This window comes from Sapajus apella, unplaced genomic scaffold (assembly GCF_009761245.1).
Source record: "Sapajus apella isolate SASKATOON/1434 unplaced genomic scaffold, GSC_monkey_1.0 scaffold14, whole genome shotgun sequence".
Taxonomy (NCBI): domain Eukaryota; kingdom Metazoa; phylum Chordata; class Mammalia; order Primates; family Cebidae; genus Sapajus; species Sapajus apella.
Window position 1 is genome coordinate 26,404,164 of NW_022436954.1, and position 71,816 is coordinate 26,475,979.

The window sequence follows — 71,816 nt, forward strand, 5'->3', positions numbered from 1 at the left end:
GTAAATTACCAGCATCATGACATTTCACTCCTAAATATTCCAACTTGCATCTCCCCAAAAGAAAAAAAAAAGCTGAGGAGGTATTCTCCCACTCAAAACAATGCTCTTATCACACCTTAAAAAATGAATAATTCTCTAGTATCATTGAATGCTTGGTTTATATTCAAATTTTCCCAGTCATTTCCCAGTTTCCTCTTAGGGCCTTCCTGCTCCATTGCGTTTGAATTGCTCCTCCAATGGGCCAAGGGCTCTGTGAGGAATGGAAGGGGTCCTCTCTGCTCTCCTCTCCCAACACACAGATCAGGGCAGCCCTTCCATATGTGTTTGTTGAAAGAAAGAACAACCCCCCCAACTGCCATGCCCCACTTCCTCCAGCTGGGAAGGGTCCTTGGCCCACTACACACACACTGACCTTGGTAATGCCATAGCACCCCTTCTGTGGTTCAAGTCAGAAACCTGAGAGGCATTCCAGACCAACCCCTCCCTCAGGTGGCTGCAACTCTCTCCAGCTTAAGCCCTCCCCACTCCCATAATATCAGCCAGGGCTCTGGTTCTGCCCTTCATCTTCCCTCACCCATCCTCCTGAGCCTTGACGCCCCTGATGCTCAAGTGCATCCCCGTCCGGCCTCAGATTTCCATCTAAAAGGCAAACCCACTATGGTCATAACTCTTCTTCAAACCCTTCTGTCTTCCTCCCAGGGCCCAACCTGCCTACCAAGTTCTAGTCTGGCAGCTCCTCCACCTCCTTCCTTCTCTCTTCTGACTCCTGCCCTCCCTTGATCCCTGGCCCATGCTCGAACAGTTCAAAACCATCCATAGGTCTCCAAGCACACCATGCTTTTCCATACCTCTGTGCCCTCTCCCTCAACCACCTGCTTCCAGTGCTTTACCTTCCTCTGAGAGCTGGAGAGAAGCTCAGACATCCTTTTTCCCAGGGCCCATTCAGTGACCTGCCCTTTCCTGGAAGGGAGCCCACAAAAGCCTTGGGCACAATAAATGTTTGTTAAATAATTGCTGAGTGGGTGAACAGAAATATCGTCCTCCCCTTCCTCCCTGGACGGAGGCAGCTGCAGCTCCAGCCCACCCCAGGCCTTTGCCCTGGGCCCCAGCGTCAGCCCAGCCCAGCCTAGCTCTGCACTGCTGCCAGATGAACCTGACACGGCCTTGGCAGGCAGCCTCTGAACCATTGCCAGGCCCATTTGTAGCTTTCCCTTTTCTAAAGAAGAATGGGCAACAACAGGCTTGTTTTTTATTTGTAATGGGCTTTTTTTAATTTGTAAAGAAAATCATTAAAAATTTAAACAAAAAAGAGGGGAAAGAAAGAAAGAAAGAAAAAGAAAGGAAGAAAGAAAGAAAGAGCTTCATATTTGGAAGTCCTCTTTAGGTAAAGTATCTCCTGGGAGATAGAAGGTGCAATGATATGGCCCCTTCTGCTTTGAATAAAATTCTCAGAATGCAATATTGCTGATATATTTTGGATGTTGGTCTCCTCCAAATCTCATGGTGAAATGTGATTGCCAACGTTGGAATTAGGGTCTAGTGGGAGGTGTTTGGGTCATGAGGGCAGATCCTTCATGAATGACTTGATGCTGCCCTGGTGATAATGGAGTGGGTTCTCACTCTGCAAGTTCAAAAGAGAGCTGGTTGTTTAAAGAGTCTGGCACTCTCTTGCTCCCTCTCTCACCATGTGACATGCCTGCTCCCCACTCACCTTCCACCATGAGTAAAAGCTCCCTGAGGCCTCACCGAAAGCTGAGCAGATGCAAGTGCCATGCTTGTACAGCCTGCAGAGCTATAAGCCAAATAAACTGCTTTTCTTTCTAAATCACCCAGTCTCAGGTATTCCTTGACAGCAACACAAAACAGACTAACAGAACTGCCTTTATGCATTTCTACCAAAAAAAGATATTTCACTTGTACTTTGTTACTTTGCTGATTAAATTACACTGGGGTATGGATGGGGGACTTTCAAGCAGTCAAAGAACTCTCCTGGGTATGTGAGCTCATCTCACATCATACCTAAGAAGGCTCCTGAGGCACCTGTCACCCCTGTCGCCAGCCCCTGTGTCACACGTGGTGCGAGCAGAGATGAAGGGTTTTTTTTAACCTTTATAGCTTTCTGCTAACAAGAATATGTTTTACCAGCATAGACCAAACTCGAGCAGGTAAAGCTCTAAGAAGCCTGGATGGTGAAGGCCCAGAGAAGCACATCATAAAGTGGGTTAAAGCTTGAATCTCTACTCCCCTCCCTGCACTAGCTGAATAATCCCTTTTGGATGAATTCGTTAACCTTCCTGAGCTCCAGATTTCTCTTCCACATCTAGAAGAACTTTTAGGGGTCCTTAGGGAAACTAACTGAAATGTTGTTTGTGTAGTGGGATGTAAAAATGACTGTGGTCTCAGTTTGGGTAATTCCAAGGAAAAAACACATGTTTCAAAGTGAGCTGTGACTCCATTGCCATCATGCAGGGTTGATGAAAGAAGTGGCATGAAGCAGGTCTCCCTCTTACCTGACCACCTCCAGCCCACGAAGAAGGCTGGGGGAGGAGAACAGTTGGTGGAGTAGAGGAGGAATTTTGGAGAGAGCGACAGGTGCACACCAAGTCCCAATTGCCCACTATCCACCCTCCAGGAGTGGCCTCCAAGATGCTGTGTCCCTGGAGGTTGACTGTCACTGAGGGCTGATGGCTGAATCATGTCTGAGAATCCCCAAATACAAGGGAGACGGAGTGGTCAGCTGGAATGAGGAGAAAGTGGTGGCTTTGGATTTTCTGGGAAAATGGAACCTGAGTATTTTCCACAAGCCAGAGTATACCATGGCCAACCTGTGGGATGTGTATGTCCTTCTGACAAGAACCACCAGGAAGGATGAAAATTCATCTTCAGAAAAAAACTGACAGCACCTGTTGTGGCCTGAACTATCCTCCCAAAATTTATACAGTATGATGAAGCCCTAACCCCCAGGACCTCAAAATGTGACTGTATTTGGAAGCAGGACCTTTTAAAAAATGTGATTAGGTTAAAGTGAGGTCCTTAGGGTAGGCCTTAATCCACTCTGACTGGTGTCCTTATGAGAAGAGGCCATTTGGACACACAGAGAGACACCAGGATGCACACACAGAGGAAAGACCATGTGAGAACACAGTGAGACGGCAGCCATCCAGCAAGCCAAGGACAGAGACCTCAGGAGAAAACAAACCTGCCAACACCTTGATCCGGACTTTTAGCCTCCAGAACTGTGAGAAAATTAAGTTCTGCTGTTTAAGCCAGGGGTCCCCAACTCTCGAGCCATGGACCAGTACTGGTCTTTGGCCTGTTAGGAACCAGGCCACACAGCAGGGAGAGAGAGAGAGAGCGAAGCTTCGTCCATATTTACAGCTGCTCCCAACCATTCACATTACCACCTGAGCTCCGCCACCTGTCAGACCAGCAGCAGCATTAGATCCTCATCAGAGCATGAACCCTATCGTGAACTGCGCAAGCGAGGGATCTAGGTGGCACGCTCCTTATGAGAATCTAATGCCTGATGATCTGTCACTGTCTCCCATCACCCCTATATGGGACCATCTAGTTGCAGAAAAACAAGCTCAGGACTCCCGTTGATACTACACTATGGTGAGTTGTATAATTATTTCATTATATATTACAATGTAATAATAACAGAAATAAGGCTGGGCATGGTGGCTCACATTTGTAATCTCAGCACTTTGGGAGGCTGAGGCAGGCAGATCACAAAGTCAGGAGTTTGAGACCAGCCTGGCCAACATGGTGAAGCCCCATCTCTACTAAAAACACAAAACTTTGCCCAGCATGGTTGTGCACGCCTGTAATTCCAGCTACTCAGGAGGCGGGGACAGGAGAATCACTTCAACTCAGAAGGCAGAGGTTGCAGTGAGCCAAGACTGTGCCATGGCACTCCAGGCTGGGCAACAGGAGAGAGGCTCCATCTCAAAACATTATAATAATAATATAAATAAGGCAAACAATAAATTTAATGCACGTGAATCATCCTGAAACCATCCCCACCTGGTCTGTGAAAAAAAGTGTCTTCCACAAAACCAGTCTCTGGTACCAAAAAAATTGGGGACTGCTGGTTTAAGTCACCCAGTCTGTGATATTTTGTTATGGCTGCCCCAGCAAAAGAAATCCAGCACTGCTATATGCCAGGGAACTAAGGAAGGAGTCTTATCATGAAACCAGCTTCAAGGGACCAGCAACTCAGAGATCCCCAAAGATGAGAAATAATGGTGCTTTCTGAAGTATCCACAAGATTGTGCCAAGAGAGAAAGGACTGGGTTTACACACCCACCAGGACCTGCCAGTGAAATGCATTAATGTGGCAAGCATTAACCAAGTAAGGACCTCCAGCTCCTTTCCTGCCTCCTGATTTCTCCCCATCCCCTGCCAGGAGTCAGAATCCTCAGTGAGCCAGAGGAGGGAAGGATGGAAGCTTAAGGTGGGAAATGAGAAGCCAACCACAGATCCCCTTTCCCAGCTGCAGGCCTTCCTGAAGGAGGGACAGAAGTCTCCACTGGGAACCAAATTCAAAGGTCTGGCTGATTCCCTGGGACTGGACATCCCAATTGCTGAATGAGGCTGTGCTGGAACTAAAAGTGACTTAAGAACTTTTGATTCCTGAAGTGGGGCCAGAAGAGTTGTGGATCTGCGTTAATTTTCATCCCAGGGCAAGGGAAGAGTGAGGACTCACCGAAAAAAAATCAGGGACAACGAAAGGCAAAAAAGTAAGCTTGCTTCCGTAACATTCCCTGTGAGACCTGTGTATTTAACATACGTTCTCCTACACGTGAGGCAACTTAGCCTGGTCCCTGGCCAAGAAAGAGATATCACTCATTGAGCAAGTCTTATCCTTTCAAATTTCTTCACTGTCATCATTGAACATTCCATCTTCTTTATGCAAGACAAAAGCTGATACCAATAGAAAAATTATTTAAAACAAACAAACAAAAAACATTCCTTGAGCTGTCAACTTGGGTGCAGACATTGTATGAAGCCAGAGACTGAAGTCACCCTCTATACCCCATGACCTAGAGAAGCAGACTAACCCCAGACCAGCAGGGCTGGGCAGGCCTAATATTCCCATAACACTTCAGAGAAAACTGAGTTCAAATCCAGGCTTTGCTATTTAACAACTGTGTTACCCCAGGCGAATGACTTAAATTCTCTGTACTTCAATTTCCTCACCCATAAAATAGAGGCCATAAAGTATCCATCCAATAGGGGTGTTATGTGGAATACAGGAGGAAATAGATGTAAAACACTTAGAACGCTGCGTGACACAGGGCAAAGGACTCAATACATATAGCTATCATTACACATCATTGGCCCTCAAAGTGAAATCTTGTAATGATCTCAGTTTATTAGCACGGTGTTGTAAAAAAGTGCTTTACAAGGGGCATAATAATGAAAAGCGCAGATTCTAGAACCAGGCTGCCTGGGTTTGAATGAACCAAGAATCTGAGGCACGTTGTATAAGTGTTTTTTATCATTGCTATTCATACAGTGAGATACATACAGTAATATGTATACACATGCAACACACAGAGTAAGAGCTTAGTACTAGCAGCTATCATTAAGGGAACGGTCACCTCAATAAATCTACATGGGCCGTGAAGATCCCGGTCACCCAGAGATATCAGAGGTATTGAACAAGGCCAGACAGGCAGAGGGTATTTTCCTAATTTGGAGGCTGCTAAACCTGACCTCTGTCGCTTTTCATTATTTATTCAACAGCAGATGGTGGCTCTCCAGAAAATAGGATGTCTTGAAGCCAGAAACCCATCCTCCTTGGGCTAGATACTCAGTCATTCCCTGCGACTGCACCCCCTAGCCCCAAGCTTGCAGGAAAACAAGCTCAGGACTCCCATTGATTCTACACTATGTGAGTTGTATAATTATTTCTCTCTTGTGTTACCTGGTCTGGTTTCTTCTTCCAGGGCAGGTCCCAGCTTGCTGGGGAGAGGTGAAACATCATGGCCTTTCCCACCTTCCGAGAAGGGGATGTTCCAGTGGGTCCAGAGCTCTCCGGGCCTGGCTCACCACTCACTGACCTGGGGCCTGAAGACTGTCAGAGAAGCAGGCAGAAAATATGAAAGGCTGATACTCCCTGCAGGAAATCATTGTTTAGCCGATTCCAGAACTAAAAAAAAAATGCAACGTTGGAGAAAGAAGGGTAACGTGTCTTTCGAGGGCATTGTTACAGCCACTGCTTTGTGTGGTGGGGAAACAAAGCAGGCTGTGTCTATGAGGACAATACTGTTGTGTTACTGGTCGCTTCTGTGTTACTCCTGGGGACAGCAGGATGAGAAACGAGGGCATAGTGTCTTCTCCGGTGGACTTCACTCATCATAGTAGCCAGGCCAATCAGAGTTGGGAGAGGAGCTTTGGACATTCAGCTTATGACATTAGGTAACAGGGGTCAGGGGACATGCTTTCAGGTGTGACCACCTGCCTATGTGGTAGTCTTCTATACAGGACAGATCACAAATGTCCCATCCTCTTCTCTTACTTGCTTTCAGAAACTTACCACAAGCTAGAGCTGAAAAGAATGAGACGTATCATTTCTCCAAACACAGACATCATCTACATCAACTCCTAACTTCTGTGAGGGGACATCTGGCCGGGGCTAATCCCCAGCCAAGCAGCACGTTAGCAGCAATGGGCAAGACTAGATGAATCTACAAAGTTGCATCCACTGAACCCCCATAACGAACCAGACACTAGGCCATGAGCAACCTGGCAAAATGACCTTATTTGCTCCTGCCTTCAAATTCGGGCCCTGCAACTATTACCCATGGACTGTGAGCAAGTGTTTTCTCTGGGTGTTAGTTTTCCCATCTGTAAACTGGGATTATGATTGGGTTCCTGTGAGGACTAAATGAATATATGCAAAACTCTTGGAACAGTGGCTGGCCCATAAAAGTGATCAAGAACCATAAATCACAAATTAGATGCCCACATTACACCTGAAACTTGCTTGGATTCATGAGGAGATGGTATGGGCGTGGCTGGAAAACCAGGATCCCAAGTGCCTGTATTTAGCCCTGCTTCCACCTACTATGGTCTAAGTTTACCCTGTTAGGTCCCTAAGGGAATTGGACACTAATAAACATTCTCAAGTGTGAGGCAGATGACAAATATTTGGAGAGGGTCCACTGTGATGCAACAGTGTGTGGTGGGAACTGTGGGGATTTGGAAAGCTCATATCAGTCTTCGGGGGCAGCCAGGGCTCAGCCCCAGCCAACTGCTGCAATGCAGAAAGATGGAAACAGCATGGCTGGGCCTGCTAATTTCTAAAGAAAAGCCAGAAGCCTGGATTTTTTTTTTTTTTTTTTTTTTTTTTTGAGATGGAGTCTCGCTCTGTCACCAGGCTGGAGTGCAGTGGCATGATCTCGGCTCACTGCAACCTCTGACCCCCTGGTTCAAGCGATTCTCCTGCTTCAGCCTCCCAAGTAGCTGGGATTACAGGCATCCACCAACACGCCCAGCTAATTTTTGTATTTTTAGTAGAGACAGGGTTTCACCATGTTGGCCAGGGTGGTCTCGATCTCCTGACCTTGCAATCTGTCCACCTTGGCCTCCCAAAGTGTTGGGATTACAGGTGTGAGCCACTGCGCCTGGCCAAGCCTGGATTTTTATGTTAAGTTTTCCAATTTGGAAACACTGGACCAAACACAACATTGTTACTGTAAAGTGAGCCCTAAATCATGCAGTTGCAATGCCTGATCTAGACACAGACAGCATTTCCAAGCTAGTGCAAGCTGGCTGACACTCAGAGCTTTTTTCCCCAACTTGCATTATGGTCTGAGTGTATGTGTCCCCGACAAATTCATATGTTGAAATCTTCACTCCCAAGGTGATGGTACTGTGGGTGGGATCTATGGGAGGTGATTAGGACCTGAGTGTGGGGCCCTCATGAATGGGATTAGTGCCCTTATAAAAGAGGCCCACTGCCACCATTTGGGGACACAGTGAGAAGACACCATTTATGAACCAGGAAACTGTCTTCATCAAACATAGAATCTGCCAGTGCCTTGGTCTTGGACTTCCCAGCCTCCAGAACTATGAGCAGTACATTTCTATTGTTGATAAGCCACCCAGTTTATAGTGTTTTGCTATAGCCCATATGGAAGACGCGTGGTGAACTAATCAGGCCACTCTAAAGCCGCTCCTTGACGTACAGCAAGGGGCATAAAGCCAAAAAGACTGATCAGCCCTTTCCCCCTGCAACTCAGCCTCGTCTCTGGACTGAGACAAGGATGAGGAAAAGGAAACTAGGGAAATAACGGGAGAGTGGCAAGGGCTCTCCTTAAAGGACTACAGGACCCTTGGCCTAATCCACCTCCTGCAGGCACTCCTCTGATAAAGAAGGCAGCCAGGACTTAGTAGTGAAGCCAAAGGGGAGAAAAGGGATTTATTTAAGCTCCCATAACCTTCATCAGTTATCTCAAATGAACAAAAGTAGTATAAGTGACAAAATGTGTTTGCTGTGCAGCAACTTCAAAACAAGACTGCTCACCATGAGATACCACTTCATACCCACTAAGATGGCTATAATCAAAAAGACAGAGCAAGTGACAAAAGGTGTTTGCTATGCCAGTGCAACTTCAAAACAAACTGGCTCACAACGAGATACTACTTCATACCCACTAGGATCGCTATAATCAACAAGAGCCAGATGTGGTGGCTCCCATCTGTAATCCCAGCTACTCAGAAGGCTGAGGCAGGAGGATCGTTTGAGGCCAGGAGTTTGAGACCAGCCTAAGTAGCATAAAAAATGTGTTTTAGGAACAAAATATATTTTTTGTCTGTAAAAAAAATAAAATAAAATTAGATGGGTATGGTTGCACATACTTGTAGTCCAACCCACTCAGAAGGCTGAAGTGGGAGGATCAATTGAGTCCAGGAGTTTGAGGCTGCAGTGAGCCATGATTATACCACTGTACTCCAGACTGGGTAAAAAAGCAGAGACCCCCATCTCTTAAAACAAAAAAAAATATTGGTGCAGATTTGGAGAAATGGAAATCCTTATACCTTGCTGTTGGGACTCTAAAATGGTGCAGTCACTTTGGAAAATGGTCTTGTACTTCCTCAAAAGGTTAAACACAGAGTAATCATATGGCCCAGAAACTCCACTATTCCACTCTTTGGTACACACTCCAAGAGAAATGGAATATATGTCCACGCAAAAACTGTGTACATGATTGCTCATGGAAACATTACTCACAACAGCTAAAAAGTAAAAACAACCCAAATGTCTATCAACTGATGAATGAACCAAAATACGATATATCTATACAAAAAATATTCAGCAAAAAGGAATGAAGTACCTATACCTGCTACAACATGAATGAACCTTGAAAAAGTTCCTCCTTTTATGCTAAGTAGAGGAAACCAGTACAAAAGACCGCATATCGTATGATCCAATGTATAGGAAATGGTCCAGATGGCAAATCCACAGAGACAGAAAGTAGATGAGTGATTGCCTAGGGCTGGGTGTGGTGGAGAGAATTGGGGGCAGAGGCAGGTGTTGATAGCTAAAGGATATGCTGTTTCTTTTGGGGATGATGAACGTGTTCTAACACTGTGGTGATAGGTGGACAACTCTGTGAGTATACTAAAATCTGAATTGTACACTTTAAATGGATAAATTCTATGGTATGTGAATGTTAATTCTATCTCAATAAAGCTATTACCAAAAAACAAAACAAAACCCCTCAGTACTAAGACCACTGCCTTTAATCATTTTCTATCAATAAATTCTGTGTCAATATCCCTCTCTCCATGTCTGCCCCACTGGAGAAATCAGGGCAAGTGTTCTAAAACACTGGTTTCACCCAAGGCTCAGGGCTCAAACTCGGGTGACTAACTGGCCTGGTTTGCCCAGAACCGTCCCAGCATGAGTCCTGAAAATCCTATATCCCGGGAAAGCCCTCATCCCTGGGAAAACTGGGATGGTCGGTCCCCCTCGTGCAAACCTTTGCCCACAACACAGGTAAGTTCTGCCCTTTGGTGTTGCCAATGGCTAGAATGTCAGCAATCCCTCCCCTTTTGGGGTATATTTCATCCTTGAGCTCCCCCTCATGGACAAAACGTATTTTTATTATTGTTGTTCCCATTTTACGGATGATGAAACTGAGATTCCAAGAGGGGAACTAATTTGCTAACAGTACACAAGAGTGGGAAACTGAACCTAGGTCTTTTTCCAAAGCCCAAGGTAGCCCTTCCACTCATTAGATTGCCTCTCACCACCACCAGGTTGTCCAGGAACACTCTTAGCTTGTTCTTGCTGCCTAAGGAAGGGAGTCAGACATGCAAAGAGAAGAAACATGAATTTACAGATGTGGGATGACAAGGAGACATGTATGGCTTGATGGGTAACAGTGCAGAATCTGGAGCCAGGCTGCCTATATTTGAATCTGGGCTTTGCCACTACTTAGCTGTGTGACCTCAGACCAGTTACTTAAACTGTCTATGTCTGTTTCTCCATATGCAAAATGGAAATAATAATACAGTGTATGTGCTTATATATGTATATGTATGTACACGTCTGTGTATATATGTTTGTGCGTGTGTATATATATATATATATATATATATATGTAATATCACAGGCTAGCAATAGGAAGTAACTAAATCATTAAGTATGAGAGGCTTAGAACAGAGCTGGGCACATAACAAGTTTATTAAATAAATGAAAGTCAGCACTGATTCCTATACTCAGAATTGGGGAGAAATCAGATTTGGCCTAATGAAAACCAGGCAATGGAACCACATCATAGAAATGAACTCTGACATTCTGTTCAGAGTTCTGTTCCCACCCATGAAAATATTTATGGTTTAGAAATTGCTGGACATTCTGCAGGCCATAGACAAACCTTTCAATGCAGCATGGCACTGGCAATCTGGGTAGCCTGACCAAAATGGGATGACATGTTGCCATTTATATCATACCTCCCCACCAGAGCAAGGAGAGCTGGGAATCCTCCCACCGAAGCAGTGCCTGTCGCTCAGCTCTGCTCTCTGAAATAGATGGGTGTGATCAACACCATTTTACAGAGGTGGAAACTGAGGCCCAGAGAGGTTCAAAAATGTGTACATGGAAAAGTGAATAATGTGTAGAATTTGGATTCCAACTTAGGTTGAATTCTAAAGCCCATACGCTTTGTTGTCACCATGCATTAGTCACTAATGCTGTATAACAAATTACCTCAAAGCTTCATAGCTTAAAACAACAAACATTTATAATCTTAATAGTGTTTGAAGGCCAGAAATCCAGGCATGGCTTAGCTGTGTGCTTCTGGCTCAGAATCTCTCATGAGGTTGCAGTTAAGCTGTTGGCCAAGACTACTACCTTCTTAAGTCTCTGCCAGACCTAGAGAATCTGCTTCTAAGATCAGTAATGAGGTTGTCGGCCAGATGCTTCAGTTCCTTATCACCTAGGACTCTCTGTAGGACTGCTTACAACATGGCAGCTTGCCTTCCCCAAAGCAAAGGATTCAACTGAAAGAGAGCAGGGCACATGAGAGAGCACGCAAGCCAGGGGACAGGAACTTCAGTTTTTTTGTTTGTTTTTGGTGCAGTCTCGTATAATCTAATCTCAGAAGTGATATGCCATTCACACCCACCAGTTGCTTTGGTCATGGATACCAACCCTGATATAAGGTGGGAAGTGTCTACACTAGGGTGTGAATACCAGGAGTCTGAGATCATTAAGGGCCATCTTGGAGGCTGGTGACCACACTCCTCATTGTTCTAAAGTAAGACAAGAAGTCACAGTCCTGCAAATAACAAGGCAATATCCTCAAATAAGTTACACAAGTTCATCTTAGTCTAATCACTTTCTTGAGTGCTTGTTTATTTAACAAACATTCAGTTCACCAAAAGCAATGGGCCCAGCCCTATAGATACAAACAGGAGTTAAACCTAGAACCTACATTGAGTTATGACAGAAAACAGGAATCAGGCCATGAGGGCTCAAGGAAAAGAGGGGCCAAGAAAGACAGCTTGAATCAGGACTCGGTGACAAAATGGTTCTAAAATCTTCTAATCCAGGAATGGGTTTCTCCTTAGACAATTTGATTTCTGTTTTCCTGGGCCTTCACAACACCCCACAGAAAATGGAGGCAGAGAGGGGAAGGGGGAGGAGAGGAGACAAAGGAACAAATGTTCTTACCAGCTTACCAATTTCTGGAATTTCACAAATGGACATTCTTTCTTAAGCTCGAATTTATCAGAACCCATTTTTTTGAGCTGGAATTTGCTTTATAAAAAGTGGAGGACTGAAAGAGAAAAGAGCCACCCAAATATTAAAGGTAGATAAAGGAAATGTCTATTTTGATGTACAGCCTCTGAGCACTGTGCAAGTCAGAGTCCAGTAAGGATCATGCAAAATCACTCTTTACAATTATACTCCTTATAATTACCTTCTTGAATAAATGAATTAAATCATTTCCATAAACCACCTCCCCCGTCTCACCCCTGTGTAACAAGAACCTAGCTAGGTAGTAGCTTTCATTCCATTCCTCTCCTCTCCCCTCTTCCAAACACTTCCTCGCCTGCTCTTGGAACCAGATCTCCTCTATGACTATGGGAAAGTTACTTAAAAGCCTAAATTATTATTTCCCAGTCTGGATAATACTAATAATACTAGCTCCTATCTACTCCGTAGGCTGAAAAACTATACACACAGAAGTAATTTTACATTCTTCAAGACAGGATGTGTGTGCGTTTGTAAATTCCAAGAAGTTCGAGATACACAATCTCATTTTCATCCCAAGCACTGGTACGCTGATCACTCCTGAGGAGCTACGTTTCCAAGGTGCCTGCCAAGCCTGCAGGTGTATTCCCCAAATGGGCGTGCCCACCCACATGGGTCAAGGGAAAACCTGTTTCCCTGACCTGGTAAGTAGACAAGTGAAGCCAATTTCCTCCCCGAGTAAACCATCCTTCACCCTGGTCCCCCTAGTCCTTCGGTCCTAGAGTCCCAGGGTTTAGCAATCACGCCGCCGCGTCCGTCTTGATCCCGGCTCGACTCCCACAGCATCAAAACCCAGGCACCGTCCTCCACCCTGAAGGACTACAGCCCCCGGCAGGCCCCGCGACAACAGCGAAAGCCACATGACGTCGCTTCGCTGGGTGCCGCGGTCATGTGACTTCGGAAAGATGGCTGCCCTGACAGCGGAGCATTTTGCAGCTCTTCAGAGCCTGCTCAAGGTAAATCGAAGGGGTGGGAACAGCATGAGATGGCCCTTTGTCTCCGAGACTTTAGACGGAGCAGGAATTGGGAACAAATTGGCCCTGGTTTGGAGCCACAACCCTGCTGCTTGTTCTCTGTGTGATCCCAGGCAAATAGATGCGTCTTTCTGAAAAAGTAAGAAAAAAATACCGTTTTGACAGGAAGATAAGAGAAAAAAAATAAAATAATGGGCATGAAGGCGCAGTACAAATGCCCCCTCCTATTAGTCTCTGGGATTGGATTTCGGGATTGGTGCATTAGAGTGGTAGTTGCTGGATCCACGTTAGCAGTTCCTCATTTCATCCCGTAGCCCCTCCTGCACTCCATCACTGAGAAATTATCTCCTACTGCGTCAGCCCAGCCCTCCGAATGAGCTGTGAGTTCAATATTCCCCTGAGGTCCGGGTTTTCCGGTAAAGCTCAAATGAAATGATAGGTCGAATTTTTTTTTTTTTTTTTTCTTTTTGAGACGTAGTCTCACTCTGTCGCCTAGTCTGGAGTGCAGTGGCGCGATCTCGGCTCACTGCAGCCTCTGCCTCAGCCTCCTGAGTAGCTGGTATTACAGGCGCCTGCCACCACGCCTGGCTAATTTTTGTATTTTTAGTAAAGACAGGGTTTCACCATCTTGGCCAGGCTGGTCTTGAACTCCTGACCTAGTGATCCATCCGCCTCAGCCTCCCAAAGTGCTGGGATTACAGGCATGAATCACCGCGCCCGGCTGGAATTATTTAACATGATTTGCCATGTGGGAGAAAAGGCAGCTTTATTTTCCTTTGTAGAGCTTGTCGCTGTTTGCTCCCTGACTGTCTCATAAGAATGGTACATTCATCAGCGACCTTTTCTTTCTTTCTCTCTTCCTTTTTTTTTTTTTTTTTTTTTTTAAACTCCAGGTAAATAGGGTTGAGTTACTCTCCTCAATTTATGGCACATCATCATCATGGGTCCATGTAATAGACTCTGTTTTGCTTTAGTTGTTTATTTTTCAATTACCTTCTCAGTGTTCGTTAGCGTTCTCCACTCCTAAAGGGATCTATTCTTTTGTTTACAAGTGTTAACGCCCAACAAGTAGAACATTAATACCTGGCACACAGCATGTGCTCAGTAAATAGCTGTTAAATTAATTATAAATGAAGTAACAGAGCTGGGACTGGAAACCTAGGGCTTTCAGCTACCAGCCCAGTGCCTTTTCACCTTCATTTTGGCTGCTCTTACCTACCCCCACCCCCAAGCCTGTTGGTCTTAGGCACTCTTTTATTTTAAAAACTTTAAAAGATTAATGTGTAGCATACATATAGAAAAGTGCAAAAATCATAAATGTACATTTAAATGATTTATTACACACCAATGTAACCACCACCAAGGTCAAAAAATGAAATGTTACCAGTACCCTCAAAGTTCCCCTTTTGCCCCTTCTTTGCTTCCTCACTCTCTTCCCCAATGGTAACCACTATCTTTGCTTCTGAACAATCCATTTAATATTGCCCATGTTTGAACTTTACATAAATGGAATAACACAACATATACTTTTTTTTATGCCTGGCTTCTTTTGCTCACCATTATGTAGCAGTAGTTCATTGATTTTCATTGCTACTGTCCTATGTACTTTCTTTTCTTTTTTAAAAAAATACTTAGACTTTTTATTATGAGATAATTATAAATCCATATGTAGTTGTAAGAAATAATATAGGCTGGGCGCGGTGGCTTACACCTGTAATCCCACTTTGGGAGGCCGAAGTGGCCAGATCACGAGGTCAGGAGATTAAGACCATCTTGGCCAACGTGGTGAAACCCCATCTCTACTAAAATACAAAAAATTAGTCGGGTGTGGTGGTGCGTGCCTGTAGTCCCAGCTACTCAGGAAGCTGATGCAGGGGAATCGCTTGAACACAGGAGGCAGAGGTTGCAGTGAGCCGAGATTGAGCCACTGCACTCCAGCCTGGCGACAGAGCAAGACTATGTCTCAAAAAAAAAAAAAAAACAGAAAGAAATACTAATTATCTCATTTATCCTTTACCCAATTTCCCCCAGTTCTGCAGGATTCTGCAGATCTATGCATAATATACATACTATATAGTGTATAGTATATACACTATATAGTATGTATACTATTAAGTATAGTTCTGTATATATGTATAGTATGTATATAACATAGTATACATACTATATAATATGTACATATTATGTATAGTATGTATACAACCTGTACTATGTATATATATTATATTTATATAATATATAACATATATATTTACTCGATAGTATACCTATTATGTATAGTATGTATACTATTATGTATAGCAGAATCCTGCAGAGGTGGGGAAATTGGGTAGATAAATGGTATGTCAATACCTAATGTCAAAGGTATTAACATTGACACTCAAAATACAAAACATTTCTATCACCACAAAGATTCCTCATGCTACTCTTTTATAGCCACACCCTCCTTAACCTTTGGCATTATTCATTTCTCTAATTTTGTCATTTCAAAAATGCCATATAAATGCCATGTAAATACAGTAAGTAACCTTCTGAGATTGACTTTTTTCACTCAACCTAGTTTTCATCTATGTTGTATGTATATTCCTTTCCTTTTTATTTTTTTTTTCCTTTTTATTGCTGAGTGGTATTTCATGTAATGATGGTACAAAAGTTTTGTGTTGTGTAGTTTTCAGTATATACATACTGTATTTCATTTTTTGAACAATTGCAAATGGTATTTATTTATTTATTTTTTTGAGAGACAGAGTCTTGCTCTGTGGCCCAGGCTGGAGTGCAGTGGTGCAATCTCAGCTCACTGCAACCTCCACCTCCTGGGTTCAAGCAATTCTCATACCTCGGCCTACCAAGTAGCTGGGACTGCAGGTGCCTGCCACCACCCCAGACTAATTTTTTTGTGTATATTTTTAGTACAGACAAGGTTTCACTACGTTGGCCAGGCTGGTGTCAAACATCTGGCCGCAAGTGATCCACCCACCTTGGCCTCCCAAAGTGCTGGGATTATAGATGTAAGCCATCACGCCCAGCCCATATTTTTAATTTTAGTGTCCACATGTTCATTGCTAATATATAGAAACACAACTGATTTATGTATGTTTATCTTCTACATGCAAACTTGCTAAACTCAATGTTTCTAGGAGTTTTTGGTATACTCCTTGGGATATTCTACATAGAAAATTATGTTATTTGCAAATAGAGACAGTTTTATTTCTTCCTTTCTGATCTGCACACATTTTATTTCCTTTTCTTGCCTTATTTTAGTGGCTAGAACATTCAGCACTATGTCGATTCAGAGTGGAGAAAGCAGATCCCTTGCCTTGTTCTCAGTTTTGGAGGCAAAGCGTTTAGCCTCTCACCATTAAGTATAATGTTAACTGCAGGTTTTTTGTAGATGCTGTTTATCAATATAGGGAAGTTCTCTTCTATTCCTATTTTTCTGAGGGTTTTTATCAAGAATGGATGTTTAATTTTATCAAATGCTTTCTCTGCATTGATTTATATCATGTGATTTTCTTTAATGTGGTAGATTACATAGATTTTCAAATATTGAACTAGGCTTCCATCTGTGGAATAAATCCCACCTGGTCATAGTGTATAATTATATAGTTATATATTATAGTATACACTTATATATAATTGTATGTATCTGCTAATTTTATGTATATAAAATTGATCTCTATTTGCTAATATTTTGCTTAGAATTTTTGCATCTATTTTTATGAGGGATATTGATCTGTGGTTTTGTTATTTTTCTGTACAATTTTGTGCACTCTTGGTATCAGGGTAATACTAGCTTTGTAGCTATATAAAATCATTTGGAGAGTACTCCATCTTCTGTTTTTCTGGAGAAGATTGTATATAATCAGTTCATTCTTTTTAAAATGTTTGTTAGAATTCTCCAAATTATCTGAGCCTAGAGATTTCTTTGAAAAGTTTTAAAATTGTGAATTCAATTTTCTTGATAGTTATAGGCCTCTTCAAATTATCAATTTTATATTAGGGGAATGGAAGTAGTTTGTGTTATTTGAAGAATTGGTCCATTTTATTTAAACTATCACATTTATGTTTATAGAATTATTCATGAAGTTTCCATTATCCTCTGATGTCTGCAGGATCTGTGGTCATATCCTCTTATTTCATTCCCGATACTGATAATTTGTATTTTCCCTCTTAACTTTGTCATCTTGCTAGAGGTTTGTCGATTTTTACTGACATTGTCAAAGAACCAGCTGTTTGTTTCATTGATTTTTCTATTTTCAATTTCATTGGTTTCTGCTCTTATCACTGTTACTTCCAGTGCTTCCTTTGGGTTTATCATGCTTTCCTTTTTATAGGTTCTTGAGGTGGTAGCTTAGATTGTCAATTTGAGACTTTTCCTCTTTTCTAGTGTATGCTGTAATGTTAATTTCTAGTTAATATGCTATAATGTATTTCTAGTTAATGCTGTAAGTTTTCCTTTAACCACTTGCTAGGCTGTGCCTCACAAATGTTGATAGTGTGTTTTCATTCTCACTTATTCAGTGTTATTTTTAAAATATCCCTGAGACTTTCCCTTTAACATAGGAATTATTTAGAGGTGGACTGTTTATAAGTGTTCAGATATTTTTCTGTTACCTTTCTGTTATTGATTTCTACTTCGATTCCATTGTGGTCCCATAGAACACACTGCATTACTTCATTTCTTTTGAATTTGATGAAGTTTGTTTTATGGCCCAGAATATTAGATGTCTGGGTATGTGTTTAGTGGGCACTTGAAATGAATTTGTATTCTGCTGTTACTAGGTATTGTTTCATAAATGTTAATTTAATCAATTGATGGTATTGTTGAGTTTCTTCTATATCCTTGTTGAATATCTGTTTGGTTATGTCAGTTGTTGAAAGAGGAGTGTTGAAGTCTTCAGTTATATTTGTCTTTGAGTCTGTTTCTTACAATTCTGACAGTTTTTGCTTCACATATTTTGCAATTCTGTTGTTATCTTTTATTATTATATAATGTTCCTCCCTGTCTCTGGTAATTTTCTTTGCCAGTGAAGTTTACTTTATCTATTATTAATTTAACCACTTCTCTCCTCTGATTAATGTTTGCATGATATATCTTTTTTCATTCCTTTACTTTCACCCTGCCTTATAGCTTATATTTGAAGGGAGATTTGTTGTTGTTGTTGTTGTTGTTGTTGTTGAGACAGAATCTTGCTCTGTCACCCAGGCTGGAGTGCAGTGGTACAATCTCAGTTCACTGCAGCCTTGACTTCCAGGCTTAAGCAGTCTTCCCACCTCAGCCTCCCGAGTAGCTGGTACTACAGGCAAGCACCACCATACCTAGCTAATTTTTGTATTTTTTTTTTTTTTTTTTGAGGCGGAGTTTCACTCATGTTACCCAGGCTGGAGTGCAATGGCGCGATCTCCGCTCACCGCAACCTCCACCTCCTGGGTTCAGGCAATTCTCCTGCCTTAGCCTCCTGAGTTGCTGGGATTACAGGCACGCACCACCATGCCCAGCTAATTTTTTGTATTTTTAGCAGAGACGGGGTTTCACCACGTTGACCAGGATGGTCTCAATCTCTTGACCTCGTGATCCACCCGCCTCGGCCTCCCAAAGTGCTGGGGTTACAGGCTTGAGCCACTGCGCCCGGCCGATTTTTGTATTTTTTTTTGTAGAGAGGGGGTTTTACCATGTTGCTCAGGCTGGTGTTAAACTTCTGGGCTCAAGTGATCCACCTGCCAAGGCCTCACAAAGTGCTGGGATTACAAGCCTGAGCCATCAGGCGTGACCAAGGGTTTCGTATAGATAGCATTTGAGTCATATTTTTAATCCACTGTGCCAATTTTTGTCTTTTAATTGGTACACTTAGACTATTAACATTTACATGTAATGCATTAATTTACATATAATGTAACTTACATATAAAATAATTTACATAATCATTTGTATGTTAGGGCTTCAAGTCTACTATTTTATTTTTGTTTTCTACCTGTTCTCTCTTGGTTTTTCTTTCATTTTACTTTTTCCTGCCTCCCATAAGTTATTTTAACATTTTTTTAGAATTCCATTTTGATTTATCTGTAATGTTTTAAAGTGTGTTTCTTTTTATAGCCTTTTTAGTGGTTGCCCTAATTACTACATTCCATATACATAACTTATCACAGTCTCTTGGTGTCATCATTTTACCTGTTAGGGCAAAGTATAGAAACCTTACCTCCCTTTATACCCCTTTATCTTCCCTCGTTTATAATTGTCTTAAATATTTCCTCTACATACATTTAGAGCCATATCAGACAGTATTATATTTTTTGCTTCAGCCTTCAAAGATAATAGAAAACTCAAGAAAAGAAAGAAAGTCTATAGTATTTATCATAATTTTGTTTGCCCTGTTCTGTCTGCCTGATTGTGCTGGTTGATTTTAGGTGTTGACTTGATTGAGGGATGCCTACATGGTTGGTGAAGCATTGTTTCTGAGTGTGTCAGTGAGGATGTTGCCAGAGGAAATTGATGTGTGAGTCAGTGAACTGAGGGAGAAAGACCTGCCCTCAATGTGGGCAGGTACCAACCCATTGGCTGGGGACCCAGCTGGGCCAAACGGGTGGATTTCTCTTTCTCTTTCACTCTGCTCTCTCCCTCCTTTCTAAAGAATGATGCCGTTTCTCCTCTTGCCTTTGGACATCAGATTCTGGGTTCTTCATTTTTTTGGACTCCGGGACTTAACACCAGTGGCCTTACAGTGGCTCTTAGTCTTTTGGCTTCAAACTGGGGGCTGTGCCATCAGCTTCCCTCGTCTAAGGTTGCTAGACTTTGACTGAGCCAAGCTACCAGCTACCTTGGTCCTCCAGCTTGCAGATGGCCTATTGTGGGACTTTGCCTCTATGATCATGTAAGCCATTTCCCCCTAATAAATCCCTTCTCACTTATCCTGTTGGTTTTGTCTCTCTGGAGAGCTCTGGCTAGGACACTGGTGTTCCACTGGTTTCTTGTTTCATTGTTTCCATTCTGCTTAGAGAACTTGTTTTGACCATTCTTTTACAGCAGATATTCTTAGTTTTTCTTCAACTGAAAATGTCTTGATTTCCTCTTCATTCCTGAAGGATATTTTTGCTGGGTGTAAGATTCCAAGTTGACAGGTTTTTTTTCCCTTTCAGCGCCTGAAAAATATTGTCACTTCTTTCTTCCTTCTGTGGTTTCTGATATGAAATCTACTTTTATTCCAATTGTTTTTTAATAGGTAAGGTGTTATTTCTCTCTGCTTTAAAGATTTTTTCTTTGTCTTTCATTTTCAGAAGTTCAATTATATGTCCTAGTATGGATTTCTTTGGATTTATCGGATTTATCCTGTTTAGGGTTCACTCAGGTTCTTGAAATGGTATAGGAGTATGTCTCTAAGTAAACTTGGAAAGTTTTCAGCTATTATTTCTTTGAATATTTTTTCAGTCTTTCCCTCTTTCATCATCTCCTTCTAGGACTCCAATGATATGAATGTTAGGTCTTTCATTATAGTCCCACATGTCCATGAGGCTCTGTTCATAATTTTGTCTGTTTTCTCTGTTTTTCCGATTGGATAATTTCTACTGTTCTGTCTTTTGGTTCACTGATTCTTTATTCTTTCTATTTTGGTGCTGAGCCAATCTACTGAGCTTTTTATTTTGGTTATTTTGTTTTTCAGTTCTAAAATTTCCATTTTGTTGTTCTTTATATCTTCTACTTCTTGGCTGAGGCAATTTAAAATGTTTCAAACAAGTTCACAATTATTTGTTGAAACATATTTATCCTGGCTACTTAAAATTCTTTGTCAGATAATTTCAACATCCGTCATCTTGGTATTGACATCTGTTGATTACCTTTTTCTCATTCAGTTTGAGATATTCCTGGTTCTTGGTTTGATGAATGATTTTCATGTTTTATGTTCTGAGAATGGATTTTATTTAAATCTTCTGTTTAAATCTTAGCTGGCTTTCTGTGGCACTGCTGAGGCAAGGGAATGGGTGCCACCACATTACTATCAGTTAGAAGTTCAAGTCCAGTTTCCCCACTGGCTTTTGTTGATACCTGAAAGCAGAGGTTCCTTGTTACCACTGGGTAGGAGAGGAATCTCTGACTCCACATGGTCTCCACTAGTATCACAGAATGATACTAGCTTGATACCAGCCGGTGAGGCTAAAGGTCTCAGCTTCCTACTTGGCCTTCTCTGCCATTTCCTCAGCAGGAGTGTTGGAGCACCTCATTATAGCATCACAAGTCTTCTCACTTAGGTCTAGGTCTCCCACTCAGTCTTTGTTGATGTAGAGGTGGGTGGGGCCGCAGTTCTTCCTGTGATATTTGGCTGGGGTGTAGCAGTTATTGTCTAAAAGTCTTCTGTCTTATGAGGCTGCCCCTTTATTGGTCCTTTAGTTAGAGAGAGCAGGTATTTACTGAGGCTTTTGTTTTCACTCTGCATCCATTGTCATTTCCAGGTTGCCCTCTTCTTCAGCTCAAAGTCTGAGATATATGAAGCAAAAAAAAAAAAAAAATCCAGGGAACTCACCTTTGTGTAATTCCTTGTATTATGAGGTCCCTAGCAGATCTGCCTCCTTCTCTCCCCCTTCCAGAGTCTTATGTATGTTTTCTGTATAGTGTCCAGATTTTTTAGTGGTACTTAGCAGAAGGATTAGGGAAAAGTATATCTATTTGATCTTTCCAGAAACCAAAGTCTTATGTACCTTTAAATTTTAAGTCTCAAAGGTATCATGTATGACTAAGACATTATTATTCAAAACATGTGTTTTCAGAGTCTGAGGTGTTTTGTTTTGTTTTGTTTTTTCCTGTCTGTGATTTAATTCATAGGCCTCCTCAAAAGATGTTGTCAGACAGCTGTGTCAAGAAAGCTTTTCCAGTTCAGCCCTTGGCTCAAAAAAACTCTTGGATATTACATGTTCCAGCTTGTCTGTGACCCAGGAGGAGGCAGAGGAAGTAAGTGTGGTCAGAAATGACCTTTGACCACTGGCCCTCTTAACTTATTAGTCTCTTTCTTGACTTCCCAGTCATTGCCATGTCCAAGGAAAATCCCTTGAAACATCTGGTGACACTAGAGCAAACTTGGATAAATGAGACATGAATGGGAGAACTACACCCAGAATCAGAGCTCCTGACCATTTTCTTTTCAGACCTATTACCTAGACAATGTGGAACAAAAGCCAACCGTTTTGTGATTTTCTTTTTGAACCTGTCACTTGCTGATGCTGATGAGTTGTCTGTTGGGTAGCTTAGGGCAGATATTTAAGGGATCTTTGAACAGAAGCTTTGAGGCCTGAATAAAATTCAGGAGTATGCACTGCTAGTTCCCATCAGCCTTTGTGAGGGGTGCTTTGTGTATCTCACTCCCTCCTCACCCCTCCGTCCCACAGAAGTCCCCTTCTCCTCAACTCACCTGATCTCAGCAGGTGGCCAAGAGGGAGATAAAGGTAACTCATAGTAAATTATTGTGTAGCAGTGACAGCCTTATCTTTCCAAGGCATATATCTTTTTAGAACAGCAGTTTCTTCATCTAAATGGGACTCTGTTTTTGGACTTTTTTATTTTTGAGACAAGGTCTAGTTTTGTTACCCAGGCTGGAGGGCAGTGGCATGAACATGGCTCACTGCAGCCTCGACCTCCCAGGCTCAAGCAATCCTCCCACCTCAGCTACACAAGTCGCTGAGACTACAGGCATGTGCCACCATGCCTGGCTAATTTTTGTATGTTTCATACAGATGAAGTTTTGCCATGCTGCCCAGTCTGGTCTCCAACTCCTGAGTTCAAGCAATCCACCCACCTCAGCCTCCCAAAGTGCTAGGATTATAGGCATGAGCGACTGTACCTGGCCTGTGTTTTTTGTTTTTTGTTTTAATTCTGGATCTTTGTTTATTGAAATGAGCTGTAGAAAAGGAAAAGGAAAAAGTAGGATTATGGACTTGAAGACTTATTTTGGGTTCCCCCCAAAGTAGATTATTTGGGAGGTGATTCTAGAAAGCACAGAGCAGTGGGGAAAATCAAACAGGGAAGGCAAGTCAATAAAAGAGGATGTTAAGAGTGGTTACTGCTGTGGGAAAACTTGGGGTCCTGTAAGAAACAAGTAGAACACCTGGAAGACAGGGAGGCTTGGCTGTTTATCCATGAACGTCCACTCTCATTGGCGGAAAGGTGACTCCCCTTCACTTCCAGGTTGTGTCAGGCAATCTGCAGTGATAACAGAGGAAGTCCTAAAGCAGAGAAACAGTTCCCTCCAGAGAGCTGTGTTTTTAGGTTAGCAAAGGATTACTGTATTCATAAGACTACCATAAACCACCCTTACACTTCGAAGTTACAGATTCACTTAGAAGGACCTAGGATGGGAACACAGCATTTTAGCAGGATGGGCAGACACTCCTCTTCCCAGGAGGAACCCACACAGCTGGCCAGGAGCTGTTTGTTCTCTTTGCCCTCCTAGGTGACAGTTGAGAGGAAAGGACATTGAATCCTACCACCCTGGATTCAAGGCCCTCACTCCACAGAACCCAGTATCCCGTGTCACAGTTCAGTAAGCATAGCTTCAGGTTCTCAAAAGGAGCCTGTAGCCACACGTAGGCAAGTCCAAAGCCACAGGCACCCCAGGTGTTTCTGCAGTCCTTTTAGTTCAGAGGCTGGGACCAATGCAGTGTTGCTTAGTAACCAGCTGACTTTCCAGTGTGCTCAGGTTACCAGGGAAACAGCACCAGAAAGTTAACTGAAGGTCAGATTCTCATGCAGAAGGAAAAGGGCTATATTAACTCTTTGGCCACAAGTGGAGAGTTTCTGGTAAGCTGACAGCTTCCTAGATCAGGCAGCTGCATCTGTCTTCTGAACCAACAGGTGAACTCCAAGGCAGGTTGAGGCACGTGGGACATGAGAATGTACTGTGTGCAGAGGCCTCTGGTCTCGTGACTCAGCTGAATGACCAGGGCACTGTGCAGCCTTAGGGGTGTAGAGCCCTGCCCCTAGCCCTGTCTTGTGCCCCCTGCCTGCTGCTTCTGTTACAGCTACAGGGTGGCTCCATCTGTCTTGCAGCTGCTCCAGGCTCTGCACCGCCTCACTAGGTTGGTGGCATTCCGTGACTTGTCTTCTGCCGAGGCGATTCTGGCTCTCTTTCCAGAAAATTTCCACCAAAACCTCAAAAACCTACTGACAAAGATCATCCTAGAACATGTGTAAGTGCTCCTTTCTTAAAAGCCCCTTCTTTTATATTTCTTATTATTTTTATTCCCATTCTAGAAATAATAATATGCTCAATTGTTGAAAACTTAGAAAGCACAGATAAGCAAAAAGAAAATAAGGCACCTATAATTCCACCAGGCAGAGGTTAGCAGTAGTCTTTTCTTAATAGAAAGCCTTTTAAGACATGTTTATTTTTTTCTCTTTGCACATCTATAGGAGGTTGATGTTTTGTTTTTGCTTTTACAAAATGGATCATGCCATTTTATAACTTTCTTATTTGCTGTTAACAGTATTAACGATAGTGACATTTCAGGTCAGTATTTACCTTCAATATCATTGTAATAGTTAAACATACTCTATTATAGGAAGAAATAATGTATAACTTAATTTTAAAATTTCTTAGTGTTGGACACTGAGCCTATTGGCACTTTTTCATTTCAGTGAACATTTTCAATGAAAATTTTGCTCTTGTGCTTCGTTATTTTTTTTACTGGGTTAAAGGTAATGGACATTTTGAGGACTTGGCCTTAAATTTTCAAGGTGGCCATTAGAAAGATTGTAGTATGTTTCCACAGTAGTAGGATACAAGTGTGTCCCTCTCCCTACACCTTCACTGAGGGGATTTTTTTCTTCCATTTTTCCCAGTTCCACAAATGGCAAATGGTACCTCATTTCAGTGTTCCTACCTTTGACACTAATGATGTCAAGTATCTTTTTCATATGTTTATTGATGATTTTTATTTCTTTTGTGAAGTATCTGTATATTTTCTTGGCTGGAAAGTTCCTTTTAAGCACATATATTTTAAGCACATACATTTTAAGCAGAATTGATTAACTGTTGGTCAGCAGAAATCTTGAACAGACATCTCTAATAGCAATAACTGATAATGCCTATTTACCAAAGGTTTTATTGTATATTAAGAACTTTCTCATACATGACCACATTTTATTCTGTTCATTGTAGCATTGGACAGGTCTGTTTGGATGTGTTTTTGCAGAAGATGCAATATTAGTGTATGCAGTAGGTGCTCAATAAAGAGAGGATAAGTTGACCTCCTTTTTTGTTTTGTCTTTCAGAACAATAGCACAATAAGATTACAATACATTGCATTTTCTTCTTTTTTGTCCTAAACTATGAAAACTAATAACACTTATGGCCTTAACATCACTGAGCTTTGTAAAACAGGTAAACAAAAGACTTTCTTGGAGAGAGGGATTTCTGTGGTGCTTTCCTGTTAGCAGGCGATGATAGGTCTGAAGATCACTGTAACATCCAAGGTCCTCTCTATCAGAAGAGTCAGTCTCATCCACTTTCCATTACTTTTTCCTCATTTTTCCCTCTTAAACAGGTCTACTTGGAGAACCGAAGCCCAGGCAAATCAGAGTGAGTACCAAGAAATCTGCCCCCGGCTTCTTACTTGTCTCTTCAGCCCCAGCCCTCAATCTGCCAGGTGACCAGAGATTTCGACAGAAACCAAAGTGAACCCTTCTAGTCTCAACCCATACTCTGTGTATGGTGGGGTTTTTTCCCTAATTCTACTTTTAACTTTTTTCTGATTATAAACATTATTATATAGGCATGTTGTTAAAAAACAGAAATATCCGCCAGGCACGGTGGCTCACACCTGTAATCCCAGCGCTTTCGGAGGCTGAGGCAGGTGGATCACGAGATCAGCCTGGCTAAGATGGTGAAACCCCATCTCTACTTAAAATACAGATATTAGCCGGGTGTGGGGTAGGGGTGGGGGGTGCCTATAATCCCATTACTTAGGAGGCAGAGAATTGCTTGAACCCTTTTATTTATTTTTTTTATTTTAAAGAATTTTAATACAAACAATATAAACTATTTCAGTCCCTCTTAACATGTAAGACACTGACTCAAAATACTTTTATACCATTTTTTTCAAATATTGCACAGTATAGGTACAAAATTAATATTTACAATTACATTTTTCTTCCATAATATATAGGAAAAATCTTTAAACCTTTAACAGAAAATACATTTTTTTGAAAAAGCAAATATTCGTACATTTTAATTCCACCACTAAAGGAATATCCTGTACACAATTGTTAGAGTAGTTGATGTCTAAGATGGATGTTTTACAATTTCAGTTAAAAAAAAAAATACAACATGAAGCTGCTGCTGTCACAGATCACTGTAGTAAAAAGATATAAATGCAATACCATGCTGTAGAAACAATATATATATCCTCTGATATTTTACAAACTTTGTACTAAATTATACAATTAGAAAAGACCAGTAAACCCGCTGGGAGGTAGAGGTTGCAGTAGAACCGAGACTGCACTCCAGCCTGGGCGACAGAGTGAGACTCTGCCTCAAAAAGAAAAAAAAAAAAAAAACAGAACTATCCAAAGCAGAAAGCAAAGTACTTAAAATAATGCAATTTCATTTCAATTGTGAAAAAAATTTAACAGTAATTGAAATTAGTTTGAAAGACGGAATAAAAGTCCATGTTTAATAAATGGTCATTACACCATCTCTGAGCTAGCCACCGTGTTGGAGCAGTTTATCTGCATTAAGTCATTTAGTCCTCCCGACAGCCCTGTGAGCTAGGCTGATGAGCAAACAGAAGCTCAGAGGTTAGGTAAGTGGTAGCACCTGTGTTCAAGTCAAGTTTATTTTTCTCTAAAACAAGACCTCTTACCACTATTTCTGAAGCTGCACATTTCTCAAGCCTCAGGCCATGATTTCTTCTCTGCCTTGTGTCACTTCTCATTCTGCCCTGAATCTGGAGGGCTGGCTGTTCAGGCGGAAGCCTGGATATGCTGCCACTGGGAATTAGTACTAAGTGCAGCAGCACAGAGCACTGGGTAAGGCAGTGACTTGCTGTGGGTCTTGGGTTTGTCTCTCCCAGACTTGCTAGGTAGACCAATGTGTTGTATGTGTACAGTCCTCAAAGCCGCCTGTCATAGAATAAAGGCTTGTTAAACATGAGTGGCGTGAGCATTGAGCTGAGCGGTTCCTTCCACAGTCTCTCTGCCACGCCTGGTGGATCTGGACTGGAGAGTGGATATCAAAACCTCCTCAGACAGCATCAGCCGCATGGCCGTCCCCACCTGCCTGCTCCAGATGAAGGTACGTTCACTGTCATGCCATTAGAAAGAAGAGGCCACACCCCTGTGGCCATCTAAAACACCAATCTCCAAGGTTTGGGATCTCTAACCCATATATTTTTAAAAATTATCATCCTCTTTATCCTCCTTTGTTTAGTTACGAAGTGTGTGTGTGCTACCATATTAACAAGTTGTGGACATATTAAAACAATAAAACAAATGCAAAACATATTTTTAAAATAATTTGTTGATACCTAAAGGTTACCCTATACTCTTAGCAGTTTAGCTTTAACCATAGTGTCGTGCCTCCAGACTTTGATTACTCTGCCTGATGATTTCAGTGTACTTTAGCCAACTTCTTGTCCAGTGATGAGCCTGTCGTTATTTGTAACGTGGCTGATCTAGAGTTGCTACCAGCAGCTGGAGAAGTGTCAGGACTTCGTTTTCTTGCTCACACACCTTTGCTTCATTGGTGTTGTCTTTTTTTTTTTTTTTTTTTTTTTGAGACGGAGTTTCACTCATGTTACCCAGGCTGGAGTGCAATGGCGCGATCTCGGCTCACCGCAACCTCCGCCTCCTGGGTTCAGGCAATTCTCCTGCCTCAGCCTCCTGAGTAGCTGGGATTACAGGCACGTGCCACCATGCCCAGCTAATTTTTTGTATTTTTAGTAGAGACGGGGTTTCACCATGTTGACCAGCATGGTCTCGATCTCTTGACCTCGTGATCCACCCGCCTCGGCCTCCCAAAGTGCTGGGATTACAGGCTTGAGCCACCGCGCCCGGCGGTGTTGTCTTCATTTTATAGTTCTTTTCGGGAATCTTTTTAAGCCACATGTCCATTTTGTAGTGTTTGTTTAGTTAAAACTAGATATTTACATATCTACATAACCAGATACCCAAAAATTCAACACTTGTAAGAAAATGAAGAAGGGTGCCTCTAGCAATTAAGTTTTAAATAATAGTAAAGCTCAACTTCTTTATTTTTTTTAAACTAAAGGTTGTTATTACATCGAGATGTTATTACATCAAGATGTTCCTGCATCTCGATGGATTGTCTTATGTATCCAACAGAGCCCACTCCTTAAAGTACCATTGTAAACACACACCATGCTTTTCTTACTTGCATGCTGAGAGTTAGGGTGTCAGAGAGCTGAGTCTTGGCTTGGCCTTCTTTGATACCTACCCAAGGCACTTGTCGCAAATGGAGACTGACCCAGGCCTCTGAGGCATCTCCTTCACTCTCCCTTACCACTAAATGACTCAAGGGCTGATACTCTAGTACTTAGGAAAGAGCCTGTCTTCAGAGTTTCAGCAGAACTGAGCTCAGCCTCGCAGGCTCACGGCCCACTTACAGGGAGATATGAAAAGTGGCAGGTATGACTTTCTAGGCTGTGTTCTCTTTTTTCAGATCCAGGAAGATCCCAGCCTATGTGGAGACAAACCCTCCATCTCAGCTGTCACCATGGAGCTGAGCAAAGAAACACTGGATACCATGTTAGATGGCCTGGGCCGCATCCGAGATCAGCTCTCTGCCGTGGCCAGTAAATGATCCAGCCAGCTGCCAGTGCCACTGCCATGACCCAGTTGCTCATGAGCGACAGAAGTCTCCCACATGCAGGATGCCCTTGCAGCTGCAGCTGATAACAGGCAGGATGGTGGGGATAGCAGGGGACTACTGCCATCCAGAAGTTACAGTTGGATTGAGAGGAAGCAGCCAGACCCCCTGCTGTTCTCCTCACGCATCTTTCTCTTGAAGCTGGAGAGCAGAAGCTCCCATCTTTGAAAAGCTCCTGAGTACAACTTCATTACCACCATGGCCAAGTGAGGGAACATTTGCATCCTCAGTTGCCTCTGTATATAGCTCTTTGGGAAATTCAGGCCCAAATCATGCAGCTTATCCAATAAGTTTATTTCCAACATTAGCTCTAATTAGTTCATTTCCAGTCCCAGAATACATGGAGGGAATCAGGCAGGTGATGCCACCAGTTCCCCCTCTGTCAGAGCTCTAAGCCAGGAAGAACCCACAGAGCATGGTCTATCCAGAGTGTCCCCTGATCTCCCTCCACCCCACGGGACCCCTTCTTTAGTGTAGGAAGTCTGAAATGGGTGCTAATTCCCTTCTTCATGAAACCAGGGCCCCCTTTCTTCATATAATGCAGCCACTCCTGGGGGAAGAAGTGGGAAAAATTGGAAATAAACAATAGTTCTAAAACTTCCATGATTTTTGTAGCTTCTTTTGTACCCAAGTTGTGGCCTTTGGCAAGTACTTTCTCCAGGTTTTAAAGATGATCCCAACTTCCTAATTCCCAGTTAAGCCCTTGACCCATGGCATGACATAAAATCAGGCAAATGAATCTCACCACCTTCCGTGTTTTGACCTGTTATGTAGAACAAAAGGAAGCAAGGCTGACCGCAGTATGTGCTTGTTATGGGAGCTATGATGAAGGCGCTCCTTCCAGTTTAACCAAATGAGATCATCTCTGTCATGTGTCTGGTGCCTCATAGGGACTCCATGTGTGAAGATTCCCCCTTCACTCTCCAGATCATCCCCATGGCAACAGCTTGCAGCCTGCTCTTTGCTTTGTTTTGGCGGCTTCTCTGCTAGTTTGTGTATGGAGTGAATGGAGGAAGTAAATTCTCAGATTAAGAATATGCTCTCTGAAGTCAGACCCCCAAGGGCAGAAGCCAGCTCTGCTTCTCAGTGGTAAGGTGCTTGACCTCTAAATCTCAATTTTCACCCACTTTGTACTTTTTTCCTAAATTAAATGGGTATAATAATAGAACCCACTTGGTAGAACTTTTGTGAAAATTAAATGATATACCTAAAAATGCTTTGTACTGTTATAACTAATAGGCTTTGATTATTAATGGATGAGACTAGAAAGCTCAGTACATTTATTGTCTCATCTACTATAACAGGGTTGGTATGAGAATCAATATTATTATCCTCCCTTTATTGACCAGGAAACCAGCTCATTGAGATTGAGCCATCTGCTAGTAAATGGCCTCATTAAGAGGTGGACCCATATTTCTCTAGCCTTCTCTTCACAACACAGAACTCTGCAAGGAACATGGAATTCTGTGACTAGCGCCATTTGGAAAAGGTTGAAACTGAAGTTAGATAAGAGATCTTACCTCTGCCTACCCAGTGAGATACTAGGAAGATCAAGGGAAAAAAAATTCCATGCTCTTCTTTATTTGCTATAGGAAATGAACATTCAGGTTTTTTACATGCAATGACAAGAGGTCATGGACCCCAGAAGCCCTCCCAACTTCCAAGTTGAGAGCCCCTGGTGGTACCCTCCAATTGAGCTCAGTCTTGTCACGAATTTATCCCTCTCCTTTCCTTTCATTCCCTGTGACCTGCAGAGAGAGATGTCAGATCCCTGTTCTCTTGGCCTCCCATGGGCATCCATAAGAAACTCTCTTGAGGCAAGAAGCCTAGTATAGGTGTCTGGACAGTTGGACATTTCCTTTAGCCAGATCTGTCTGTCTGAACAGAGTCATCTGGATACATGATGCAGAGGGCATTTGATAAATAACTGGAAAAGTCAATACATATTTGCTACCCTTCACCTCGTGTTCATTTAAGGCATTTGTTTTCCTTTGTTATGATGATGGATTGTTTGTAGATACCGTATTTCTGGTTGGCCTGACCCTATCTCAGAAGGGCCTCCTGGCTCTATCTTTCCATCTCAAAGGAAGCTGGTTCATTCTCTGCTTGTCTGGTTTTTCAGTAGTACTTTGTGCGATGAAGCAGCTATATACAAACTGTCCCTTCCTCAGGGTCTGGCAAGGTTTGGATGTCCAAACTTCAACCACAGAAGGACAATGATCAGTTTCACTGGTGCCTGTGCTGGCTGCCCAACACATTCCACCCACCCACCCACGGGAGTCAGCATCTGCCTCAGTCCCGATCAAATGCATGTGCCACAGCGATTGTCTCATGAATGTTAATGATTCCAATCAGCCAATCTGAGTCTGTCCCTGGGACTTTTTCTGCGTCCTGCCTCTAGGCTCTGGCAGTGAGGCCCGTGATGACGGGGTCCATCTTCCTGCCACATCGAAAGCCCGCCTGCAGTTGGAGAGTCTATTTAGACCCCAGAGGTTGGGAAGAAAATGAGAAAATCTCAGTGCCTGATGCTAATCCCACTCTTCCTCCTGTGTATCCATCAGGACGAACTAGTCTTGTGTTAAGGTGTACCCAGGATTTGTTTTAATCAGGAATGGTATGACTCACAGGCACAGAGGTGATTGTTACGAGGAAAAAGTCTGTGCTCACAAAACTCTAGAAATGAGGCATGGCATGCCACGTAGGGCCACATGAAGAAGGACCATCTCTTTGGGGCTTTTGGGAAAGTTGGAACCAGATCCTCCTTTTCTTTCCCCTTTATCATTAAACATTGAGTCACTCATCTCCAGGGAGCGACTGGGAAATTAATCACGCCAGCAGCAGACAACAGCAAAGAAGTGTGCGATCCGAACATTTGCGGGATGCTGTGATCCCTGGAGGAGACCTTCACACTGACCCCACGAATGGCCCTCAACACATGTGCAAGCAAGGAGCAAGCATTCAGGCGAGTGCTCTTGCAGTTCTCCAAGGAAGAGGCTGAAATTTGACTCAGCAAAGCCCAAAGGGAAAAGGGAAAGTGGTTTATTGAGTGTCCTTGGGAGCATATCACATCCTAGACACTAGGCACTTTCATCTAAATGACTCTGATAACCCCATTGTCAGTGCTCCTCGGTCAGTTGATCAGACTTGTCCCTTGGCACGAGGAGGGTAGTCAGTCACTCCTGGTCCCCTTTAGAGGGACCTTTTGAGAAAAGAATGTAGCCAATTACATAACCCCAGGCGTTCTATCGTGGATCCTGGGCACTCCACCAACGTGGAGAAATAGGTTAGTCCCAGACGCATTACACAAGCCTATGAGGCAGCTCCAGGACTCAGCTTTTTAAGCATCGCAATTTCAAGTTGGGAATTAGTGACAGCATCTGACAAAAGTACACAACACAATGCAGTAGCCATCAAACAGGAAGCATGAGCACTCCGCTCCCAGCTGTGCCTTGCCAAGCAACAGCTGCTATCTGTAGGGTCTAGGTAAAAGTCAAGATCAGTCTAAGGACATTCCATCTCCATCTGGCATCAAACCACACTGCTCACTGCACCAGAACTAAATCCTTCGTTTTCAGGATTTGTTTTAATCAGATATCATCTTACTTCCTCACACAACTTTCTGAGGTTACTGGAGCATCCATTCACAAGTATTTGTGCGTTTTACTGAGAAGTCAGCTCAGAGGAGTCCCAGGCTGAGCTGGAACTAGAATCTGGGGCTTTCAAATCAAAAGCCAGTGGTTTCTCCATTCCTGCCTCAATTTGGGGAAGAGAAAACTCATGATTCTTTACAGCTAACCTAAATTCCCCCTTAATTTGGCAACTTTCAGCTCACTCCGTCATCAGTCCTGGCTTACCATCTCCATCTGGATCGTGGTCATTTTCTATTGCCTCCCTTTTCTGCTGATTTTTAGGTCCAAAGAGAAATTGGCATGAGGACCACACATTTGGGTCCTTCCCACACAAGCCAATTCTCTAAACACACACAGTGGGCACCATGTCCTTAGTCATTAGTCAAGCTCTGTGGTCTGGTATTCACAGATTTCCAGGAAACAAGTCCAGCGTGGTGCGAGAGGCTCTCCATTGCTTGGTTCAGTAAGCTGCGATGTTATCAGAAGTGAGAGGGTTTTTTAAAATTATTATTTGTTTTAATATTTTAATCTAGAAACCATTGGCTACCTGGCATGTCGAAAGTTTTCCAGTGGTTGAATATTTATAAGAACAATTATGAACCTATGACCACTGGCTTCCAAATACTGATCATTCCTAAACAGTCTCTTACCAGCATAATGTTGACCTTTGCACAACTTCCTTCTTTCTTTGGTGCTCACATTTCTGTGGTTTAATCGTCCTTTTTACAAGTACTTTAAGAAAGAAAAAAAGATTTTCTAATAGTATTCCCTGGTTGGTGTCAGAGGACCTTACTCTCTAAGGAGATTGGTTCTTTATTTGGCGAAGTTTCAAGAGCTCTTAAAGGTAAGTCTGAGAGGCTGAGTTTCTGTTAGCCCCAGGCCCTTGGGAAAGTCTCTAATGGGCTTTTAGGTCTCATCTGTAAGTAGATAAGATAACTACTTAGGTAATACATCTCATAAATTTACGGTAAACTGCATTGACCCACAGGCTGAAGAATGGAACTTTCTTGGCTATTGTTATCAATATTGAACTAGCCATATGACCTAAGACGCGTACCACACAGTAAAATACAATACTATCCCAGCAAACGGAATGATAAATGATTTGAAAGATGCTTTGGGACATCAGGGGCATGGGGTCATTGTTATAAACAGGCTGGATCCCCAGTTCAGGGGATGGCCTCCGGTTAGAATTTCAGGAATTCTTATAACGCTCTTGCTCAAAATATTTTTGCTTATTTGCTTCTTAAACATTAGGGAGCAAGCATCGCTGTATTAGGATATTGATTTGGCTGCTTTAATAAAAGCCCAGCTTCCATGGATTAAATAATTTAGAAGTTTCTTTCTATGTAAAAGTCTGAGCTGGTAAGGGCTCTGAGTGAGTATGATGGTTCTGTGCTGGTCCATAGACTCAGAATCCTTCCATCCTGTTTCACCAACCACCAGGCATTGCCCTCATTGCTGTGAGCGAAGCCTGTGCCCCATCGCCCTCCCAGCCTATATCCCAGCCATGGGAAAGGGGGAAGAGGAAGAGGATGAGGAAGAGGCAGGTATGCCCCAGAAGTTGCCACATTATTTTCACTCATACATGACCTATACTTAGCTGTAAGATAGCTTGGGAAATACAGTCTCTGCTGGGTGGTCTTGTGTGTAGCTAACACGTTGAGGTGGGGGAGGGCAGGAGGATGAGCCAGTGGGTTTCTTTATTTTATTGAAATAGGATAGTGAGAGACAATTGACAGGTACTGTCATAAACACCCACTCAGCTGACTACAGCTCAGTGTGGCTTAATTTGCCCATTGCTTTCCGGGAAGCAGGTTTTGTGCAGGAAGAGAACAGAGAGGAGCTATGGGGCGGTGGGGAGGAGCGGGTGGTGATGTAGGTGCTTCTTGAGGACAGAGACCATGTCTCATTCACTCAGTATCCACGATAGCTTCCACTGTGTCTGGCACACAGTAAATTGCCCCATAAATGTCCCTTTGCGTCCCACTTCTTCCACAAACTCACAGGATTTGACCTGTGTAGTAAACCATGCCTGAATTCGATTGAATGCAGTAGAATGGCAGACTGACAGAATTCACACTCACTTGAATTGCTCTTCCTAAATCGACCTCAGCTGGGCCCTGATTCACCAACTAGGTGATTTCATCATTCTCCACCTTGCTTTCATTCTCCAGCATTGATTTCTGGCCTTTATTAGCTTCGAGTCTGTGGACGTGGGAGATTTATTCATAGCACAGCCTGCCAGCCACACTGTTTGGCTTGGGTGGGAAGAGGTAGGACTTGGGAACTCTGGATGAGGGGAGGGTGGGAGGGAGCCGCTGCTGAGGTGGTAATGGAGGGGCAGACGTGGACCTTCTGAGCTCCTGCCGCTGTAGAGTTCAGGGGCCAGCACTTCAAGGGGTCAGCAAAGTCTCCAACTGCTGGGGAAGGGCAGGAAAGAGGCATTAGCCCTGGGCCTGGGCAGAGATGGCAGCACCATCACCAGGCCTTTGCCCCCACCATGCCCTCTCTCTGGAATGCCTTCCCTTAATCCTGGCCTAATTCCTGTTCATGCTTCTGGTTCAGGAGCAGCACCTAACAGGGGCCCAGGAACTAAAATTAACTGGCCTGTCTTCTCCACCTGCGTTTTTTCCATCATTCCTCGGCACACTGCATTTTAATGGTGTCTGTGCCTTCCCCCACACACTCTTCACCATTCTGTTTCCCACACCCGAGTGCACAGATAATGGGCAGCTTCTGTGGGTACCGAAAGTTTCCTGGCACCAGCTGAACTGGAAGTGTGTCTCTGGGGCTACTGCTATAAAAGAGATCATTGGTCAGGGGCCATTTCCTGGTTGGTGACCCAAGGTTCTCAGGCGCAGAAGCCAAACCTCACCTGGGCGCAGCTGGAGCTTGCCTGAGATGCCCAGCAGATGGCGCAGTCGTCCTCCTTATCGTCCCACCCCGGCCTAAAATCGGAACAAAGACCAGGAAAGCTGGGGAAAGGCGGGGTAGTGGTCAGGCCTCTCCTAGAACCTCGCAAGGAGAGAAGCTTCCTGCAAAAGAAGCCCGCAGGGCCAGAACCCTTCACCTACAGAACTCTCCACTCAGGCCCCAGGCAACATAGGCAGAGAGGACAGAAGACAGAGCAGACAGGGCAGGCCCACCCAGGGCACCCATTCAACCTGCTCCCCAGACCCAGCTGCAGAAGCCACTAGGGTCTCCTAGGTGCTTCTGCCACAGGCTGCTGGATGCCAGAAATGCCACCATTAGGGCCCATTAGATACAACTCTTCCAGATCAGGTTTTGCTCATGGCGACCATGCGGGGCCCGCAGTCAGTCCACAGTGGAACTTTCTACACCTGGACAGGTGGTGGAGCCAGGATTCAAATTTAGGCCTGTTCAGAGCTAAGTCTCAGTTCCTTCATCTCTAAAAAGGAGAGTCTCACTTCCTTCATCTCTAAAAAGGAGAGATGGAGAGTATTTTTTCCTGGCAGTGCAGCTTAGAGGGGATTCACTGTACATGAAGGTGTCTGAGAAATAAAAGATGCCCAGTGTTGGTTAAACTTCAAATATGTACACAGGTGCCTCTGCTGGGGTGAGCCCTTCCACAGGTCAGAGGACTCATCAGTTCTTTTCTGAGAGTAGGTTTGGTGTGATAGGGTGGGGGTGGGACATAGCAAGGGGCTCTTGTCACCTCTGATCTGGACAAGTCCAGAGGCTTCCTATCTGGTTCCCCGCCTCCCATTGTGCCTCCCTGCCTCCCATCCCTCCTCCTCATTGCTGCAGGTGTCTTGCAAATGGAAATCTAATGTCACTCTCTTGCCTAAAATACTCGAACAGATACTCAGAAGAAAGCCCAAACTCGGAAAAATAGTCAGTGTCCTTTACAACCTGATTTCTGACTACATTTTAGTCTCATGAAATAAAATTAATAAATGGGCTTAAATCAGAATCAGCAGTGCCAGGGCCAGGGGCTGGAGTGGGTCCTGGGTGATGATTCGGATCAGCTCTGGGCACTAAGACCAGAAGGAGTGACAGGATGAGGAAGAAGGGAATGAGAGGGCTTGGTGGCCCGCAATGTCCAATTCTCGATCTTCCTTTCCTCGAGGGCAGGGCCTGGGACAATGCCTGCAGTCATAATTTGTTGAATGCATGTAGGAATGAATGAACACAGGAAAGAAACAATGGCCATCCTCACAGGGACTAGGGTTCACTGAGTGCTCACTGTCAGTGCCACCAGCCACTGCCTTTTGCTAATCTCAGAGGCTGGAAAGGGCGCTGCTGGAGGACAGTAAGCCTAAGGAGAAGAGAGCTCGACTTAGCTGCACCATCTGGGACCCCACTCAAGGGGTCTGGGTAATGGTGGCATCAAGGGCAGAAATCCCAGAGCCTGCTATGCCCACAGCTTCTGAATGCTCTGTTCTGAACCTCCCAGGAAAGTCACCCAGGCTGCAGATCCCCAGGGAACCCCCACGGTCATCCCCAGGGTGCATGGGCTGCCCGGCCATCTGTTTCCCAGGATGGCTTTCTCCCTGGCACAGATGGTGAATCGAGACTTCCCTCTTCCCAGCCAGCTGCAGAAGACTGCATTGCTGCAATCTCTGCCTGGTCTCTCTCGTGACCCCATTTTCCACATCATTCGTCTCCACTCCTCTCCATATGTTGGTTTCATTTCAACCTTATCCAAAAAGAACTCCTCCCTCTCATTGGCCTGCTGAGCCATCTCACAAAATAAAATTCATAGCAGCTGAAGCAGTGGGAAGCTCTTCTCTTTGCTTATTCAGCAGAGACATGGGTATTCCCTTCATCCCCAGTCACCACCTTCGCTCATCCTCATCATAATCTGTCACTTGGAATAGTGGATTGGCCTCTGAAGGGCGCCCTGCCCTGGCCTTGTCCTCCCCGAGGCCAGCCTTCTCAGTGCTTTCCAGAAAGTAAACTTGATGTCATTTTACCTCCCAAACCTGGTCCCACCTTCCCAGGCTTCTCCATCTTAGTAAATAACAGCACCAACCAGAAACGTGGGAAACATGAGTGCCTTCTTCTCTGCCTGTGCTGTACCCACCTTCCTCCCATTTAATCCATTAGCAAGACTTGCTGGTTCTCTCTCCAAAATATACTCACATCGGTCCCTTTCTCTTCATCTCTGCACCAACTTGGTTAATGACTCTCTCATTTCTCACCTATAGTTGCCTCTAAGCATGATGACATCTGCCAACCTCTGCCTCCTGAGCTCATAACACTCATCAGCACTCCATTCATGCCAACCTTCCTTTAGTTCCAAGAGTCCTCCAAAGTCTTTCCAGCTGCAAGGCCTGCATCCCCTACCCACCCCTCGCCCTGCTCCAAACGGTAACATTCTTTCCCCTACTCTTGAAAAGACTGGGTTCTTCCCTTTTTTTATTATTTTTTTTTAAGACGGAGTCTTGCTCTGTTGCTCAGGCTGGGTGCAGTGGCACGATCTCGGCTCACTGCAACCTCCACCTCCCGGGTTCAAGCAGTTCTCCTGCCTCAGCCTCCTGAGTAGTTGGGATTACACCTGGCTGATTTTTGTATTTTTAGTAGAGACGGGGTTTCACCATAGTGGTCAGGCGGATCTTGAACTCCTGACCTCAAGATCCGTCTGCCTCAGCCTCCCAAAGTGCTGGGATTACAGCTGTAAGCTACCGTGCCCGGCCACTTTCCATTTTTTTGAGACTCATCTAAAAGGTCACTTTCTTAGAGAAACTTTCTCAAGCTATGCTCTCTAAAGAGGATTCCTTCTTTTATTCGAAATCACAGCATCCTGTTCATTTCTTGCTCCCCCACCACTCCATGCCCTGGAAAGTCTTATTAACTCAATGAATTGATGTGCATTCTAATTTATTTACCATATTCATTATCTGTTTCCCCATTGGAGACATGGAAATAAGAAACTTGTCTATCTTGTTCAATGTTATAGCCCCACAGCCCAGCACAGGCATGGCATTGAGTACGTGCTCAATAAATATTTGCTAACTGAATGTAATAAATGAATGCAAGTTGCTTCATGGCACTGTCCTGCTTTTCTCTGTCAGTGGCTTCCCATTGTCCCCAGTATGTTGTCAAAACTCCAAACTCCATGGGGCGGCTCCATTAGAGTTTCTTCACGACCTTACCTCAGCTCACCTTTCCAGTGTCCTCATTAGGTTTACGGGGAATCAATCTGGAAAGGCTCAAGCCATAATGGGTTCCATGGAGCAGACAAGAGCCTGGCAGTGAGAAAAAGGGACATTGAACAAATGATCTTTATGATTCCAGGCAGTGCTTCCATTCTGTGCAGCCTGAGATTTGTTTGGGTGTGTGGTTTGTTTGTTTGCTGTTTGCTTTTTAAACCATAGCTGAAATGAAACTCTGAATCAAGAATCCAAGGGAGAAATTTGAGAACAGAAGCTACAGCTCTTGCTGTCTTGGAGGGGTGGTTGGGAAGGGATATGCAGAGAACGGGAATCCCTGGTGCTGACTCAGGCCAGGCAACATCAGGAGTCTCAAGAAAACAAGTCCTGGAGATCAGCAGATCCGAGAGCAGGGGCCACACTGATCTTGTTCACCTTCTGTTCCCAGTGCTTAGTCTTTGATAACATGGTAGGTCCTTGGTGAAAGGTTGAGGGAAGTACATGCCATGGGGACTGGAAACCCCATTCCACTCATGTCACTGTTGAAGGTCATCGGGATATCAGGAAAGCCCCCCAGGGTGTGCTCCCTGTGAAGGAGAAGATTCAGTGGATGGCAGGGGCAGGGCTCTTTGCCCCATTCGTCTCCTCTCTTCAGACCTCAACTGAACCTTCAGCTGCCCTGGTGAACGTGTCCTACTGGCCCAGCCTCAGTTCTGCTCCCTCCACTGATAAATGTATCTGACAGATTAAACATCTTTGCTGGCTCTTTGCAAAGTGGCTCTGTGTCTGCGCAGGGTTTCTTCCCCGCCCCCCTTTTTTTGAGGCAGGGTCTCGTTCTGCTGCCTGGACTGGAGTATAGCGCAATCTTGGTTCACTGCAGACTCAACCACCTGGCCTCAAGCAGTCCTCCCACCTGAGCCTCCCAAGTAGCACACACCACAAAAGCCCAGCTGATTTTTTTTTTTTTTTTTTTTTTTGTACAGCTGCAGTCTCGCTTTGTTGCCCAGGCTGGTTGCAAACTCCTGGACTCAAGCGATTCTCCTGCCTCAGCCTCCTAAAGTGCTGGGATTATAGGCATGAGTCACTGTGCTCAGCCCCCCAGTTTCTTGTCCTACTCCCCCCAAGCCCAGCAGCACCAGGCAGCTGCTAGGATTGAAGAAGGCACTTCTGGGTCTCCAAGTCACCTTCCTCAGAGTGTTCCTTAGATTCCTAGGTGTGCAGCTCTGGCTATAGACCTCCAGGCTCAGCTCTGACCACAGATATAAATTGAGCCTCTGCAGGAGGGATGGGGTAGGAAGGGCAGGGGATATCTAGGGGGTTTTCACAAACCAGTCCTTCTAAGCAGCACAAGCTCTAAAAACTGTGTGCACCTCTGATTAATCCACTGAGATGAGTCCGCTGAGAGGGCAAAGTATCTCCACATTTGCATTGGGCACCAGAAGTTGTCGCACAAAGCATCTGGTGGGCATGTACACTAGGTCTCTGAATCCTCATATTCTTCTGCGGTGGTTTTATTATCCCCACTTCTTCGGATCGGGAAGCAGAGCCTTGTGAAATAACTTGCTGGAGCCACAGCTAGCTCTGGCCCTAAGTCCACTGGGTTTTGGTTTCTGGACAAATTCAAGGCTGGGGAATTACAGTATGGAAAAGGATCATTCTCAGAAGAAAAAAGTGTCAAAATCGATGAGATGGCCTTCAGGAGTGACAGTGATCTAAAATGTGAGCTCCAGGGAGAAGAAGGGGGCTGCCCCAGATGGACCGAGGCTGGTCAGGAACCAAGGAGGCTGCAGAGATGTCTGGGACCCTCGTGACATTAGGAGAGGTTGGAAATAGAGGAGGGAAAGCAAGAAGGAGGCTCAGGAGAGGATGACATCAAAGGGCTATCTCATGGCGGGGGGGGTGCATTTTATTCCAGGCGGCAGGGCAAGGTTGGGGAGGGGAGGACAGTGGGAAGGGGTAGCTGGCTGGCTTTGTAGGGCTTTTCTCTGGCTTGGGGGTAGGGATGGTGAAAGCTGGTGCTTTAACATCAGGTGTTGCTGTGAGTTATCTGGAAGCCTCCATCCAAGGGCCCTAACGCAGGTGCCTGTCTTCTCCACTGGCCACTCTGAACTCCCACTCAGCCTCAGTTTTCTGTGATCCACTCCATTTACAGATTTATTACTGTGTTGAAGCCACATCTGCCCAACCCCCCCCCCCCAGGCCGAGGTTATACATGGCTTATAAAGCCTAAAATATTTACCATCAGGCTCTTTACAGAAAAAGTTGGATTAAAATTTGATGAAAAAATCGTATATGTTATACACTCTGCTTTTTTTCTTTTAATCTAATAACCTATCCTGAAGGTCTCTTTCTATCAGTACTTAAGAGATTCTTCATTCCTCTCCAGGGCACATAGAATACCATTGTCTGGATGGACTATGGTTTATTCAGCCAGTTTCCTATTGGTGGACAGTTAGGCTGTTACCAGCCTTCTGCTATCACAGATGATGCTGCAACACATACATTTGTACACGAAGCTAGAGAAAGTTCCAAGAAATGTATATGCCCAGATCTCAGCACAGATCTACTGAGCCAAGTGTCTTTGGAGTTGGAGCCCCAGGCATCTGTATTTTTAGGAATTCCCCAAGTGTTGCACATACAGCCAGGTTGGGGAATCACATTTATAGCTCATGCCGTCTGATGACAAGAGATGCTGCATCCTCCTTGCTGGTCGCATGAGAGTCCAGAGGGGGTTGCAAGCATCTCTCATCCCTGCAGAGGAATATCAGTCTCAAAGGCCTTGTTGGAACTGGTTCCCGAAAGATTGGAGGAAAAATTAGGAAGTCGAAGTGGTTTTGGGATCTTAGAGTTTTCTCTATTTCTATTGAGATGCAGTCAGAGACCATTCTGGCCTGGGGCAATGATGGGGAGGTACAGGGGCTGTGGAGCATGTGGAGGGACCCCAGGGGAGGCTGAGCTGAGGACATGACATCGGGCTGACACTGGAAGCATAAGTAAGAGTTAGCCAGAGGGAGGATACAGGGAAGAAGATGGCCAGGCAGAGGGACAGCACGTGCAAAGGATCAGAGGAGACAGACAGCGAAGGGCTCAGAGCTGACTGCAGGGATTCACACTTGGTCCACCTGGCTAGAACCTCCAACTCATGGGCCTGTAATTTTTTGATTCCTGCTTTTTTTTCCTCCCTACTAGGCTGTGAGGTTTTTTTAATAAGGGTGGGACCTGTGCCCTCTTCCTTCATCCCTTTCTCTTTTTCCTCCCTCCCTTCTTTTCTTTCTTCCCTGCTTCCTTCCTCAGCCTCTTCATTATATCACTGGTGTCTCAAATACTGGCGAGTGAGTGACTGAGTGAATGGACGTCGGTCTGGGAGGTTGCCCCGGGAGAACCAGGTCTTGAGTGGTCTGCAATCATTCTGAAGCCCTTTCCCCTCTCCTCGGTCTCTCTGCCAGCACAGGACTTCCCAGGGGTGCCTCTACAGCACCTTCATGCCATCTCCAGCCCAGAGGTGAGGTGGCTGGGAGCCTGGCCAGCTGGGGGACAGTGGTAAGGAGTGGGTCCCCGCTGACCTGTCCTTCCTCAGGCTTCGTCATGAACCTTTTCCTTCTGAACCTTGCTGCCGATGAAGAGGCCCTGCAGAGGCTCTGTGCTCCATCCAGACGAGCAGTGGAAGCTGCATGGATAGCCCTCCCCAGGGCTGAGCTGCCAGGGCCCAGAGGCTACCACGACACAGCACTCCCGGCCTCACAACACCCGTGTGCCAGCCTCGTCCAGTGCTTCCCTTTTCCAAACCCGTTGAAGGGTCTCACTTTTCTAGGCCCTGCATTCTGTGATTCGTGCAGGGGGAGCACTACTCCGGAAAGAAGGCCGGCTATCAGCTGCCCATTCCCGAGGTAAGTCGCCCGCCCTCCCATCTGCTGAGTCCTAGGATAATAGAAACTCGCTCATGCTAGGAATGGGCCTGGATCAGGGACTCTTCCTACACCCTTGCTATTCTAGACAGTGCAGACCTGGCCATGACCTGCTGCCTTTCCTCAGAGCCCCACCCCGTGGCACCATCAAGTGAGGCTCCTTCGTGGTGGGTCCCTCGGGAGTTGTAAAGAGCGGTTCTCTTCTCTGTGTTCACAGCATGGGTCCCACGTGCCATGCCCTTCAGTTGCACAGTCTACACTAGTTCAGGTGTAGCCCTCACCTGGACTCCTGACATCATCCTCACAGGCTTCACCCCTTCTGTTGTCCCCTGAAATCTATTCTGTACCTGAGGGCTGAGTGGTCACTTCAAACCCATCAGAAGTCATCACTCCTGTACTTAAAACCTGCCCTGGGCTCACCATAACGCCTGTGTTCCTTGTCCCAGCCACCCGGGCTCAGCGGGTCCCTCTCCTTCCTGCACTTTCCCCAGGCACGCTGACCTCCCTCGGTTCCTCAATCACACCGAACTCCCTTCCGCCCGAGACCTTGGCACCAGCTCTTTCGTCGCTCTAGAACACACTTCCCTGGATCCACATGTGGCTATGCAGGGTTCAGCCCCAGTGTGACCTTCTCAGAAAGGCTTCCTTGACCACCCAACCCAGAGTCGCGGGGCCTCTGTTGGACGTATCGCACTTGCTGAAAAGATCTTGTTTGGCGTTGTCTGTGTACTCCCACTGGAAGATGAGCTCCAGGAGAGTGTGAACCCTGTTTGTCACTTTCACTGTGGGGTCCCCACCCTCTGGAGCTTGAATTCCCTTCTCTTTAGAGCTCTGCAGGAGCTGTATCTTTGTCACGGTTCTGAATCTTTTCAGCAAACACTTCTGTTAGGCAGGAGGTCCAGCAGCCCTTTGCTTTTGGTTTTCAAAACTTAACTAAGATTCACAAATTAGAGCTCAGATCCCATCTCAGAGGATGGAGAATACTCCAGCTGATTGCCTTCTCTTTCTTTGATGTGAAACCCTTTGATTTCTCCCACCTGCCTGCTGCCTCACCCCACTCCATCTGCCTCCACCTTCCACGGATGGGCCCCGGGCCCCAGCCCTATTCCCTTGCCACCCATCCATCAAAGGAACACCAGATAGGCTCAGGAACCCCTGAGCGTATCTGAAACAAAGAAAACTAGGAAAAGAAGATACAAACAACAAGCAGGGAGGGGGAAGGGCTACCAGAGGCCCTGGTCACAGAAGAAGTCAGCCAAAAAGTGTACCAGGTGGCTGTGAGGGGCGCAACCCGGGCTCAGTGACTCACAGCCTGATGGACTCACTCTCGGTCAAGCTTCCCTCTGCGTGAGTAGCGCCCCCTGAGCCAGGGAGACTCTAGGGGAAAGTCCTAGAGAGCTATGTCTTAACACCAGCTTTGCCTTGGAATTTGTAAGGGGTCTTTATGGGTTTATTCCCTTGTCTCTTTAATCCTTAATCCCTGCCCTCACCCTCTGCCCCAGATAATTTGAGAAAGAAAATAATAGCAAATGTTTTTAGCATTTATTATGAGACGGAGACACTGTTCTGAGCCTTTTAAATGCTTAGACGATTTCATTCACACAACAACCTTGTAAAATGAGAACTATCATCCCCTTTTTTTTAACAGAAAACTGGGTACCAGGGAAGTTACGTAACTTGTCCAAGTTCACACAGTTAGTAAGGGGGAGAGCTGGAATTTGCTACTAGACAATCTAGCCACGCCAACACTTTTTCTCTAGTAGGATAATAGAAGTGAGCAAGCCTGTCAAATGTGACACCCCCATGTAGGCACTCATTATTATTCAACCTCTTCTTCCCTGGCTTCTAGCATCTCCTGTGTCTCTATTAAGAGTTCTTCTGCCCTGGGGCACAGAGGTGCACAGGTGGACCCCTACCTTCTCAGAGCCAAGCGCCCAGTGCACAGCCTGGCTTAACAGGTGCCCAGGTGTTTATACATCTGGACTCCACCTGGAAGGGTTGTTGAGGCATGAGGGGAGGAGGATAAGATGGTGGAGAAGCTGGAGTTCTGAGTTAGCGATTACTGATCATTCTATTCGTAATAAAAAATAGCTAATGTTTATTGAGTTGTAATTCTGTGTCAGGCATGGTTTGAAGCATTTCAGATATCAACTGAAATGCTTGTGCTGTTGATAAGAGTAAGATTCTATTTCAGATCAGTTGATATTTGAAAAGCTTATGCTGTTCAACCTCACAGATGGCCTCCAGGGATCCTCACCTCCGGTATCCTTATCCATGTTTAGTCCCATCCCAAACAGAGTCAGGGCTGACCTGTGTGACACCAGTGCATCGCAACCTCACCCTTGGTCTCTTGGATCACTCACTCTGAGGGAAGCCTGCCACCATGCAGTGAGGACACTCAGGCGGTCCTGTGGCGTGGCCTGTGTGGAAAGGAGCTGAGGCCTCTGGTCAACAGCCACCTGAGTGAGACAGCTTGGAAGTGGATGCTCTAGCCCCATTTGAGGCTTCAGATGATGCAGCACCAGCCCACATGTGACAGCACCCTCATGAGATGCCAGAACCACCCAGCAGAACACCCCTGAGTTCCTGGTCCATAGAAACTATGAGATGGTAAATGGTGGCTGTTTTATGGCACCACAAACCAAAACTAAAATTCTAAGACCCCCTCCCAATCATATGAAGGGACTCCCTCCTCAGCCAGGGCACCCTTAAAATTTAACCTGAAAGACTGGTTCAGGCCATGAAGGGAAGTATGGGTTGGACATGTCTCATTATACATCTCTGGCATTAACATCAACAGAGACTTTAAGTCTGATAAGAAACATTTTACAACCTATTCTCTCTGAAGCCTAATACCTGAAGGCTTCCTTTGCAAATAAGAACTTTGGTCTCCACAATATTTTATCTTAACCCAGATATTCCTTTCTATAGATCTCAGGTCTTTCAATAACCAATTGTCAATTAGCAAATTTTTAAATCAGCCTACAAGCTGGAAGCCCCTGCTTCAAGTTGTCCCACCTTTCTGGACAAAACTAGTGTATTTCTTAAATGTATTTGATTGAAGTCTCATGACTCCCTAGAATGTATAAAACTAAGCTGTACCCCGACCACCTTGGGCATATGTGCTGAGGTCCTCCTGCGGGCTGTGTCATAGGCCATGGTTACGCATATTTGCCTCAGAATAAACCTCTTCAAATATTTTACAGTGTTTGACTCTTTTTGTCAACAGCACTAAGTTTTGGGGTAATTTGTTACGCTGCAAGAGGTAATGAATACATCAACTCATTTAGTCACTGAAACAACTTTACGAAGTAGATCCTTACATTGCCCAGCATAAAGCTAGAAGGAGGTGGAGGCAGGCTTGTAGCCCAAGGAGTCCCATCCCAGAGCCTGCTCTCTAGATGTTCATGGGATGGTGCCTTTCTCATGAGAGACTCTCCGGGAGACCTGGCAGACCACAGTACCAGGCTCTCTTCAGTATCACCTTAAAAAATAAAGAGTCCTGTGACCCTTCTCTAAATGTTTTGATTCACTTTGTCCAGAATGGGGCCTGCAGTCAATTCAACACCTGAATATTTCAGGACTCCCCAGTCGTCTCAGAACTCCTCAGCATGCAACTGTGGCTGTCTCGTTGAACTAGTCAGGAGGCTTAGATTATGCTGCAGTGACCAGCAATCTCAGTGGTTTAAAACCTGCAGAGGTATTTTTCTCCTTCCTGTCTCAATCTGACACCAGGTGGGCAATTCTCCTCCATCTTGAACTGTGCCATCTGGAACACATGGCTTCCTAAATCACTGTAACAAGGCAAGGAAAAGAAAGCAGAGACCATTGGATATGTTTATAAGGGCCAAGACTGGAAGTAACTTATATCATGCTCAATATTCATTGGCCAAAGCCCAGTCCCACGAGCCTAATACAGCTGCAAGGGAAGCTGGAAAACATGAAAAGCAAATGAATATTTGATGAATCACATAAGTGCTTTGCCACACCTATTATTTACTGGCAATAATGTAATATTTTGCAGATATCTGTTTACTTTGATTTCTCAGTTAGATAGAAGCTCTTTGAGGTCAAGAACAACCTTTAATTTCCCCCTTACAGGGTTTGTAATGAGCCCTCCTGGTGATTCTGATACACGTTAAAGCTTACAAACCCTGTGCTCTGCTCTTGTGCTCATTCTCCACCCCATCAGTTAGTTCTTTTGGTAACTAGCGCAGGTCTGTGGCTGATCACTTGGTCATTGCTAAATGTGTTCTTCTGGATAAACTGGTGATGCAGTCATTCTAAGGATGTGACTAGTGGCCATGTGACATAGAGTCTGACAGATCTGGGTGCAAATCCTGACTCTAGTCCTCACTTGGCAAGTTCTCTAAGCCTCGGTTCTTCTGCCTATGAAATAGGAATGATAATGACTGCCTTTCAACGTTATAGTGGGAACTAAATGAAATCATTTGGAATATAAATTACCTGACACGCTTCATGCAACAGAAAGAAGGCTCAAAAATGATACCTAATATAATCTGCAAAACCCAGGGCATCAAGAAGGATGACATTCCTGGGGGCCTATGAGGCCCTATAAATTGTATGCAAATATTTTCTGTTTGCATGACTCTATAGAGACCTTCCACTACTCACTTTCCTTGTTTATTTATAAAAGCACACATGTAATAATTCATCGTAAAATGTTTAAATATTACAGATTATAATAGCTCATGCATATTGAGTGCTTACCATATTCCAGGCACTGCTTTGGGTGCTTTGTATGCATAACTCAAGAAGCCTGTGAGCTAGCTGCTGTGATTTTCATCCTTATTTTACAGATAAGGAACTGATTCACAGAGAGAAAGCTGCCAAAGGCCCCACCGCCAGTAAGTAGCTGAGTTGGTCCCAACAAAAACCCAGGTTGTCTAACTACACAGCATATCATATCTAATGTCAGTCATACTCAGACCACCAGCAGCAGCTCCTGGGAGCTTGTTAGAAATGCGAATTCTTAGGTCCCTCCCCAGATCTACTGATTCAGAACTCTGGTTTGTAATGAGCCCTCCTGGTGATTCTGATACACGTTAAAGTTTACGAACCCTGTGCTCTGCTCTTGTGCTCCTTCTCCACCCCATCAGTTAGTTCTTTTGGTAACTAGCGCAGGTCTGTGGCTTACTAAATGGACAAATTAATACTGTCACCTACACATAACTCTGGCTCAAAACGTTTCTTCTTGCATCTGATGTCAGAAGCATCAGAAGGAAAAAGCCTACCAAAATAAACTGGAAGGTGTCCTCCTTTGTCCTATTGGGGTCACCTGCACCCGTAGCTCTCCTCAAACAGGACAAGTCAGCCATCGGAGCAGATCACTGGTCAAAACCAGACCAGAGCCCCATGCTGTGTGCATGCCAAGGAGAAAGGTAGAGAGTGGCTGGCTGTACCCCGGGGATGCTATTTTGTTCCCTGCCAAGTCCCATGCAACCCAAACAGGCATTCAGCAAACAGATTGCAGCCCAGGACTCTCTTGGCCCTCTGCCCCAGCTGCTCCTGCCTTGACACCCAGCCTCTTCTCTGTGATCCCTCTGATATCCAGATGGCTGCAGACACAGTAGCAAAGGCAGCTCCAGGCAAGCAGCTCCCAAGCCAGCTGTGTATTTGATTAACAAGAAAGCCAGGCAGATGCAGCTTATCGGGAAGACTCACAAAGGCAGCGAGCAGACAGCCACAAAATGCCAGCCTGTTTTATCCTCTGCCCAGCCAAGGGAGTTATTCATGTTGATTCTTATGTTTGATAATGATACCATAATGACAACCACTGTGATGAAACTCTTTCTATGGGTCAGGCATCCTGCATTACAACAACCTGTTAGTGGAGATAGTGTTATTATTATCCTAATTTACACATAAGGAAACTGAGGCTTAGAGTGACAAAATAACTCATCCAAGGTCACAGAGTTGGTAAGTAGTGAAGTCAGTTCTCAGACCTGGGTCTACTGGATTCCCGCACCTGTACGACTAACCACTGCACAACACAGTGCCAGCCAGCCTGGTGCACTTGAACTTGGGCCCGAGCAGGCCTGATGGGGCTCTTCACGCAGCTGCAACCCATCTTTGCAGCCTCCTGGAAAGCATCTCCCAAAGCTTATTGAGCTTAATGTTCCCAGCCACTTATTGACTAGATCCTCTTTGTTTAGAGTTCAATGTGATATTTTGTTGCTCATGGATTATTTTTGCATTAATTTTGATTTTTAAAAATATTGCATTAAAATATATTTTTGTTGGCTACTGAGCTTTCTGGCACTCCCTTAAGTTCTGTGCCCAAGGCAAGTGTCTCACTTACTTCACCCTAGTCCCAACCCTGTTTAATTCTACAAGATAGGCGCTGGTGCTGTGTGGATAAATTATTGCACATTTACAGATGGGGAAACTGAAGCTTGAGGGGGACAAGATGGTGGGTAATTTACCCAAGGGCACACTGCAGGTGACTTGGGATATATTTAGTCCTGCGATGGTCTGGTTCCTGTGCCTCTGTTCTCACTGCACAAAGTTGTCCCAGAGCATTTCCTTGAAGTTGTTCAGGACTGCTTTGCTACATAGCCTTACAAGATGGCCAGAAATCCACCCTGGGACTCCTATATCACACAAGAGTGACACGGTGGCAGATTCTGCAGACCCACCAGGGCACATTGGCTCTGCTAACCCAGGTGAAATCCTTGGCCTTCAAAACAGAAGAGAGGGAAAGGGCTTCAAACTAGAAGGGCCCTGGAAGAGGGATCTACTATGCCTTTCCTGAGGCTGGGTCTGCACTGAAGATGGAGAGCCATCTCCCAACCCACCCTGTTACCCACCCACCCAGCAGCCTGCGGGAGGATGAGGATCAGGCTCTTTGTCTCTTCTGTCTTTGGTTTCCCAGCTACTCTCTGAGAAGTCACCTAATCTACTGAAGGGAAATGATGGAGGCACTCTTTCAATAGGGATGCTTTGTTGTTTTTTTTTTCTGGTTTAGGCCTCAGCTGGGTGTTTAACATTCCCAAGGAGACAGCTGGTCCAGGGAAGAATGGGCAGAGGCTTTGCCTTTGCCCCAACCCTCGCTGGTCAGTTCTGTGTCTTGGCTCTGGCTGAAGGGCTCTGAGTCATAAATCCTGGGCTCTCTGGACAGAGGTCACTCTAGCAAGGTTAGGAGCCTGGAATGCAACCGACAGATATCACAGAGGGCAGCCAAAGGCTTCTAGCCTAGACAGCTAGACAGCTGAGATTTGTTTCAGAGGCTCAGAGCAGAATGTGTGATCCCAATGGCCATCCTAGGCCAAAATATAAACTATTCTCCAGAAGTGAAGGAGGAGAATTCTGCCCCAGTGCAAGCCCATCTTCTTGCTGTTACTGGTGTCTTCTGTCCCCACGCCACTTTTCAGAGGGTTGGTCACCCACTTCCTGGGTGATAAAGCCTCAGCTCTCAGCACTAGCACTATAGGGCACTAGAGGCCAGAGGTTTGGGGAGCTGTAGTCTCTTCCTTGGATATAGTCTCAAGTGGGAGATATCTTCTGTGAATATCTATTTAGGCATCTCCCTGCCTCTGGCCCTTGAAATATAACAGAGTTATAAAGAAGAATTGACTATGTCACCCCAAATGCCCAGCCCAGGAGGACCACCCTGAAGTTTTAAGGGAGTAGTACTTTAAGAAATAATGATAGACATGGGGATGAGATATCACTTGGCTTGTATATAGTTATCTACTACTGCATAACAGATTTTCCCCAAACTTAGTGACTTAAAACAGCATATTTATTATCTCACAGTTAATGTATATCAGAAATCCAGGCACAGTTTAGCAGGGTACTCTGCCTTAAGGTGTCTCACAAGACTGAAATCAATGTGCCGACTGGGGCTGTGGTCTCATCTGAAGGCTTTGCTGGGAAGGATACACTTCCAAGTGCATATTACTAGGATTCAGTTTCCAGCTGTTGGCTGGAGGTCACCCACAGTTCCTTGACAGATGGGCCTATTGATAAGGACAAACATATAAGAAGAATAAGAGAAGTCAGTCTTTTCTAAGCTAATCACGGAAGTGACCTCTCATCATTTTTGTCTTATTCTGTTGGTTAGAATCAGGTCAGTAGGTCCAGCCCTTGCTCAGGGAAGGGGATTACACAAGGGCAGGAATATCAGGAGGCAGAGATAAATGGGATAATGTCAGAATCTGCCTCCAATACCTTGTTGGGGCTGAATAGGCTTTTTCTGCAAGCTATACATTCATCTTTCTGGAAATCTTCCATTAGCTGCAGGGAGTTCCTTTTATAAGGTGGCCATAATGACAAAGGCTATAATGGATTGGACGAGAATAGAATACCTGACTAAAGACAGCCCCAGTGGAGTGGGGAGCTCAACACCATCAGAACTCATTTTTTTTGGCAAGTTTGAATGGAAAACTCAGAGAAAGACAAAGATCATTCACTTATTTAAAAGAATTCCAGGCACTGGGTATAAAATAGTACACAAAACAGGCATGGTCCCTGTCTTCATGGGGTGGAATAGGCAGAAGTGTAAAGATGCAAAGTGCAAAAGCAGTAGGCGAGAACTTGGAAGGCCATGAACTAGGTAGGTCATCGGAGGCCACCAGAAAGCAGCAGCTGTGAAGGAGGTAGTGAGAAGAGGGAGAAAGATGGTCAGAAACGCAGCAGGAATAGAAGCAGAGCCAAAACATAGCTAAGCTGCCCCAGCGGCAAGCCCAGGTTTAAGGAGAAATGGATGCCTGCTCACTAGCTGAGCAACTCCATTGAAGAGATGCCATCCTTCCTGAAAATCCTGCAGATCAAGGAGGACTCTGATTGGTCCAGGTTGGGTCACTGGCCCATCATTGAACAAAAGGGCTGGAGTTCCCAACCGGCTGTCTCTGAGTCACCTGCTAGGTTAGGGGAAGGTGAAGAAGCTGCGGTCAACTTCACTTAAAGCACACGAAAAATGGGTTTTGACTCCAGAGGTAGAGATCACTGGGCAGGTAAAACAACAGATGTCTATTATGTATGAAGTTTAGAATAGGAAAAGTAGGAATTGTTGGGTGCTAATGTCTCTCTGTGAGGCATCACTGGACAGAGTTCGGATAGTGGTTTTTCTGTTTCTACACGACTATGGGGCATTCATTCTTCCAGTGGTTCTTCTGCCTGCAACTTCCACAGGTAATCCTCTTAACAAGTTCTGAATTCTGAGCACAATGAGCATGTTTGGATCCCTGGGCCAGTTGTTTAACTCGGAAACTCAGATGTTTACTTGCATTTCTAGCTTATTTATTTCTATTAGGCTACATGTTGAAGATTTTCTATATTGGCAACTTTTCTTTCAAATCTATTTTTTTTTCCTATTCTCCTATTTTAGGTCACAGGACGTTGAAAAAGAGAGAGGATAACTCTCTCCCGATTTCGGCTGTGGGTTCACTCCAGAACACTGTTTGAAAAGTTCTTGGCATGCGTTGATTCATCCTTGTTTTCTTTGCAAATTCAAATCTTTGTCTAAGCTACTCTGAAGCCGCGGTGTGCTGAAACTGGCTGGCACTGACTCTTGAGAGTCTCTTTACTCAATGCTGCATTAGGCCATATCTCATGGTTAGCTTGAAACTGACTATGGCGGAAGTATTTACACCATGGAAATCTGCAAACGCTACAATTCGTAGCTTTTCCCTACTCCCCCAACCCCAAAGAGTTGGTGGTTAAATATTTACCAGCACATCACTGCCTTTTAGGAAAAGCCTTCTGACATGGCCTTATTTTAACAACTTTCCTATTTCCTTGTGCTCTTTGGTCCGTTTAAAAAATTGTGGCATAGCTGAATTATTTAGTTTCTCTCTTTATCTCTACTACACGGCTACTTTTAACATTTTCCCTCACCAGGGGGCTTGACAATGCAGTAGACTAGTTGATATACATCTCATTGCTGGGGACAGTGTAACAAAATTCTGAACTCTGCAGCAAATTTCTGTTTTCCTTCCTGAGGTTTATAAAAATACTTTAATTATATCCCTCAGTTTAGCTGTTGCCCATGGTTAAAATTCAGCTTCTATAGATATGCCTTCTGGTCTAGTAGTTTTCAGGAGCTATTTTGCAATGTAATTCTTCCTTTCCTGAGACAAACTCCTTTAGAAGCTCAGGAGAGAGAGCAGAAGAAATAGAGGAATGTAAGTGGTTGGTGATGACCGAGGAAAGAGGCCAGAGCACAAAGGAGAGAGTTCTGAGCGGAAGTGAAGCAGAATCTTGGCGACAAACTCAGTCTGTATCAATGCTTTGTTTTGAGTCCTTAGTCTATCTGTCAAAGAAGCTGACTACTGAACTTTGAATATGTTTTTCTCATCATTTTCCAGAGCTATTGCGAAATGCATTAATTTCTTAATACTGACATGTCACAATTCACCCCAAATGATCAGTTCTTCTCAGTGTTAGGGGCTGAATTTTGTCCCTCTGAGATTCATATGATGAAGTCCTAATCCCCAGTACTTCAGAATCTGGCTGTAATTGGAGATAGGGTCATCACGGTGGTAATTAGGGTGAGCCCTCATTCAATATGACTGGCATCCTTATAAGAAGAGAAGATTAGAGCCAGGTGCTATGGCTGGAGTCTGTAATTTCAACTTCTTGGGAGGCTGAGGCAGGAGGATCGCTTGATCAGAAGCTCAAGACAAGCCTGGGCAATGTAAAAAAATAAATAAATAAAAATTATCTGGGTATGATGCCTATAGTCCCAGCTACTAGGGAGGCTGAGGATGGCTTGGGGCCACAGTGAGCTACGATCACATCACTGTACTCCAGTCTGGGCAACAGAGCAAGACCCATCAAGAAGAAGAAAGGGGAGGAGGAGGAGGAAGGGGAGGAAGAAGGAGAGAGAATGAGAAGAAGAAAAAGAAGAGGAAGAAACAAGAAGGAGGAGAAGGAGAAGGTGAAGGAGGAGGAGGAAGAAGGAGAAAGAAGAAGGAGAAGAAGGCAGAGGAGGAGGGGTGGTGGAGAAGAGGAAGAGCAATCAGGACACAGACACAGAGAGAAGACCCTTATGACAACACAGGGATAAACCAATCCTGCTGACACTTTGATCTCAAACTTCTAGCCTCCAGAATTGGCCTCCAAAATTTCAAGAAAATAAATTTCTGTTGTTTAAAGCACCTGGCCTGTGGTACTTTGGCATGGCAACCTTAGCAAGCTAATATATCAAGTAAAACAATTTTGTGTTGTCACTTACCAAGTTAAAACCAAATTCTTACAAAAAGCAGGAGTTTTATTAGGAAAAGGTTGAGGCTTTGACCTAGCCAATCCCATAACAAAAAGACCACCACAGTTAGTCAAAATTGTGTGTACTTGTGGACGGTCTTTCAACCAACCAAGCAGAATCTAGGAAGAGGTCACACAATCAATGATGCAAAAATTGTTGACCTTGGGACAGACAAAGTGACCTTCTTTTACAAGTTGGTAAGATAGAGAACATCCTCATAACATTGGGAAAGGGATTGAGAGCAAAATCTGATCCGTCACTTTTACGTGAATTAATTGCTTGTCTCCTGAACCTTCATCTCACAGTCCTCAGGGCTAGCTTGGATGGGATTGGAGCCTACACCTCCAACTGTCCTTGTGGCGCACTCTCTCATGCATTTATCAGACACAAGACAGTGCATATCAAATCAAAGCTGCACAAGATGAGACTTTGTACAAATAGTCAAATAAAAACAAAAGCAAAGCAAGCAGGGAAAGAATAAGCAGATTAAAGGCAAAAATAATCACCAAATGATGCATTTCCAAAAAAGAAGTTCTAATTATACAAAAAGACGGAGGTCTCATTTTCTTGTACAAAGAACTATTTGGTTATGAATTCCAGAATAACAAAATACATTCAGCAAAGACATTTTAATGAAGCATGTCAGGGAAATCCACAAAGTAAGAAGAATTAGGGCACAGAGGACCTGGGCTCAAAGCATCTGTTGTCGAGTCCCATGGATTTCTGCCAACTGGTCATTTTCAACACAATTTCATTGGGACCTTCGGATTTATCAAAGGAGGAGACCACCACTCAAAATCTCAATATCTTTCTTAAGTAAGGAATACCCATAGTGGTCAGGAAAATTTCTCCAAGCAAAGCAAACTGCCAGTCTTTTATAGACTTGGTGGGAAGAGTGTTGCAGGTTGTGTCGCAGGGATGGGTTGATATCAGCCTTAGAAGGATGTTCACAGAAGTGAGTCCACCAGGGATTGGTTATTTCCACATCATGAAGCTGTTGTGGATTCGTTGGCTTTCAGAGTTTTGTTCATTGAAGTGAGTTGCCACTCATCAACTTGTCCAAATTGTAAAATTAGCTTTTCTTTTATTTGATACAAAGATTATAGGACTGTCATTGATGGATTAGATAGATTTGAAACAAAGTGATGGAAACTTGTCATCTTGACTATGGAACAATCAATTATTTCCCAGGATTGTGGGAACACCATGTAACAACCTTTATACTTTACCTATTTATTTCACTTATTGCCTGTCTCTTCACTGGAGCAGACATATAGGTTCCATAAGGGCAGAGATTTTGATGTATTTGATCCCTACTGATTTTCAGCATCTAGATCAGTGCCTAGCACACAGTAGGTGCTCAAGAAATATTTGGTAAATGAATGAGTGAGCTTGACCTCCAGACCCTGACCTGGAGGTAGAGGCCACAGAAAAGATATGGTTTGCTATTTGCATTATTTAAAAAAGAAATCTCTTACCACAGGGGCTGGGCTGGATCTAATCATGATAAATGCTTTTGAATGTAGGGTGATTAATTAACTGTGGGACAAGGCTAAGAGTGTGGTGTGCTTATTGCCTCTTCAGATCACATTCCAACTACTGATGCTGTACATGCAACAAATTTTGGACACTGGAGGCATCACTTGGATCATTAATCTTGCAATATTCTTCCCCTGGCTTTGGAGTAATACAGACGTTCTGCCTTTGGTCTTTTCTTCCTGGAAAGTGAATTCCAGGAGGAGGTATAGCATAGTGATCAACAACTTAGGCTGTTAGTAGGGGTGGCACTTTGAGGAAGGCCATTAAATTTTCCAAGCCTCAGTCTCCTCCATGGAAATAATAATAGAACTCATTTCATATACTTATTTTTGTCACTGTCATCACCAGTAGCAAACATAATCATCCATGTTGTGGGTCTCTAGCAAACTCCCCAACTCCCAGCACTAGCCTGCCAGGCCCCTAGTTTCAACAAAGATGGACAGAGAGGTCATGAGCTTTTCCAAAGAGCTGACTTTCATGAGAGTTAGAAGAGGAAGGGTGAGAGAAAAGTTGCTGATAGTCATAATCAGCCCAAAATGTCTATATTTCATCTATACATTCAATGGGAAGAACCAAGTAAATCCAAGGAAGGAAGTGGCGATAGATTCTTTTGTTTGATTAATTCAATACCTAACCTCCTTCCCCCTCAACCAACTTCACTATAGATGCTGGAAATGTCAAATATTTGTTTTCCCAGCCTTCCTTGCTGCTAAAGGGTGACATGACTGCTTGGGCCAATGACATGTAAGTGGAAGTATGCTGGGGGATTGGGAAGAAATTGCTTTCCTGACAACAGGACATAGTTATTGTTGTGATCTCTTCCATCTTTCTTGACTTGACTTTGGACATGATGCCTGGAGCTGGGGCAGCATCTCATAAGCAAAGCAAAAGCATTATGCCTGGAGCTGAGGCAGACATCCAGTGAGTGAGGTAAAAGCAGTAAGGAACTTGAAAGAGACTCCTAGAGATGCCAGCCCTGAAATCACTGACCCACTGAACCAAGGCCAGCAGCCACTGAGACTTTTGCTATTAAGAAAAACAAACGACAACAACAACTGATGAACCATATTTGTCAGATTTTTTAGTACCTTGCAGCCCAGAGTATTCCTAATTGATTCAGTGCTGCTCGGAAGCCAGTACTGACTGAACTCCCTCTGCATGTCCTCCACAGGTGCATTGTGTGTTAGTTTTCAAAAGACAGCCATGGGGGCCATGCGCGGTGGCTCACACCTATAACCCAGCACTTTGGGAGGCAGAGGCAGGTGGATCATGAGATCAAGAGACAGAGACCATCCTGGTCAACATGGTGAAACCCCATCTCTACTAAAAATACAAAGATTAGCTGGGCATGGTGGTGCATGCCTTTAGTCCCAGCTACTCGGTAGGCTAAGGCAGGAGAATTGCTTGACCCAGGAGGAGGAGGTTGTGGTGAGCTGAGATCACGCCATTGAACTCCAGTCTGGGTAACCAGAGTGAAATTCTGTTTCAAAAGAAAGAAAAGAAAAGGCAGCCATGGTCTGCAGAGTACCTTTAGGAGACCTACCAAGGGCCTGAAGAAATTTGACTGTGAATACCTTTGAGTGCTGATAATCTTTGGGGGCCTAGATTCACATCTAGGAGGAAAATGAAATGAGGGTTGTAGTAGGCAGAATAATGGCCTTACCAAAGATGTCTGCATCCCAATTCTCATCCTAAGTAACATGTCACCTTACATCATAAAAGGGATCTGCAAAAATAAAATTCAAAAAAAATTATTCAGGTGTGGTGGCCCACGCCTGCAGTCCCAGCTACAGGGGAGGCTGAAGCAGGAGGACTGAAGGCTGCAGTGAGCTGTGATTGCATCGCTGCACTCCAGCCTGGGTGACAGAGCGAGACCCTATCTCTAAGAAAATAAAATAGAAAAACTAAAAAAAGAAAACCACAGACATGAAGAAGCAATTAAACTGGGAAGTCGCAGAGTGAAGACTGTTCTTCTGGCTCCCTCCGTTAGTTCTGCCCAGACAGGCGGTGGGTATGTGCCCATTGTAAGATCTGACTGCACCGTGGACGGCATGGTAGCCTCTGTGACCCGCACATACACCTCTGGAGGGCCTTTTGGAATCAGAAAACCTGAAGTAGCTGGAAAATCATGAAAAGCGAAGACAGATCAACCCCTGCGGCTCCTAACTTGACACGTTCTTCTATTGTTTCTTATTCCAGCCTCAACTGACAAGGCCATTGCACTTTGTAATCCACCTTGGTCAACCTCATGACTCCACACCCTACCACCCCCTTTCAGCTTGCAAACCTACAACCCCATCCCAGCTTGCAAAAAACCACCCTAAACTGTATCTTCTGTAACTTTCCACTGTTTACCCCAAACCTATAAAACCCACTCCTATCCCACTGCCCCTCACTGACTCTCTTTTCAGACTCAGCCCACCCGTACCCGGTGAATAAACAGCCATGTTGCTCACACAAAGCCAGTTAGGGGGGTCTCTTTATTCAGCGCGTGTGTTTTAACACCCAGACCAAGCGCCCTTCTCCAGAGGAGCATCTGCCACAGCACCATCCACAGTCTGTGGCTGTTTATTGCTAGAGAAAAAGCCACAAAGGGGATCTGCAAAATCCCTTTTATGATGTAAAGTAACATGTTACTTAGGATGAGGACTAACCCTTATCTTGAGGATTCTTAACTTCATAAGTTTAAGGATATCCCTTAACTTATCAAGTTAAGAATCCTGAGATGGAGAGATTATTCTGGGTTATCCGGATGGGCCCAATGTAATAATAAGTGTCCTTATAGGAGGGACATGGGGCAGCAAGAGAAGGACCTGTGATCACAGAAGCAGAAGTTGGAGGGATGTGACCACAAGACAAAGAATGTGGCAACATGTAGAAACTGGAAAAGACAAGGAATGGATTATCTACAGGAACCTCGAGATGAGATGCAATTTTGCCAACACCTTGATTTTATCCCTGTAAGATTTATTTTGCACTGCTGACCTCCAGAACTGTAAGGTAATACATTTGTGTTATTTTCAGCCACTATCTTGATGATAATTTGCTCCAACAGCAATAGGAAACTAATACACGGGCCTTCTACTTTCAAATGTGCTCTATGCTTTTCTGAAATCAAGGATCCGGCTTTTAGCTTATTATAAAAATCAAAGCCTACTCTGTTATATTAATTAGCGCTAGGCTGAAGAAACTATGATTTTCCAATAGTATACTCTAAGGTCTGTCCCTTGGGTGTTTCTGGCCCTGTGCTGGTCTGTGCTAGCCTGTTTGTACCCAGATCCACCTGCCAGCCTCTCCCTGCTCTCTGCTCTGCTCCACGCTGCAGAGAACTACGCTTTCAAGGATCTCTTTCCAGCTGGCATCCAGCTAGTTTGGCCAATGGGCAGCATTAACAGAAGGTGGGAAGAAGGGAGAAGCCAGAATATTTCTTCATCTATCACTCTGTCTCCGTGGCAGCCCCAGCTCTGGCTGTATTTCCTTGCCGGCTCCAGTTCCTGCTGGACAGTGCTTCCTTCTGTGGTCCCAGGGTCCACTGGGTGTCAGCCACCATGATTTTGGCTCTTTGGTCCCAGCAGCCTGGGAGTGAAATGACTTCCTGCAGTTTCTAGTCTCTGGGTTGTTTGGTTTATCAGCTCTTCCATTCCCGGTATAACCAATTCCTTGTACTAACTGTCCTCTGTTTAAAAGACCTACAGTGGCTGCTTTTCTGATTTGCCCTTTCCTACAAAGCCACTGCAGACACTCCTGCGTCCTCTGGTTTCTAACCAACCTACATGCTCTGAGGGTGTGTGGACTCTGTCTTTTGGGACTACGATAGCACTTAACCCATGCTGGGGTAAGTCTGTTGTATTTGATTTAGTCATGGTTTAAAAAAAGGGGAAAGCAAGTCTGGCAGTGAGGGCTGATTCTCTATTTCCCACTCTCCTTTACACAGTAACAGAATCACTGGTCTGTTACTTGGCTAGGCACTTCACATGGCAGCCACCCTTCCCAATGTCCTCACCGGCTAGATGTGGAAATATAACTAAGCTCTGGTTGATAGAACATGAGCAGGAGGGAGGTGTGCAACTTCTGGACTATACCATCCTTTTCTCCTCCTCGTCTCTCCTGCTGGCTGGACAATGGGTATGGTGGTGGCCCATCATCAGACAAGCGGACAAGGGCAACACACAAGGATGGCAGAGACACAGGATGGAAAGAATGCAGTCCCTGATATCATAACAGCCATCATAACAGCCCTGGATGCCTTGTGATTGAACTGCTAGATGTGGAGAAGTAGACATCTATCTTATTTGAGCAAGTCTAGTTTTGGTCTCAGTTAAGCAGCCAAACCTATAACCTAATCACCACAGTGACATCAAGAGATGCTGAGACTGGTGTGCAGTCAGCCCTCTGTGCTTATGCCCCTGTGGCACAGTCCTTCCCTCCCTTTGATGGTGATCCATGAGACTAAGGACTTTCTTGCCCTGTAATGAATTCTTACCTCCTGGAACAAGCCATACATCACAGGCCTCTACTACATGTTTGCAGAATGAATGATGGCATCAGAGACCTCGGGTATATTTGCCGCTTGTCTTGACCAGGGGATCACCACGAGTACTCAGGATCTCTTGACCTATTGGCTTGGCTTTCACATGTACATTAATCACATTAGAATCATAGCATTCTAATGATTTAAAAGTTATTTATTTAATAGTCTTACTTCACCCACATGGAAGTTAAGCCCAGAAGGACCACACAGCAAGCTAGGAGTAGAGCCGGGATTTAAGTTCAGGTTCACTGCCTATGAGATCCACGCTTTTTCTACTGCTCCAGGGCCCACTGTCTACATGTAACCTTTCCAGTGGAATTGCTTCTGCTCTTCCCTGGCTTCTGGCTCTTTTGCATCTCTTCTCTGATGGTTTGGATTTGGAGTATCAGGAAGAAGAATGTGTTGGGAGCTCAGTAGGAAATATCCCTTGCCTGAGTGCTCTGGGGCAGTTTCTGGGAAAAATCTCCTCTACTGTAGCACCCCAGCCTGGGAGCAAGGGTATCCTATTCTAACAGTACCTGTAAGTTGGGGATTAGGTTTGAAGCAATAGCCTCTTTCTTCCTTTCTTGAATTCTTGCTTATCAGTTCTCTGCATCAATACAGAGAACTGAACAAAATGGGGCTCGAAAGTCAGATTTGAGAGTATGCAACCAAGACTGAGGCCAAATGAAACTTTTTTCTACCTCTATCTGCAGTCCCTCTGCAGAAACGGCTACAGTGAGCATTCACTCTAGTCCCAGATGGAAGAGCTGGTGTCAGAGAGCAAACACTTGGTTCTGGCTTCCAGTGGTAGACTCTGCAGAGTCTGCTTTCCACCCAGAGTCCAGGAGGGCGGCATACCCGTGAAACCTGTTTCATATGGTCCCATGAATGAGCAACTCTCCTAAATGCATGCATCAGATAAGCTAGTCCTCCTCAAGCAGGGAAGAAGTGAGGAGGGTAGGGAGAGAGCAGATTCCCCTTCCAATGTGCCAGTATGGGGATGTGCAGATACCAGGAGCAAGAATCCTTTGGAGCAAGTAGCAGATGATTAGGGAGAGACCAGCTCAGGTTCTGGAAGGCTAGGACCTTGGCAGATGCATGGGTAAAGTGGAAAGGGAACTTGGACCCAGACCACTGGGTTGAGATCCTACCTACCATTATCACTTATGAGCTCTGTGACCTTTTGTGCAAGTTATTTAACCTCTTGGCTTACAGGTTTTGCACCTGTAAAATGGAGATGATGAAGATGCCTATCTCATGAGGTTGCTGGGTGGATTAAATGAGATAATGCCTTTAGAGCACCCAGCCCAGTGCCTGGCACATAGTAAGTGCTCAATAAACGTTTATTTCCTTCCATAGTGGGATGGTAGAAGAGGTGAGATTCTGAGACTGAAGTCATGAGCTTAATCTGCTGTACTCACTGTCATGTGGGCCCAGGAAACTGCAATGTATAAGCCATGGAGTGCCAACCAAAAAAGTCCCCTGAAACTCTCCTCTCCACTCTGCCCCATGAGCTGTTAGAGTCCACAACCTCTGTCCCCTGAACGCTTTCCTCTCCCCTGAGGACCTCACTCTAGTGGGAGAGATGCTGAGAATATGCCCAGCATGAGTTCACCAGGTACCTGCCAACTGCCTGTCTCCTCCCTCCCTGCTCAGACAGATCACCCTTGTCAGAAGTGGCAGCAGCCCGCTTCATCACTCTAATTGCAGTGTGGTTTGTGTTCATCAAGGAAACAGCAGGAATTCCAAATTAAATTCCAACATGCAATTTAGTCAAGATATACGGCCTATTGAGAGACTATCTGCAGAACCCTCCCCCAGCCCTTTCTCTGAGAGGTGGAATTTCCTGCTATCAGTGCTGTCAAGCCCCATGCCTGTCTACTGGGACCAAGGCTTTCTGGAATGGGGAGTGTCCCTGGGCTGCTGGCCAGTTGCTCTCCCATTTGACAGATGGTGATGCTGAGGCATACCGAAGGGTCTTACACATGGAAAAAATCCTGTGGTGCATGGAAGGCAGGATTGGCCTGGACTTGTCTATTTTTGGAAATTATGCATAACAGTATCTTTCTGGCATACCCTGAGATGACAGAGGAGCCCGTTCTGAGTGGTAGGGAGGGCCATGGGAATCTCATTGTAAAGAGCAGAACCATTCTATCGGCATTCGTTTGCTTGAAAGAGGCTTCTGAGCAGGGTCCAGGCACAAACCCATTCTCTCAGGCTTCATACCAATGGACCAAGCCCTTCCCTGCAGACCCATTGTCCAGACCCATTCCTGACTGCTTCCTGCCACCAGTTTCTCCCAACCCTGAAATGTTTCATGACACCAGAATTAAGATGACAAAGTCAGTCAGAAACCAGATGTGACTGGGAGTGGTGGCTCACAGCTGTAGTCCCAGCATTTTTGGAAGTGGAGGCAGGAGGGTCACTTGAGGCCAGGAGTTTGAGATCAGTCTGGGCAACATAGCAAGACCCTGTCTCTACAAAAATAAAATTAAAAAAAAATTACACAGGTGTGGTGGCCCATGCCTGCAGTCCCAGCTACAGGGGAGGCTGAAGCAGGAGGACTGAAGGCTGCAGTGAGCTGTGATTGCATCGCTGCACTCCAGCCTGGGTGACAGAGCGAGACCCTATCTCTAAGAAAATAAAATAGAAAAACTAAAAATAGAAAACCACAGACATGAAGAAGCAATTAAACTGGGAAGTCGCAGAGTGAAGACTGTTCTTCTGGCTCCCTCCGTTAGTTCTGCCCAGACAGGCGGTGGGTATGTGCCCAGTGTAAGATCTGACTGCACCGTGGACGGCATGGTAGCCTCTGTGACCCGCACGTACACCTCTGGAGGGCCTTTTGGAATCAGAAAACCTGAAGTAGCTGGAAAATCATGAAAAGCGAAGACAGATCAACCCCTGCGGCTCCTAACTTGACACGTTCTTCTATGTTCCTTATTCCAGCCTCAACTGACAAGGCCATTGCACTTTGTAATCGACCTTGGTCAACCTCATGACTCCACACCCTACCACCCCCTTTCAGCTTGCAAACCTACAACCCCATCCCAGCTTGCAAAAAACCACCCTAAACTGTATCTTCTGTAACTTTCCACTGTTTACCCCAAACCTATAAAATCCACTCCTATCCCACTGCCCCTCACTGACTCTCTTCTCAGGCTCAGCCTACCCGTACCCGGTGAATAAACAGCCATGTTGCTCACACAAAGCCTGTTTGAAGGGTCTCTTCATTCAGCACGTGTGTTTTAACACCCAGACCAAGCGCCCTTCTCCAGAGGAGCATCTGCCACAGCACCATCCACAGTCTGTGGCTGTTTACTGCTAGAGATGAATCCATCCCAAGCAAGCTTTGAACTCAGACAAGAAGTACAGCAAAATGCCAAAACATCCTCTGGGGTCCAGGGCTCCCTACAGTGGCGGTTGTGGTACAGGGACACCAAAGTCATGTGAGCTGAAACCCTGGAAGCTCATGCTCCAAAAGGAAGAGTTTATGCAAAGCCAGCCCTGGCTGGCAAAGCTGTACTTCTCTGGGGGCACTGGATTCAGCCCCTAAAACTGTACAGATTTCCTACCATTTAGTAGAAGGAGAACCACGGCTTTAAGGAACAGATTGATTTGAGAGCAGCAAGGCAGCAAATAACCCCTAAAGAAGAAACATCCAGTTCTGCTCTAGAGCCTGAAGGCAGGAAGTAGATGTTTCAATCCAAGCCTGATGTCATCATTTGAAGGTGGAAGGCAGTGACTTGCCCCGCACCAATTTCCCTAAAAGTAACAGCAAACAGAAAAAGGAGGGGATGCCACTCACCTAAAATGACGGCGAGGGTAAAACAGTGATTACAGCCTGATCTTTGAAAGGTGCTATATACTTTCAAATCCAAGATTGAGGATGTACTAGCTTTTGGTGTCAGAATTTCTAAGCTCCTTATATCTCTAGGCCTCAGTTTTTCAATCTGCAAAGAAGGTAGAATAATGGTATCCATCTTCCACAGTTCATTCAGAGTAAAGAGTCAGCACATTTTTCTATAAGGAGGCAAATAGCAAATATTTCGTGCATTTGGGGCCATATGGTCTCTGTTTCATGCCACAGCTCTGCATGAAAGTAGCCAGGGAAACAGTACTTGAATGGGAATGGTAATAAAACTTTATGAAATAAGTGGTGGGCCAGATTTGGCTTGTGGGTCACATTTGCCAACCCTGGATTCAGAGGATTATGTGTTAACAGTGACTGGCACAAAATAACTGAAGAGTAAATGTGATTACTACCACTATTGTTATCAGTATTGCTGCTCTGCATTTGGCCCCTTAGATCATCAGGTGCCAACAGATAGCTCTACTTCCCTTTCCCTGCGTTCTCCTATCTGTTGGTCAATATATTAGTCCATTTTCTCATTGCGATTAAGAACTACCTGAGATGGGATAATTTATAAAGAAAAGAGGTTTCACTGGCTCATGGTTCTGCAGGCTGTACAGGCAGCATGGATGGGGAGGCCTCAGGAAACTTTCAATCATAGCAGAAGGCAAAGAAGAAAGCATATCTTACGTGGCAGGGGCAAGAGGAAGACAGAAAGCAAAGGGGAAGGTGCTATACACTTTCAAAAAAACAGATCTCATGAGAACTCACTATCACTAGAACAGCATGGCGGACATCCACCCCCATGAATCAATCACCTCCCAACAGACCCCTACTTTGACACTGCAATTATAATTCAACATGAGATTTGGGTGCAGACACAGAGCCAGCCCCTATCACTCAATTTCCAGAAAGAGCATGTGAATGGACCCACTCAACTCCTGGGTGCAGGTGCAGTCAAGATTTTGTCCTGACATGATTTGCTTAATGCAAATTCCCAGTTGCTTAGCATTTAAAAGGAAGGGCAGTTTGGATTCATGGTTAAGGAACAATGACAGGACTTCCCATTAAAAATGTCTGTTGCCCTTCACAAGGGATTTCCCAATGCTGCTTGAAGAAGTAATGACTAGTAGACCATTTTACAGACAAGACACTGTTTGGTAAGACAGACTGACACTTGTGAAGTCACAGGATTGGGAGTAAAGCTGAGACTTGACCTCAGATCTTTAGACTCTTGAAACAATTTCCAGTATTCATTTCTCCCACAACTCGCCTGGGCTGATTATTGGATTTGTTAGGGTCTTTGCTGCAAATGAGGAAACCCATTTTGCTGGTTTAAACAGAAAAGGAATTTATTAAGAGGCTTGAAGAGTTTCTGGGAGGGCCAGAGAATTGGGCTTGAGCAGAAGTCATTATTCTCGAAGTACTGGGGTGGTCAGACATGTGACTTCACAGTCTTCTCCATGAGCTCACTTGTTGCACTACCATTTTGGCCTTCCTTGCCAGCTCCAGTTTCTCCATCTGTCCCAGGCCCCAGGCTAGTGTCCTTGGAGACAGTGTCCCAGATACTCCGGCTTTCCAGACCGTCCCTCCACCTCCACCAGCTCTTTCCAAATCTGGGTAAGCCCTAATTTCCACATGAAATCCCTTATTCCTGTAATACTTGTAGTGGCTCTGACTGATCGCAGCTGATACACTGGGCAAGCACAAACATCATTTTCACGAAAGGATCACTTATTAGATCTAAGCCAAACCAGCAAATTGGGTCAAGACATTCACATTCAGTCATTTCCTGATAGCTGTGGGTTGAGTTATTTAAGCACTTTATTTTTCACTTCAAAAGATGCTAGCACTGCCTTCTCTTTCTGTAATTTCTTACGTCTTTTCCCTGTTTGAGCAAACTGTCAGTTTCTCATCTCCAAACTGGGGATGCCACCATTTTCAAACAGAATCCACGGTCCTATCCCAGGGAAGTTGCCTGGCATGTCCGTGTGCCCTTAGTTGATTCACAGGCTGGCACACCAAGAACACACTTCCAAGATGGTCTGGCCCCAGTTCTCTTGCAAAAGAGTCATACTTATTGAGAGGTCACCAAAAGAGCAGACTCCCAGCAGGGCAAGCGTTCAGGACCTCAATCCTGTGGTCCTGTTCTTCACATTCCAGTGTATTGTTTCTAATTTCAACGTATTTTAAGTTGATTCACTTCTGGACCCACAGTTCACATTAGCATTGGTCCAAATGAGATTTCTATACCACATTTTGCAAGTACACTCCCCAACTCACCTTCCCAAGTTCCCATGTACTGCTTAAGTCTAGAAATCAATCATTATCTTAGTCAAGAAGAGATGTGGTATTTCTTTCTTCCGTGAATCTCAGTGTGGCCACAGCTGAGGTCCCAAAGACATCAATAGAAAGATTCTAATTGGCTGTGGCTATGGATGGTTCTCTGATGGGGAAGAGTATTCTAGGGATCTCAAGAAGGCTGTTCCAGGAGAGGGAACATCAAGAACAAAGTTCCCGAGCTGAGAGTGTGCCTGGCGGGTTCGACCCAGGAGGGTGGTCAGGACAGCTGGAGCAGAGTGAGGGAGAAGGGAGGAGCCAGGTGGTGGAAAGTCCCATAGATGAGCATTTTGATCTTTTTCTGGAGTGAGTTGAGAGTTATTCGAAGAATCTAAGAATAGGCTGGGAGCGGTGGTGTGTGCCTGGGCAAGTTATTCAAAGATTCTGAGAATAGGCTGGGAGTGGTGGTGTGTGCCTGGAATCATAGCACTTTGGGAGGCAAAGGTGGGTGGCTCACTTAAGCTCAGGAGTTTGAGGCCAGCCTGGGCAACATGGCAAAACCCCACTTGTACAAAAAATACAAAAATTAGCTGGGCATGGTGGCACGTGCCTGTAGTCCAGATACTCGGGAAGCTTAGGTGTAAGGTTCACTTGAGCCTGGGAGGTTAAGGCTGCAGTGAGCCGAGATCATGCCACTGCACTCCAGCCTGTGACAGAATGACACCCTGTCTCATACACACACACAAAAAAAAAAAAAAAAAGAGAGAAAAAGATTCTGAGAATATGCCAAAGGGAGCCAATCTAGGGGAGAGATGAAGTGGGCTGTGTGGGGTTGAAAAGTTTTCATTTTAGAAAAGCCACATTTGGACCTGACATAGAAATTTTCACCAGATCCCAGACCTCAAATCTGATTATATGGAATGATCAGTATCTTCTTCCAGAAGCAGAAGAGTGCAAACACAGTTTTGGTGACTAGCACCAAAATCCTTCTCTGGTTCTTCCTGGACACACAGGTAATCCAACTTCTCAGCCTCTTTTACAGGTAGGTCTGACCATGAGACTGACCAGGCTCTGAGCAATGAAATGTGTGTGTGCGCTGCTTCCGGGTCTGGACCATCAACACTGACCATGCATGTGTGCTCCTTGGAGTGCCTTTTCTCTGTCGGCTCACAGGGATTACTCACCAGGGTGACCTTGAAAAGCATGTAAAGTCAAATACAGTCTGACATTAGAACTTTAGAGTCAATTATCCTTGTTCAGACTATAAACTCAGCCCAACTGAGGCATCAGTCATATTTAAATTAACATACTTCCTCCAATATTTCATCACAGCCCCTCATGATTATGCCTTCAAGCTCTAAATCTAATTGGAATTCAGCCCCTCAGCTCCAGTGACAAAAACTGTCCTAAAATGTCCAGTGGATGGTGCTAACTTTCAGGTATAGATAAAATGGCCAACTATGGAAAGCCTCATGAACAACATGCATACTTGAGTCTAGGTCTTTAGGTAGCTTGATAAGGGTGATGAATGGGAATATATTTCTGATCCATCAGCTTAAAAATACTGTGCAGGATGGGGAAACTCTGGGCAGGATAGTTGCCCCATTTCAGTGGCTGGGACACAATTCTGAGCCCAGGAGATATTTGGGATATCTTTAGGGTAGAATTCCTCCTACACAGTTTATTCATGACCATCTCACAAAAGTATACATGATCCAACTCCAACTTGAGACTAACCTTGCCTCAGACGTTTAAGGAAAGGCTGCTGAGTCTCCTGAAATTTTCACTGCAACATTGCCACTGTTTCTTTCAGACCATTTAATGCCCATAGTCATGTTGTTTGAAGCTTGTAGTCATCTGTTATTTTCTTAGGTATATTACAAACTGTACCAGCCAGCGGTGGGTCCCATTCTTTGATGAGGGTTTATAGTAGATATATTGGTATTTGGTTCACTACCAGGCTCTTTCCATATGGGAATTTTCCCTTTCCTGCTTCACATAATTCAGGTGGGGCTGTCAATCAAGGGACTGAGTCCCACACACAGTAGTGGTCATATGACCAAGAACAACCAATCATGAGTCCGTTTCAAGGTTTCTGTAGATGCTAGGAGAGAGTGCTTCGCTGTGAACCTGGATCTTCTGGGACTCTCTTTTCCATGAGCAAACAGGGCTGAGAAACTGGCAAGGGAGAAACAAATTCCTAATGACAGCTGTTGAGCAGCTGGATGCAGGTCTGCTTGAAACCAAAAGTTCCATAATCTTGGACTGGGTTGCATTAGACAATATACCTTCTAAAATTCAATACAATTTATCAAGTATGAGTTGGATTTCTATTACTTATAACTAAGCATTCTAATTAATGTCCTATGAACTTGTTTAACTGTAGGATGTCAAGGGAGTCAGTATATCTTCTCACAGACCTTCTTTCTAAGTCTCACTGGGTGCACAGTCTTTCCTTATGTACATTCATACACTCCACTGCAGCCACCTGAATCTCTTTCTCATTCAGTTCACTCTTTGAATCCACTGCTTTGCCTGTGAGTTGCAAGTACAATGGAGAAAATGGGCAGTACTTCCCAGGTCACTCATTCCCATGGACTTTCACTAAAAGACAGATTGCTGAGTTCATGACCTTGAAGAACTCCCAGTGAGAGTATTTATTTATTTATTGACTAGGATTGCTATATTCAACCCAACTATTAGGGACTTCATTAATAAAGCCTCTCTTCATCTTAAACCTGTGTCTTCTTATTTTGGAAGAGAACTAATAGGAGCCTTGAATTTCCTGCTTCATGAGTTTTTCTATTTTTATTTTGCGGTTGCTGTCATTTCAACAGTTCTAATACTCCAAGCCAGGAACACAACTGTTTCTTCTTTTCAATGCCCTTAGCTTTAGATCTGTGAACCCAAGGAGGAAGTGATTCTTTACATTATTGACAAACCACAGCCCACAGGTCAAATCCAGCCAGTAGCCTACTTTTGTAAATAGTTGGAACACAGCCACATCCATTCATTTTTGTGTTGTCTATATGGCTGCTTTTGCACTTGCTACAGAAACCACATGGCCACAAAGCCAAAAATATTTACTCTCTGGATCTTCAGAGAAAGTTTGTCAACCCCTGCTCTGGATAAGTACTTTACAATTATTGTAAAGCACTAGCATCCATAAAAAATGCTCACCTGGCATCCATGAAAATGGTATTCATAAGGTGCCTTGAGGGATGATGAAATGAGTAACTTGAGAAATCTTTGGCGCTTGGGAAACTCTATTCTATACCACTTGGGGCAGCACATGACGTAGCATATACTTGGGATACCCCTGTCTGAGAGCCCAGTCTTCTTTTTGAGAAATCTGGGACCAATATATGATCTAAGTCTTGGTACTATAGGTCCTGCATTTGGATTTCCATGTGGATTTCAAATTTGGCCAGGGCTGGAGTTATTGCTCCTATTCATGATGGTGGTGGTGATGACCTACAGGGCATCCTAACTTCCTTCCTACACAGATGTCCCTGCTGCACTGGCCAACATGTGGCTCCAAAGCTAGACTTAAAAAAAGCATAAAGATGCTCCCATCATTGGTGGAGACAATCTGAGCCATCTGTGTTTTAAAACTAATTACTAGCACACCTGTGCAAGAGCTGTAGCGTGCTCCTGAATATGCGGTCAGAGTCTGCTACAGTTATCACAGCCACTTGTCCTTTTCCCTTGAACAATGCTGTAACAAAGGCAGAAACACCCATCTTCAGATATGATTTCCTAGGGCCCATTACATTAAGTGGTCGTCCACAACTTTGCTTCTGCCTTCCCATCATATCAGCTGTGGAATCTTGACACATCCATCACATTTTGAGGTCCCATCAACATATTCTTCCTTTTTCTCATTTTATTATGGTATAAATTCATTGCAAAAGCTGTGGCAGAAGTGACTGTCCACTGTTTATATTGCTATAAGGGAGATGAGTGGGTCAAGAACCATTTGTACAAATCGAAAGAATGAAACTGCAAATTTATTTGAAAGTATAAAAATTAAAAAACAAAACCAAGCCTAAGAGAAAAACAAAAAGCAACAACACACAACCTTTCCAGTTTACATTAACTTTGAGAATCACACACTATTTGTTAACCACTTAGTTGCATTTTTTTAAAATGTCAATTTCAAGATAGAGGGAGCTAAGTCAGAAAATAGGCCAGCCATCACAGTGGAACTAATTTAATTCTAAAATAAAATGCCGATCTCACTTGAGAAAAAAGAGACGAGACCATTTTCCAGATGGCATAGATTCAGGCAATGTATAAAAAAGCTTCCTGGTTGGAATGAGTTAAAAAATACTGCTGGCCACTAATTTGCCATCTTGAGTAGGAAACAAACCCCACCTCCCAAAAAACCCTGCAGCTTTGGTGTCCTATTTATGTATTTTTAAAAACATTCATTAAAAAAATCAAATCTATGATAAAAATGTCCCTGTTTGTTTTAAAAAACATTAATAGGCTTCCTTTATCTACTAAAACCATTTGTTTTTCCTAAAATGCCTGGAAGCAGAAAAGTGAGTGAGTGAGATTAACTCACTGTGCAATTAATTTAAATTAGAATTCTTCCTCTAAACAACTTCCAGAGCACCATAAAGAAGCAAGGGCCCATCAAAGGGAGAAATAAAGCCCTTCTGACTCACAGGAGATGAAATGTTCAGCCAGAGTTCTAACACATCCTGGCTGTCATCAAAAGTTCTTTATTGGATTACTCAGAAAATAACTCAAGTGCTATTTTTAAAATGAAAGACACAGGCAACTAGGTTCCCTTTTTTTTTTTTTTAAACCGAAACAAAACAAAACACCAGTGGCTAGCTTTCCTGTAACATACTTTGGATTTGGTTAAAAAAAGAAAGAAAAGTCTACAGGGCAGGATCACCGAATGCCACTGCAGCCTCATTTCCTGCAGGCTTTGTTTTAATTAGCATCAAACAGGGTACTGAACATTTCTTCAGCTGCCAAAGAAGTTTTGAAGGGGTGATAGCGGATGGGAGTGACTCTCCCTGGTTCCATTTTATCCCTCATCGGTCAGTGTGGTTTCTTGCCAAATAACGCCTAACGTTTTACCCCTTATTCCCACAGGGAGGTGGGCCCTCTGGCTGGCTGGGCACAGAGAAAGTTAAGAGAAAAACTAGCACAAACATAGAGACTATACACTGAGGGAAAGAGGAGTCCCTCTTTCTGCTTCCTTCAAGAACTCGATAAATAAGAACCTCAAAGTGCAACAATGCACAAATGTCTGGCACACAGGTTAGTCTGGAGTGACTTGTTACCATGGGGCTCAGAGGGGCAAGGGTGTGATCTCCTTTTGCATTTTTCTTTGGACGTTGTTAAAGGAAAAACAAAAAGAGATAGCTTTCCTATACACATATAAATAGTCCCTTAACTAGAAGGGAAAAAAAACCAAACACACTGTTTCAAATGCATTTCTAAAAGATTTAAAATAAATCCAAATGGAAAATCTTGACTCCAAATTGTCTACTGCCCATGTGTCTCAGAGGAGAAACTGCTGGGATGCTGGGAGAGGCCTGACCCTGACCCTAACTCTAACTAGAGGCACTGGTTCTGGGACCCTGGGCAGAGGAGTGTGCACAGCGCAGG

General features: G+C 44.4%; 2 protein-coding genes across 6 annotated transcripts in view; one reads left to right on the forward strand and one right to left on the reverse strand.

Moving 5' to 3' along the window:
- Positions 1-13,125: 13,125 nt before the first annotated feature.
- On the forward strand, positions 13,126-29,718 carry COMMD9 (COMM domain containing 9). 3 transcript variants are annotated; one of them, XM_032282323.1, is made up of 6 exons: positions 13,126-13,233; positions 22,064-22,189; positions 24,281-24,420; positions 25,777-25,811; positions 27,421-27,524; positions 28,911-29,718. In XM_032282323.1, the coding sequence occupies exons 1-6, from the start codon at positions 13,138-13,140 to the stop codon at positions 29,049-29,051; spliced, it is 642 nt and encodes a 213-aa protein (XP_032138214.1). In that variant the 5' UTR covers positions 13,126-13,137; the 3' UTR covers positions 29,052-29,718. The 3 variants fall into 3 exon arrangements, with proteins under 3 accessions (XP_032138214.1, XP_032138216.1, XP_032138215.1); XM_032282324.1 differs by having other exon boundaries at positions 13,222-13,390; XM_032282325.1 differs by lacking the exon at positions 25,777-25,811 and having other exon boundaries at positions 28,911-29,047.
- Positions 29,719-70,176: 40,458 nt separating this feature from the next.
- The window catches only part of LDLRAD3 (low density lipoprotein receptor class A domain containing 3), a 298,023-nt gene continuing 296,383 nt past the window's right edge, over positions 70,177-71,816 (reverse strand). For all 3 annotated transcript variants that reach the window (XM_032282328.1, XM_032282327.1, XM_032282326.1), the window contains exon 6: positions 70,177-71,816. This exon is cut by the window's right edge and continues 1,300 nt beyond it. The gene's annotated coding sequence lies outside the window, so the exon portion shown is untranslated.

Bases quoted from the DNA above. Each gene is read 5' to 3' on its own strand.
- COMMD9 (XM_032282323.1), top strand. From the start codon at position 13,138: ATGACGTCGCTTCGCTGGGTGCCGCGGTCATGTGACTTCGGAAAGATG. The intron at 13,234-22,063 runs GTAAATCGAAGG...TTTAATTCATAG, and splicing joins CTCTTCAGAGCCTGCTCAAG to GCCTCCTCAAAAGATGTTGT. The intron at 22,190-24,280 runs GTAAGTGTGGTC...TCTGTCTTGCAG, and splicing joins CCCAGGAGGAGGCAGAGGAA to CTGCTCCAGGCTCTGCACCG.